This window comes from Triticum aestivum, chromosome 7D, assembly GCF_018294505.1.
Source record: "Triticum aestivum cultivar Chinese Spring chromosome 7D, IWGSC CS RefSeq v2.1, whole genome shotgun sequence".
Lineage (NCBI taxonomy): Eukaryota > Viridiplantae > Streptophyta > Magnoliopsida > Poales > Poaceae > Triticum > Triticum aestivum.
In genome coordinates this window covers 346,785,962-346,858,050 of record NC_057814.1, presented here as the reverse complement: position 1 = coordinate 346,858,050, position 72,089 = coordinate 346,785,962, and positions in this window count along the sequence as shown.

Here is a 72,089-nt window from a genome sequence, read left to right as displayed (position 1 = left end):
TCTAAAGTCCCCGGGCCGGGTGCGATTACGGCAGTCCCCGGGCCAGTTGTCGAAGTCCCCGTGCCGCCTGCGGGGTTTCTCCAGTCGGATCCGGCTGTATCTGGCGCAGGCGGTACGAAGATGGAGTCCGACTCTGGAGACGGCTTGATGGTCGGCTTGAGGAGGCGCTGGAGGGAGACGCCAGTCGGTATGGCTTGTCGGGTGGAGCCGATCCGTGCTAGGGCATCTGCTTGGTCGTTGTCGGCCCTTGGCACGTGGAGGAACTCGCACCCTTCGAAGTATCCGCTGATCTGCTGGACGAGGAATCGATAGCTCGCCATGTTCGCGTCCTTGGCGTCCCAGTCGCCAGACGACTGCTGGACCACCAAGTCTGAGTCGCCGTAACACAGGATCCGGCGTATGCCGAGTTCTTTGGCCAGCCGGAGCCCATGCACGAGCGCCTCGTACTCGGCCACGTTGTTGGAGGCGGCGAAGTGGATCTGCAGCGTGTACTTGAGCTTGTCGCCTTTGGGAGAGGTGAGGACGATGCCGACTCCCAAACCGGTGCGCATCTTGGACCCGTCAAAGTGCATCCGCCAATGGGTAGAGTCGGGAGCCGGCGGTAGGTACTGGGTCTCGGCCCAGTCAACGAGGAAGTCGGCCAATGCTTGGGACTTGATGGCGGTGCGGGGTTGGTAGAAGATCGTGTAGGGCGCCAGTGCAATGGCCCATTTAGCCACCCGGCCGGATGCATCCCGGCTGCCTATGATCTCGGCGAGCGGGGCGGTGCATACGACCGTGATGGGGTGCTATTGGAAGTAGGGCTTCAGTTTCTTGGCAGTGAAGTACACCCCATAGCACATCTTCTGGTAGTGCAGGTAGTTTTGCTTTGAGCTGGCTAGCACTTCACTGAGATAGTACACCGGCCTCTGGACTAGCTGGGCTCGGCCTTCTTCCGGGCGCTAGACCACAACAACAGTACTGACGACTCGGCTAGTCGCGGCGATGTAGAGGAGCATGGGCTCCTTCTCAGTCGGCGCCGCCAGGACAGGCGGAGTGGTCAGCATTTTCTTCAACTCATGGAAGGCTTGGTCGGCTTGGTCGTTCCACTCGAAGTGAGTGGACTTCTTCATGAGTCGGTACAGGGGGAGAGCCTTCTCTCCTAGTCGGCTGATAAAACGATTCAGAGAGGCTAAGCAGCCAGTGAACTTTTGCACATCTCGCAGTTTGGTGGGAATCTCCATCCTCTCGATGGCCTTGATCTTGACAGGGTTGCATTCGATGCCGCGTTCGGAGACCAGGAAGCCTAGCAGCTGGCCGGCTGGTACTCCGAACACGCACTTCTCGGGGTTGAGCTTGATTTGGAATCGGCGCAAGTTGGCGAATGTTTCTTTCAGGTCTTCCAGCAGGGTACCGTGCTTCTCTGTCTTCACCACAATGTCGTCTACATAGACGTGGGCATTTCTGCCGAGTTGTTTCAAGAGGCATTTCTGCATGCAACGCTGAAAAGTGGCACCGGCATTCCTCAAGCCGAATGTCATAGTCAGGTAGCAGAAAGCTCCAAAGGGTGTGATGAAGGCAGTCTTTAGGCGGTCAGCTGGGTCCAACTTGATCTGATGGTACCCTGAGTACGCATCCAAAAAACTTAACAGCTCGCATCTGGCTGTGGAGTCTATCACTTGGTCAATCCGTGGCAAAGCAAACGGATCCTTTGGGCAGGCCTTGTTCAGGCTGGTGTAGTCTATACACATACGCCAGTTGTTATTCTTCTTCAGAACTAGAACTGGGTTGGCAAGCCATTCTGGAAAGAACACTTCCATGATAAAGCCAGCGGCAAGGAGCCGGGCTATCTCTTCTCCCACAATTCTTCGCTTCTCTTCTGACAGTCGGCGGAGGGGTTGCTTGACCGGCTTCGCATCAGCTCGGACATGTAGCTTGTGCTCGGCGAAATCCTTCGGGACACCCGGCATGTCCTTTGGGTACGATGCAAAAATGTCTCGATTCTCACGGAGGAAGTCGACGAGCTCGCCTTCCTATTTACTGTCCAAGTTCGCCCCAATGACAGCGAATCTCTCCGGGTTCTCCGGGTCCAGAGGTATCTTCTTCGTCTCTTTGGCAGGCTGGAAGGAGCCCTGCGCATCACAATCTTTGGGGTTGGGGGACAGGGCCGGCTGCTTGCCGGCCATGGCCACAACCTGTTCCAGCATCTTCTTCTCTTCTGCCACCACGAGGGACTCGGCCAGCCGGCTACTGGCCATGGCGCACTCGATGGACTTCTTGTAGTCGCCGGCTACCGTGATGATCCCCTTCGAGCTCGGCATCTTCATCTTCAGGTAGGCGTAGTGGGGCACAGCCATGAATTTGGCCAGAGCAGGTCAGCCAAGCAGAGCATGATAGGGGCTCTCCAAATCCACTACCTCGAACCAGATTGCTGCCCGGCGAAAATGATCTTTGTCTCCGAAGAGAACATCCATTTTAATCTTGCCGATTGGGGAGCAAGACAAGCCGGGGGCGATACCATGGAAGACGGTGCAGCTCGGCATGAGCTGCTTCGCTTTGATGTTCAGCTTCTCCATGGTATCGCGGTACAGTATGTTGATACTGCTTCCGCCGTCTATCAGGACGCGGGAAAATCTGGCAGATGCCTCTCCGTCGCGAGGGTGACATCCAAGACCATTGCATAGGAGCCAGGAGAGGGCATCACCTCTGGGTGGCCGGCCTGGCTCCAGCTGATTGGCTTTTCTGACCAGTGCATGAACTCGGGGGTGCTGGAGGTGACTGCATTAACTTCTTGATGCTGTCGGCGTCGACTGCGCTTGTCGTCGGCTTGAATGGTGAAGACGACGTAGGCGGCGTGCTCTTCGGGGAATTCGTCTTGGATGGCACCGACTGCCGGCCGAGCCGCCGGCTGCTGGGGGGCTGGAGGCGGCGGGCCGGGAGGCGGAGGCGGCAACATCCCCTCGCCCTTGGTGATGCGGGTGAGCCAATGGCATTTCCGGGTTGTGTGGTTGGACGGCTTCGCGCCGCTGTGGAACTTGCAGGGGGCGTCAAGAGCTTGCTCGTAGGAGAAAGCCAGCTGCCAAGCCGGCCTGCCACCCTTCTTCTTGGGAGCGGGCCGTTCTTCGGGCTGCTCATCCTCAACGGTGGCCACCTGCCGATTGGTGGAAGTCAGCATGGGGGCCTTGCGCTTGTGGTCGTTCTGGTAGGGGCGCCGATTAGGGTCGCCAGCCTGCGTCTTAGGAGCTGGAGCAATCACCTTCCCCGAGGCGTCTACTCGGAGCTCGGTCTTCATTGAGGAGTCGGCCGTGGCGTACTTGTCCGCGATGACCAGCAACTTGTCGAGGGTGGCCGGCTCGTCGCAGAGGAGTCGGTGCTTGAGGAGGGTGCCCTCTCGGCACCCGGCGGTGCAGTACTCGGTGGCCTGGACCTCATGCACCCCCTCGCAGGAGTTGTGGAGCTCGGCCCACCGCGTGAGGTAGTCGCGGGTCGACTCGTTGGGCCCTTCAACGCAGAGGGAGAGCTGGCGAGGCTTGGGAGGCCGCTTGTAGGTGCTGGTGAAGTTGCGGACGAAGACTTCTGTGAAGTCCAGCCAACTGTTGATGCTGTAGGGCTTGAGGCTGTTGAGCCATGTGCGCGCCGTGCCTTGCAGCATGAGGGGGACGTACTTCACGGTGACGCGCCGATTGCCGTTGGCTATGCTGACGGCCGTGGAGTAGTCGATGAGCCAATCTTCCAGCTTCACTGAGCCGTTGTACTTGGGCGTGTCTCTGGGGAGCGAGAACCCTTTGGAGAAGGGCTCGTCGCGGATGCGGGGGCCAAAGCATGGCGGGCCGACATCGTCTTCTTCTTCTAACGCCAAGGATCGAGCAAGGCGGTCGATCCGGTGGCCGGCGTCGTTCTCGCCGACTCCTTCTCGGCGGCCGAGTCGGTCGCCAAGAGTCGGGTGCATGATAGGTGGCGGGGTGAGGCATCTTTCTCTTCGAGGCGGAGGGGGGGCAGATTTCCTTGGTGCTCCACTGCTCGAGGGCAGCCCTCCGCGTCACGCTCGATGGTGATGCGAGTCCGGCTACGGCTGGCAGCCGGCTCCTTGTCTTTCTTCTGGCGTGCGCCGCTCGCAGTCGGCGAGCGGGACGTCGCGGCATGCTCCCGGCGCGGGGGTTGGCTATCAGCTCGGGCGCCGGCTTCGTGCCGTTCTGCAGCCGCGTCGAGCAGCTGCTGGATCCGTCTCGTCATGTAGGGGAGCTCATCGGCTCCCAGCCCATTGAGCACTTCTGCGGCCGCCTGAGCGGCTCGCAGATTCTCGAGCGGGGTGGCGTAGACGGGGCAATCCGCCCCCAGCATGCTGGCGACGGCCGCGCCGCGCTTCTGGACGAAGCCGGCTCGGCTCGGCCGCTAGGCGGCGGCGTACCGAAGGCGGCACGGTCGACATCGCGCTGGTGGGCCTCGGTGAGGCGTCTCATGGAGGCTATCTTCTGGCCTTCCGCGATGAGGGCGAGGCGGCGTGCCTCCAGGGTCTCGGCGGCGGCGTCGGCCGGGATGGGGACGGAGAGGTCGTGCATCGCCGCTTGCAGGGCGTCGTGGGCGTTCTCGCCCGAGTTGGCGACGTGGCTGATGACCAGCACTTCGGTGATGGCGCTGCTGCCGCTGTCAGCTCGAGGGAGGGGATCGTCGAAGATCACCACGTCGGAGGGGTAGGCGTCAAGCGATGCTGTGTCGGAGTCGACGAGCATCGGGTCGGTGGAGCCGACCGACTCCATATCTGCAGCAGGCTCGCTGGAGACGTGAAGCTAGTCGAGGAGGCTGACGAGGTGGCTCTCGGGGTAGTCCGTGCCTGCGTCGGACGCAGGCTCGTCGGAGATGCGAGTCTCGCCGAGCAGATCGGCGAGGCAGCTGGCTGCGCTCGTGGGGGAGGAAGAGGGTTCCCGTCCAGAACAGGTCTCCGGACGACGGTGCACCTGGCCCCACGGTGGGCGCCAAATGTCGAGTGGTTGGTGCGACATATGCCAATGGGTGGCTTATCATTGTGGGTTCCAATAAGACGTCGCCGGTGCCTGGAAACGGCATGAGGCGAAGACATGCACGCCGGCGGATCTTACCCAGGTTCGGGGCTCTCCGAGTAGATAACACCCCTAGTCCTGCTCTGCGGGGTCTCCGCATGATCACTAGATCAGTAAAAGTAGCTACAATCGCTCCTAGAGCTGTTGGGTTCAAGGGAGAAGAAGAACAAGGCTAGCTCTCACTTCTCTCTCTATGGTGTGTGTGCTATGCTCAGAAGCCAACCCTTTGCATGGGTGCCCCGGGGGGTTTATATAGGCCTACCCCCCGGGGGTACAATTGTAATCCGGCTGGGCACTGGTCCCAGCCGTCAGTGTCTACGCTCGCCAGCTTCTCCGCCGGCTGTTGGGGCCCGCCGACTAGTGGGTCCCGCCGGCTGCCGGCCTCTTGGTCGACAGGCCGGCCCCACCGCCTAGGATCTTGTCGGCGGCTGCTTATTGTAGCCTTGCCCCTGATGACGCGGGCTTCGTTGAGGTAAGCGTGGCTATAGTGGGCCGCCTCGAGGGCTCTCACTGTAGCCTTACCTCGTCTTGTCTCCTTAATGTGGCGCATGCTTCGAGGGAGGGGGTAGCCGGCTTCTGGGGGCCGGCTACGCCCTTGGCCGACTGGGGGAGGCCGGGCCGCCTCCGCGCCTCTCTCTGGCTGAAGGGACCCGCCGCCCGTGGGCTGTACGGGCGTCTGTCGTGGATGACGTTGAGGCTAGCCTGGCTATAGTGCCGAGCCGGACGGGAGATGGCCGCCCCGTATGGCCTCCTGTGGCCATGCCTGCCTCAGGCGTCGGGGGTAGTGGGCCGCACTGTGGCCACACCCGTCTTGTCACCGTTATGTGGTGTAGCTTTGGTGGTTGCGGTCTTGGCCGGCTTCTAGGAGTCGGCGCTTCCTCGAGGCCGGCTTCCTGGAGTCGGCCACCCTGCGGTCATCCCGGAGGGGGAGGTTTGTCGGGTGGTTGGGCCGCCTTCCGTCAGTCGGCTTCAGAGGTAGCCGGCCAGGGGAGGTGGTCCAATGCTTGGAGTGCTTGAAGGCCCAAAGGCCTGATAATTTTTTTAGAAGAACTAGGGGCAGTCGGTTAGGCTACCCGTGGCCATTTACTCCGACAGAATGATTTGTTCTCGACCAAGCAGCAGAATCTGATCTTTCTAGATGTGATCAAGGCCAAGCAGAACATCTGCATGGACGTGCACTGGATTGATATGGTTCATATGAGGCAGGATAAACACCGGGACTATTTTGGTGAGGTTTTGGACCTGGTGGAGCAGTTTGGCATTGAGGACTTGATCACTTTTCACCTGGACTTTGACCCTGAGATAGTGGCTCAGTTCTTTGCTTCGGTCCACTTCCATACTGATGAGGCATGGACCATGACTTGGATGACCAATGGACAACAGATGACCGCTAAGTGGAAGGAGTTCATGGATCTGCTACAGGTTCGTGATGAGGGGCTCAACACGCTCGTTGGTGTTCGCCCTCATGCCAACCCCGAGTCTGCCAGCAAGAACAAGCTTCAGCAATACTATGTTGAGAAGAAGCTTCCTAGTTGCAAGAAGGCGTGGGTGCTGAACCCATTCCTTGACATCATGCATTGGATCTTCCACAACTCCCTCTTTCCGCGCATTGGTGACAAGGATAAGGTACATGCCTATCTCGTGGATATGATGCTCATCTGTGAGGAGGCGCGTCGTGCTCAGACGCAACCACTTGATGTCTCACATATCATGTGGTGTGAGCTATAGTTTGAGGTGTTCAACCGTAAGGTACCCATCTATGGACCTTACCTGTTTCACTTGATCTCGAAGACTTGGGAGAAGCTCTATCCTTCTGATGAGTTTGTTGCCCCCGACTGGATTCGTCACGATCCCATCAAGCTCCACATCAAGCCTTAGTGGGCTAACACCACTACCCGTGCTGAGGCAGAGGCTGCTCAGATGGACGTGGATGAGGATGAGATTGAGGAGGATGCGGATGAGGACAACTCTGCTGGGTATGCTCCTCCCTCTACTGAGCCCTCATGGGCTAAGAAGCTGAAGGCCAAGATGAAAGCATTGTTCTGTATGCAAGCCAAGGGGCAGTACAGGACCCATGTTGCTTCCAACGAGAGTCGCCGCCACGACAAGAGGATCTTTAGGACGTTTGGCGAGGAGATATCTAGCGGGTCCAAGAAGCACATCACCCCAGAGGCAGAATGGATGGTGAAGTAGGGCTATCAGTGGACTGAATCTGAGGAGGAGCCCATCCCCGCTGCCGAGTCTGACGAGGAGCGTGACGAGTGATCTCTCCAGCTTGGGCTACCACCTGTGTCGTAGGTGTCCTCTCTGCCTTTTTGGTGTCTCGGTACCAAAGGGGGAGAGAGTGTAGGATTTGCGAGTAATGTGTCGTGTTTGCTTTCGTTCTGTTGGACCTCGTTTCTTTGGTTTGGCATGTCATGAGTCGTTTCCTTATCATATTGTGTAAGACATATGCACTCTAGCGTTTCTTATTTGTCTTTCTTGCTTAGTAGCCCGTGAGCTAATGCTATCTTGTGCCAGTTACCTTATGCGCATATCTATTATCTTGCCTCCTTGCTTACACTACAAAAAAAGACACATCCGTGACATTTTGGGCCGAACGAATTTTTTTCCTGTCATACTTATGACACTTCTATGATGATAATTGTGACAAAACCCGGTTTCATCATAGATGTGGTGGGGTCCTACTTCTATGACAAAAAAGCAGGACAGAAAATGGGCTTTTCGTCCTAGGCAGGCCGGAGACGCAGCTGCATGACATTCTTTGGGCCGTCCATGGCGGAAAAAACCGTGGTAGAAGCGAGGGCGAGGAAAATATCGGGGAGTTCCAGGTTACGGTGGGTGGTCGGGGGCCGAGCGATGCGCGTTTCTCTTGTACGTACGCGCGTGTGTGCGAGGCGTTGGGCTCTAACTGAACCCGAGCGATTGCACTGCAGGCTACGCGTTACTAAACCCGAGCGATCGATCGATCCCTTGTTGTTAACTGAACCCGAGTGATTCCTTCGCTACTGCTGCTAACTGAAGCCGATCGAACACTGCTGCTTCCTTCCGTGGATGAAGAGTGAGCGTTGTTGAGGGGGTTTGGATGAACAGTTCCCGGTGGGGGTTTGGATGAACAGGATCCCGTGGAGGGCTGGATGAATAGGACCCCGTGGAGGGCTGGATAAACAGGACCCCGTGGAGGGCTGGATAAACAGGACACCGTGGAGGACTGGTTGAACAGTAGCCGGTGGAGGGCTGGTTGAACAGTAGCCCGTGGAGGGCTGGATAAACAGTAGCCCGTGGAGAGGTGGTTGAACAGGACCCCCGTGGAGAGGGCTGGTTAAACAGTAGCCGATGGAGGCTGGATGAACAGGAGCCCGTGGATGAACAGTCGCAGGTGGAGGCTGGAGGAGGTCGACGGTGGATGAACAGTAGCCCGTAGAGGCAGTCGACGGTGGAGATGAACAGTATCCTGTGGAGTCCCATTTTGTGGTACGCCACACCCCTCCCGATCAACAGGACCTCGTTTCCACCATAGGAGGTCTGTTTCCTCCGTTTTGCGGTACGCCAGACCCCTCCCGATGAACAGGATCCCGTTTCCACCGTGGCCGGTCGAACACAAGGCCGTTTTGATAGAGGCAAAGGTGTCCCGTCTTTCGATGAGATGATGAATATCGCTTTGATGGAAGTCGACTTTGACGATCCGACTACGAACGTGCGAGGACGTCGCGCCTTAGCAATCGCTAAACCAACTCCGAGAGGTTATCGACCACGCCGGAGCACGATCAACCTGACCACGAGGGTCTGTTTCCTGCGAGCAAACGAAGAACAGGCAAGAAACTGAGATTGCAATCTGGATATTGCGAATATAAGATGAAAGCTTTATTGATCAAGGTGGGGTTCTGTGACGCCTTTGTCTGGTCGCTGAACACAAACGAAGTACGCGAAGTTGCAGCTATGGCGAACTTTTAATCTAAACAAAACCCAAAGTCTAAACGATGCCCTAAGGGCTGTATATATGGAGGAAGAGGGGGGGAATTTCGTGGCCCTTGAGGAAGGGGTCCGAAACCAACCCTATCTCTTGTTTCCCCACACATACGGACTCTAAAAACAGCCTATACTTATGTATTTCGAAATTACATGGACCTGGCCCAATAATAAGGTGACGCAGCACCTAGAATAGCCTCTGGACGAAAGTTATGAAGTAGCATCTTGTATATTTCGTCCAAGGCTTCATGCACGCATTATGGTGGCTTCAACGTCCTGAAATCATCACTTGTAACTCCGTTCTTGTTCCCCATGCGCATGCCATCATCTCCATGCTTGTTCTTGCTCCAATGTTCATCCTTCTCAAAGCTAGGCCCTTCATTTGTAAGCAAAACAAATGTATCCAATTTAGGCAGCATCATATTCTCATGAACATTAGAATCATTAGCAAGAAACGAAAGTACCTGGTAATTTAATTGGCGTGCGCGAGCTCTAGTAATTGGTCCAGTATGTATAGCAGCAGGGACTGTGGGTGTAATAATTGTATTGATGTCCTCATCATCCTCCCCTTCTAGAAATGAAGTCGTCCTCGACGGAAGCTCATCTTCCTTACCCAAATAAGGCTTCAAATCTGCAATATTAAAAGTGGGACTAACCCCAAAATCTGCAGGCAGCTCAAGTTTATATGCATTATCATTTATTTTCTCTAACACCTTAAAAGGACCATCAGCACGTGGCATTAGCTTTGATTTGCGCAAATCAGGAAATCTATCCTTACGCAAATGTAACCAAACAAGATCTCCAGGTGCAAACACAACATGTTCTCTACCCTTATCTCCAGCAAGTTTATATTTAGCATTCATACGCTCAATGTTTTCCTTAGTTAACTCATGCATTTTTAAGATCAATTCAGCACGTTGTTTAGCATCAAAATTAACCTTCTCCGAAGATGGAAGAGGCAACAAATCAATAGGTGCACGAGGTAGGAAACCATACACAATTTCAAAAGGGCACATCTTAGTAGTAGAATGCAATGAACGATTATAAGCAAACTCAATATGAGGCAAGCAGTCTTCCCACATTTTCTTATTATTCTTCAAAACAGCCCTAAGCATAGTAGACAATGTTCTATTGACTACTTCAGTTTGTCCATCAGTTTGGGGGTGACAAGTAGTACTAAAAAGCAGTTTAGTCCCCAACTTAGCCCATAAACATCTCCAAAAGTGGCTAAGAAATTTAGTATCACGATCTGAAACAATAGTATTTGGCACACCATGCAAGCGAATAATTTCACGAAAGAACAAATCAGCAACATTAACAGCATCATTGCTTTTATGACATGGTATAAAGTGCGCCATTTTCGAGAATCTATCCACGACAACAAATATGCTATCCCTCCCCTTCTTTGTTCGAGGTAAACCTAAAACAAAGTCCATAGATATATCCTCCCAAGGAACACTAGGTACAGGCAAAGGCATATATAAACCATGAGGATTGAGTCGTGACTTAGCTTTTTGACATGTAGTGCAGCGAGTAACAAAACGCTCAACATCCCGTCTCATCTTTGGCCAAAAGAAATGTGTAGCAAGTACGTCCTCCGTCTTCTTCACGCCAAAGTGTCCCATTAATCCTCCTCCATGCGCCTCCTGCAACAACAAAATACGAAGAGAGCTAGCTGGAATGCATAGCTTGTTAGCACGGAACACAAATCCATCATTAACGACAAACTTGTTCCAGGTTCTTCCTTCTTTACAATTCTGCAATACATCTTTAAAATCAGCATCATGCACATATTGATCCTTGATGGTCTCCAAACCAAATATTTTGAAGTCAAGTTGTGAAAGCATAGTATAGCGACGAGACAATGCATCAGCAATAACATTTTCTTTACCCTTCTTGTGTTTAATGACATAAGGGAAAGTTTCAATGAATTCAACCCATTTAGCATGTCTACGATTCAGTTTAGCTTGACTTTTAATATGTTTCAAAGATTCATGATCAGAATGTATAACAAATTCTTTGGGCCATAAATAATGTTGCCATGTTTCTAAAGTCCGAACAAGAGCATATAGTTCTTTATCATAAGTAGAATAATTCAGACTAGGCCCACTCAATTTTTCAGAAAAGTATGCAACAGGTTTGCCATCTTGTAATAACACACCTCCTAATCCAATGCCACTAGCATCACATTCAAGCTCAAAAGTCTTATTAAAATCAGGAAGTTGGAGTAAAGGAGCATGTGTCAACTTATCTTTCAATACCGTGAAGGCTTCTTCCTGTGCGGTACCCCCAAACAAAAGGCACGTCCTTCTTTGTAAGCTCGTTGAGAGGTGCAGCAATGGTGCTAAAATCTCTCACAAAACGCCTATAGAAACCAGCGAGTCCCAGAAAACTCCGCACTTGTGTGACCGTTTTGGGCTGCGGCCAACTCTCAATAGCTTCAATCTTGGCTTTATCAACTTCAATTCCCTGTGGAGTAACAACATAGCCAAGAAAAGATACTCGGTCGGTGCAAAAGGTGCACTTCCCAAGGTTACCAAACAAACGTTCATCACGTAGAGCAATAAAAACAGCACGTAAATGTTCCAAATGTTCTTCCAAAGATTTGCTATAAATCAGTATATCATCAAAATAGACTACCACAAATCGTCCAATGAAAGCACGTAAAACTTCGTTCATTAGTCTCATGAAAGTACTAGGTGCATTAGTTAACCCAAAAGGCATGACTAACCACTCATATAAACCAAACTTAGTTTTAAATGTAGTTTTCCATTCATCTCCCAATTTCATACGAATTTGATGGTATCCACTACGCAAATCAACTTTGGAGAATATTGTAGAGCCACTCAATTCATCAAGCATATCATCTAGCCTAGGAATAGGATGACGATAACGAATAGTAATATTATTAATGCCTCTACAATCAACACACATACGCGACGTACCATCCTTTTTAGGCACTAGTATAATAGGAACAGCACAAGGACTAAGAGATTCGCGTATATAACCTTTGTCGAGCAGCTCCTGTACTTGACGCATAATCTCCTTTGTCTCCTCTGGATTGGTACGGTATGGTGCACGGTTGGGTAGCGATGCACCGGGAATTAAGTCAATTTGATGCTCAATCCCTCGAATAGGTGGTAATCCCGGTGGCACGTCTTGTGGGAAGACGTCAGCGAACTCCTGCAAAATGTTAGTGACAGCAGGGGGCAAAGAGGAAGGCACGTCCTCGAATGAAAATAATGCCTCTTTGCACACAAAAGCATAGCAAACAGATTTGCTGAAATCTAGCTCATCAATATCAGATTTTGTGGCAAGTAAACATGCACTTTTCAATTTAATTTCAGAAACAACACTAGATGGTTTATTATTAGGTTTCATTTGTTGCGCAAATTCATTTGCCACAATCTGATTTTCACTCTTATTTTTCTCCTGTTTTGCTTTATTAGCTCTATTAATGTCATCTTTCAAAATGGAATCAGGAGTCATAGGAAGCAGAGTAATATTTTTATCCTTATGAACAAGAGTATACTGATTGTTTCTACCATGGTGTACAGAATTTTTATCAAATTGCCATGGTCTACCTAGTAATAAGGAACATGCTTGCATGGGTACCACATCACAATCAACATAATCAGCATATGTAGAGATACTAAAATGCACACGAACAGTACGTGTTACCTTAACCTTGACGCTGTTGTTGAACCATTGGATGTAGTAAGGATGTGGATGTGGTCTTGTGGTGAGAGATAGCTTCTCCACCATCTCCATGCTAGCCAAGTTGTTACAGCTCCCTCCATCTATGATGACGCGAACAGAACGTTCCTTCACAACTCCCTTTGTATGGAACAAATTATGCCTCTGATTTTGCTCTGCTTGTGTGACCTGCACACTCAAAACACGTTGAGCAACTAAACATTCATACCTGTCAGCGTCTTCAGGAGCCATGTATTGCGTCTCATTTTCAGAATCATCTCCACCATGTTCTTCACGTGTAATAAGAGCCAAAGTCTCCTCATCATAGTCACTAGCGGACTCATACCCACCATCCGCAGTAGCAATCATGACACGCTGAGATTTGCATTCTCTCGCAAAATGTCCTCTTCCCTTACAACGACGACAAATAATATCACTTGTGTGCCCTGTCGATGCCATGGAAGAAGAAGAGCTCTGCACAGGCCCGGCAGGTGTGCTCTTGGCAGAGAGTGGTGGTTGTGCCTGCTTTCTTGTATCACGGCTGGAGGTGGCACCTGATGGAGGTGATGGTGAAGTGGAAGTAGAAGATGCACGCGGTGTCCATGATGAAGGTCGACCTGCAGAAAAGTTAGTTCGCGCCAATGGCTGTCGATCCTGCACTTCACGTTCAGCTTTACAAGCAAGATGGAATAAACGAGTGATATTATTATAATCCTTATACTCTAGAATGGTCTGAATCTCTTTATTTAATCCACCCATAAAACGTGCAAGCATAGCTTCATTCTCCTCAACAATACCACATCTAATCATGCCAGTTTGTAATTCCTGATAATATTTTTCTACAGAATTTTTTCCTTGTCTTAAACGCTGCAATTTTTGAAGTAATTCACGTTGATAATATGGTGGAACCCAACGAGTACGCATAGCAGTTTTCAAAGCAGCCCAAGTAGCTGGAACAGGATATAATCTACAATGTTCAGACCACCAAACACATGCAAAGCTAGTGAAAGCACAAACAGCAGCAGGAACACGTCTCTCCTCAGGATATTGTAAACATGTAAATCGTTGTTCAGTTTCTAACTCCCAAGTAAGATATATATCAGGAACATATCTACCCTCAAATGGTGGAATATTCAATTTCAGTTTAGGGAGATGGTCATTGTCTCGTACCTGAGGTGGTGGTGCCGGCCTACCGTTGCGAATATATACCTGAGGTCGACCTGCTGGTGGTGGTGCTGGTGGCTGCACGTAGTTCTGATTTTGATCAACCTCATCCTCATAATCGCCCGCATAATCGTCATCCTCCTCAGCCGCCGCAGGAGCAGGAGCCAAAGAAGCATCAACAGTAGGGACAGCAGCACCCGAATTTTGACCAATCTCAATTGGAACGCGCTGTGCCCGTCCCACTTGATTTGGAAGGCGGCGTTGGAGATGTGGTTGTTGTTGCTGTAGAGGTGCGACATGTGCAGCCGGTGGTGGTTGGGGAAGACGCTTGAGTAATTCAGTAAACTTGTCATCCAGCTTTGTCTCAAACGACTTCTCCACGGCATCTATCTTCTCCATAGCCTCTTCAAATCTGTTTAGCACATCTCCCACCTGGCCACTCATCATTTGCTGAAATTTATCATGCAACTCCTTGTTCGTCATGTTCTCCCAATCAGTCTCATCGGCTTGTGAACCTGCCATGGTTAGCAGCAATAGAAACACAAAAGAATATGATCCTGCAGACTACTAGAAGTGGTGGGATGGTGGTGTGTCACAAAACCTTCAAGCGAATCTCAAATTCTTACCAGTTCTTACCCAGCAGCAGGTGGTGATCGGCAACCGTTGTAGTCAAAAACTCTCAAAGCTTGGATATAGCGATTACCAGGGAGAGTCAAACGCACGATGTAGACTTATGTGGAGCTGGGAAGGCGTATAATATGGTAGCAAAATGGTCAGCAATAATCAATTCAGAGATGCAAAGTTGAATAAACGCTCAACGACGGTACCACTTGATAGAGGCAAAGGTGTCCCGTCTTTCGATGAGATGATGAATATCGCTTTGATGGAAGTCGACTTTGACGATCCGACTACGAACGTGCGAGGACGTCGCGCCTTAGCAATCGCTAAACCAACTCCGAGAGGTTATCGACCACGCCGGAGCACGATCAACCTGACCACGAGGGTCTGTTTCCTGCGAGCAAACGAAGAACAGGCAAGAAACTGAGATTGCAATCTGGATATTGCGAATATAAGATGAAAGCTTTATTGATCAAGGTGGGGTTCTGTGACGCCTTTGTCTGGTCGCTGAACACAAACGAAGTACGCGAAGTTGCAGCTATGGCGAACTTTTAATCTAAACAAAACCCAAAGTCTAAACGACGCCCTAAGGGCTGTATATATGGAGGAAGAGGGGGGAATTTCGTGGCCCTTGAGGAAGGGGTCCGAAACCAACCCTATCTCTTGTTTCCCCAGACATACGGACTCTAAAAACAGCCTATACTTATGTATTTCGAAATTACATGGGCCTGGCCCAATAATAAGGTGACGCAGCACCTAGAATAGCCTCTGGACGAAAGTTATGAAGTAGCATCTTGTATATTTCGTCCAAGGCTTCATGCACGCATTATGGTGGCTTCAACGTCCTGAAATCATCACTTGTAACTCCGTTCTTGTTCCCCATGCGCATGCCATCATCTCCATGCTTGTTCTTGCTCCAATGTTCATCCTTCTCAAAGCTAGGCCCTTCATTTGTAAGCAAAACAAATGTATCCAATTTAGGCAGCATCATATTCTCATGAACATTAGAATCATTAGCAAGAAACGAAAGTACCTGGTAATTTAATTGGCGTGCGCGAGCTCTAGTAATTGGTCCAGTATGTATAGCAGCAGGGCCTGTGGGTGTAATAATTGTATTGATGTCCTCATCACGTTTCCTCCGTTCTACGGTACGCCAGGCCTCGTTTCCATCGCCTGTTCCATCCAAGCCGGTTGGCTCCCGATGAATAGCACGCGTTTTGTAGCCTCCCGATGAACATGACGCATTCCGTTGCCTCCCCATGAACACGATGATGACGCAGTTTCTCCGTTCCGACCTAGCCACAGCCATGTACACGAGCCCTGGCCGTACATATGTGTGAGTAGGAGTTCGAGACCCCGCCCGTATGTACGTATGTGGCCGTATTTACTTTCTTGCACCCTGGCCGATGTACGTACGTGTACATGCTACGTGCGCGCCTCTACTACCACACGTGCGCCCCTCTACTACGACACGTGCGCGCCTCTACATCGACCAGTATGTACGTACACGTTCGCGACCAGAAGGACATCGCTACGTACGCTTCGACCAGGTGGGTCCCGACTGTCAGGCACTTCCTTGCGTGCGAAGATGTAGCTGGTGGGTCTCAGCAGTCAGGGGGGAAACGTTTTTTTCGTGAAATACGGTGGCCCATCCGGTGGGTCCCTGCTGTCAGGTTGAGGAATACTATTTTGCACGTAATAAGGAGGCACTTCTTTGCTGCGGCCGTGGACCCAGCTGTCAGCCTCTCCACGTACAGTACTCTTCCGATGGAAGTCATTCCTTGACCATGTTGACCACGCCGCGCCGAGAGCACCAAGGCGGTGGACGACGGCGAGGCCTAGGAAGGGGATGACGCGGAGCCGGGGAAGACGCGGTAGTGGAAGCCCGCGCAGAGCGGAGTATGAGGGTTCACTAGTTCGGCTGCAGTGTGAGGCTGCGGTCGCCGGAGAATAACATGGGGTGTGGGTGAGTAGAGGTGTATGGCCTGGCCAGCGGTGGGAGTAGTAGCGGCGGTGAGGCCTCCGCGGCATCACAGCCGGCCACACGAGGCAGGAGCACGCGGCACGAGCGGCGCTGGTTTGGGCGGCTGGAGCAAGAAACCAGAGGTTGAAGAAGCACTACGGCCATTGGATGAACATCGTACTGTCACTGGAGCTAGAATCGTTCATATTGACTAAGTTGACAAAGCCCTCCGTGCCCGTCAACTTAGTAGGCCCACAATTCAGCCTCCCACGCAGGGGGGTATTCATTTTTGTGTGCGTAATAAGGAGGCACTTCCTTGCGTGCGAAGATATAGCTGGTGGGTCCGAGCTGTCAGCGGGGGGAACGTTTTTTTCATGAAATACAGAGGCCCTTCCGGTGGGTCCCAGATGTCAGGTGGAGGAATCATTATTTTGCGCGTAATAAGGAGGCATTTCCTTGTGTGCGGCCGTGGACCCAGCTGCCAGCCTCTCCACGTACAGTCCACATCCGATGGATGTCGTTCGTTGACCACGTTGTCCACGCCGCGCCGAGAGCACTAGGGCGGTGGACGACGGCGAGGCCTACGAAGGGAACAACACGGAGCCGGGGAAGACAGGGCAGTGGCTGCCCACGCGATGGGGAGTATGAGGGTTGACTGGTTCGGCTGCCGTCGCCGGAAAATAACAGGAGTTGTGGGTGAGTAGAGGGATAGACAGGCCAAGGATGCGAGTATGGTGGGACCCTGAGGCCTGCCCGGCAGCACAGCCGGCCACGGGAGGCGGGAGCAGGTGGTTCCGCCGGTGCTGGTTTGGGCAGCTGGAGCAGGAAGATCAGAGACTGAAGAAGCACGATTGCCGTTAGATTGACATCTAATGGTATGACGCTGGTAGAGTGGATTGTTGACTAAGTTTCTTTTTTTGGGAAACCTTGTGTACGCATAAACTTAGTAGGCCCACAAGTCAGCCTCCAAACCTATGGCAGACAACATAGAACCAATTTGCTAAAAATATATAATTTGCAGCCCATTTACTAATTCTTAAGTAATTTATTACAACCCATTTTCTGCCTAGGACCACGGTCAAAAAGTTCAACCTTATTTTGCATATTTCGGCGAAGTCCAAACTGTTGTAATCCCGAAATGATAAACATTTTTTTAAGAACTTATTGATTTGCCAAAAAAATCGTTTTGTTTTTGTAAGCAAATAAGACGTGGGACAATTGAGTTGGTTTAAGGGAAAACTAGTGCTAAAGAAATTAGCGTTGGGAGGGAAAAAAACAACAAAAATGAGGATGTAAATATGAAAAGGGAACTTTATGTATTTTCAACTTAATGATACATGTATATGAACTAGTAAAACTATAGGTAGAGATTAGAAAACAGATGTAGGACATGGCATTTCAAGAGGAAAATAGAACTGGGCTGTGTGTTTGGTTCAGTAAAAAAACTGCATGCGGATGTTGTAAGACAAAATATAACTAACGCTGGCGGGCCAGAGGTCAGTAGATACCTTCTTGATCTTTGTGCCCCGTTGTCGTTATCGGCTGGGCCTGTTAAAAACAAAACCAAGCCTAGGCAGTCTATAGCCCAGTTGAAACTTGTTCGACCTGAAAAAACAATATACCTGCTCAACAAACGAGAGAATTCTGCAAGTACAGACTAATAACTGCGATGCAGCAGGTATATTGTTTTTTCATCGTGATAATAAGTGCATGCACTTGTTTCGAAAAATTTGGAGAACTGGAAATTCGAACGGCAGGTGCTTATGCTACCCATCAAATAAAAATACGGTGCCTGAAAATTTGTTTCAAAACAAATGATTCAGCTTTATATCCACATCGACCCTCGGCATGATGGTTGGAAGCAAATGCCAAGTTCATACCGAAAGATCATTAACAACAATACCAACTTGCGGACGACAAGGTAGTACAAGTACCAATACCAAACTAACTTATAATATTTTTACTCATGGCCCTAGTGTTCGTGTGGTAGAAAATCTTGCAAAGGACCAGCTCCCGCTCCTTCTCTTGCTCCTGGTCCCCAAGGTGGTACTGGTGCATCACCCAGTTGGTCCTTTGCTGGTCGAAGTGCTTGTTGGTGTGCAGCACCAGAACCTTTTTGCTGCCCGTATGCCGGCCATTGACCACCACCGGCAAGGTATTGCCGATCTTGTGCCACATCGCGTGCATGCCGCACTCCGACTGTATCCTGCGACGCATCCACGTGCCCCTTTTGAATGCCCTGGAATTGCGCTGGAATAAATGCTTGCTTAGGCCACTTAGTGTCATACCTGCAGTATTGTCGAATACAGGTTTTAGTGTACGTGGTTGGCATTTTCATAACATCTTTGGCATGTTGCAATCACTTGTTTCACTTTTTATTAACTGTCAAATTGTAATTGCTTCACTAGGTTTGCGTCTAAAAAGAAAAATAGAGCTATAAACAAAGGAATATGTTTGTGCAAGAAGACGGCCGATTGGTGTCTTACCTGGAAGTTTCTCAGGATGGGTGTAGCATATGTCGTCCTCGCTGTCGATGGTTGGTATGAACAAATCGATGAGAGGGTGAGATCTCGCGCTGTCAGCAGTCACTTTGGCCTCAAGGTGCTCGATCAGCTCCTGATTCGTGGGATCGAACTTGACGCCAGCCCGCAGCACCGGCCAATCCTTCTTGGACTTGCATTGGTTAATTCCAGTTATATGGTACTCAATGTATGATCAATCGACTGTTTTAAGTGAACGATGAAAGATTTCGACAGATAAGTGGTACTCCAAATCTGAAGTCCACAATACCCGAAGACGCCGCCGGGATTCTTGTGTCACCTCACGCGCAGTTGTGTGGACATGATGAATAATTTGACCAACATATACTAGTACTGCTGCACTTACTAGTCATATTTAGTGTCACATTTTAACCATAGGTTTAACTAACAAAATGTCAATGCATGTCACCTAAAATCATTCCATTGGAAAGTATGTTCAAATACGAATAAAACGATATAATTTTTTGTGACATGCATTAACATTTAGTTAGTGAAATTTATGGTAAAAATTTGACATAAATTACGAAGGGGACCAGTAAACCAGGAGGGAGGTAGTAGTACGAGTAGCGCAATATATGGTATAGACGACTAGTGCAAATTTAGAAATGGGGTAAGAAGTTACAAGGCTGTGCGACAGACTTTGTAGGCTACATGAGTAATACAAAATATAATTCCCATTGGACAACACTTTCACCAACAAGTACACACTTGAAGCCTAATTGATATATATATATATATATATATATATATATATATATATATATGGCTTCTGCACATCATCTCCATCATCATTATCAGTACATCCTACGCAGGTGAGTTAGGATGCACTTGATCCCAGAAAGGTATCTATCCTTCTAACCAGAGGAGTGCTTCAAACTAACAATAGTATATAATATCCAACAAAAGAGGGTCATGCTACAGCAGCAGGACACATGGCTCAGTCTAGATATTAGTACGAATCAAGTTGTGCATATTTGCTGTTGGCATGAACCACATCGCCGCATGTCGGGTTTGCAAAAGCCATCCATCGCATGGAAGCTTGATGCCTTTCACACACTAAAGATTATCTGGCAACAAGCTATGTCGACGAATCTCTGGATATGGTGATTCATGAAACCAATGGTATGATGTGTAAACATAGTCCCCCCTGGCGAATGGAAGTTGCATAGCAAGGTAATCATCACCGGTGATATGATCTATGATTGGTTGGATGATCGGGTAATTGAGCCCGAGGAACATGGAGTGGTTGCCGAGGCTGTAAACCCGCCTCCAGTTGAATACGCCTGGCCCAACGGAGCTGGGATCTTTCTCGAACACGAAGCAGCCATAGCCATCAATGTCACGAATGCCCCAGGCATTGTACTGCATGTGGTTTGATGAAATGGTTTGGTCAATTTGGTACGTGCAAATGAGCATCAAATGACCGCCGTCAGCTGAACGAGCGATAAACCACCACGCATCGGCTGGTATGATTCCAGGTCCTGGAATCATGAAGGCCAGCGCATTTGCGTCTGCTGCAACAATTCAAATTGGAGACCAAAAGGACAAAAATAAACAATCATGTTCAGAGTATGTGTGGAATTAAGATTATTATAATAGTGACACATATCATAGACAGAGAATTGCAATGCCGTGGTCATAATCATACCCCAAGTTAAAAAAAATAAGCCAATGGCTTTCATATTCTAGCAATATATCATGGTTCAAACATCATGTAACAATGAGAGGAAAACAGATATGACAGGGCCTACTCATATTCTACCATAGCACTTACTACAGTTATCATATCAACTCTAAGCAATAACATGCGTTGTTATAAAAATCCTGGAAATGATAGTAACATATAGCAATCATGAGGTTATACTCATAATATCTATTCTAACAATCATAGATGCCAATTGTTCTCATATCAACTCTAACAATAACATGTGTGGTCATAAAAATCCAGGAAATGAGACGAACATATAGCAATGATGTGGTTATAGACATACTATATATTCTAAATTTGTAACAATGAACAGGCAGTCGTATTCTTAAGGTAAAGATGAGATGAGATAGAACAATTACACGACGATAGATTCCACCAGTATAGGCAGCCAATCTGTGCGTCGACTGCATAAACGATGCCATCGTGCACTATAGCATCAGACATAAATGTTGGGTGAAGAGGATCGACGATGAGCCATAACCATGTATGGCGACCGGATTCCAGATAGACTAATCCCATGTTGAACACGGCAATGAACTTGTAATCCATGTAGTCTTGTGATGGTGTGGGAACTTCGCAGATTACAACCTTCAGCAAACAGAGGTCGAGCCAAAAGCTCGACGCGTCTCGTGCGTAGTAGGCAGGAGTGTCCGGCGGGCTGCGAGGCTCGATGGCGGCGGTATCCAACGATGGAAGGGTGATCTCTTGCTGGGTGTAGATATCCACGAGACGCCACGAACTACCGGATTGGTGGATGAGGATGATCCAGTTGGCCTTCATGCCCGCCCAGTAGTTGCCGCACATGAAGGACAGGTGGACGGGTAGTGGTAGCATGTCAAGGGGCACCACGACAACCTCCGTAGGATCGTCAAGTCGGTGTCTGGGCCACCTGCAAGGATCGGGCATCAGCAAGCAGGGTGTCTTGAAAAGAGCCAGCCGGTTGCAGACGAGTAGACGGACAAAGACACCGAGCATGTGGCCAGATGGACGGTGTTGAGAAGTTCCATACGATTACAGATCTGCTCCAAGAGAACATCGGGGAGGGAATTCCAATCGCGGCTCTGCGTGTCAGTCGGTTCTGCCATAGGTTTTTTTAGGGCACTGAGTGACTGGGGTTTTCGGTGCCTGTGAGCCAGCGGGGAAGTGGATTCGGGCAGGCGAGCAAAGAAGATGGCGTGTGTGGCCGAGCAGTGAGCGGGGGGATATGGTACGCATGAGCTACCAAGGCAGATGGCGCGGGCGGGCGAGCAGTGAGCAGTGGGAAATGGTGTGCGGCCGACGATGGGGAAGAGAGGAGGAAGAAGAGTGAAAGACGGGGAAGGAAGTGCATTAAATCTCAATTCTACTAGTACTAATACCAGGATATACCGTCCTTTAGAGTGTAAACAGTTACGCCGATGACATGTGGGTCTACCTCAAGAGGGCCCATATGTTAGTTAATGGAGGAGAGTGGTGCGTAGTCATATTTGCGGAGGCATGCTCCACTGGCAAACATGATGGCAGTACTGGGTAAGGCTGATTTAGTAACACCAACACGCTGGTTCAACTTATTAATCAAGTGTCCCATCTGCTACAGCGTGTATTGTCACTTCACTGTGAAGACTAGTTGAATAGTTCTCTCTGACTGAGATGGGGAATAATGGATCGCGAAGACTTCCTATCTACAGTATCCCTATGCCTGTACGCTCGAGCCCCTCCCAATGCTCCGCCTTGTACAGGTGCTAAGGCTGCCATGTAGGCAAAAAGTCTGATGTGGCAAGGTAACTAAGAGGAGAGATAAGTGTCGTGCACGAGAATCTAGACAAAATACTTAAATGGAATAATCCCACCAATGCATGAAGAACTTTAGTTACAAAATCATTAAATAAAGGATGCTTAGCACCAACAAGTTAAGCACCTGTACATGTAAGCATTGGGAGCTTTAGTTGCTAAAGTTTTTAATGTGCTTAGCACCCCATGTAAGCATCGATGCATCATGTCCAACAAGATGAAACATTGGCCAAGGCACCCGGCGCCAATAATGTAGGAGTACTGGTACTACCTCCTTTCCGGTTTATAGGGCTCAATTCAAAAATCTCATCAACCCAGGTAGATGATGAGTGGTGGAATAATTTTTGTAGTTTGCAAAAAAACTCAATTAATGCACCCGTTTCCTCAAAAAATTATGTTTACCAATGCATTAATTTTGTGTCAAACTTTGACCATCTACTCCCTCCATCCAGGTGAGTCATCTTTGGTTGTGCACCAGGACCAAGGAGGGAAAAACAAGAGAACTTAATGTTTATTTGCTACTCCCTCCGTTCCTAAATATTGTTAGACATTCAAATGGAATACAACATACGGATGTATGTAGACATATTTTAGAGTGTAGATTCACTCATTTTGCTCCGTATGTAGTCACTTGTTGAAATCTCTAGAGAGACAAATACTCCGTGGGAACAGAGGGAGGCTTTTACTCCGTATTTGGGAACAGAGGGAGTATCACGATATGGAGGGAACAGAGGAAGCTTGAAATATGAACATGTCAATGGGAGGGAGTAAAAGCCTCATGCATGCATGCATGCAACATGCAACACTCACATGTACACATGGACGCACGCAACACTCAGGCACCCATGCCGCACACAGCACGCGACGCAACACACACGCTCACGTTAAAGTGCTCAACCTACTCCCTACGTCCGTGAAAGACTGGACATTTAGAGATTTGCACATTGACCATGGCATAATTACCGCCCAAAAGTAGAAGATTTATGTGTGCATGCGACCATTGAGAGAAGAAGATTAAATGAAGGTTGTTGCATGTTGTAATTAAGGATAGACATGTAGCCTATAGCTATAGCACAAGTTGGTGCATTAGTCAATCAATATCGATTTTAGATTAAAGGCTAAATGCATTGGAAGTGTAGATGTACACTTTTTGTTTTTTAGTCGATGTACACTCTTTGTTAGAAGACCGAGGGAGTACACGTGCATGCACTCACATACACATCCAGGGTGGTTCGCGCGAACGGGTTGGACTCCTTTCGCGCCTGAGTAAAGTTTTGTTCAACTGATTTCTTTGCTCTGCCAACTGACAGGTGGGACCCAGAAACCAGGTGACAATTTAACCAGTCAACCAAGTGCCACGTCGACTATGTGGCCGGTCAGTAGGGTGCAATACGGTGCTCTACGATGAGCTAGTGATTGTATAATCACTGCAAAACTATATATAGTGACCGTAAAGAGCATATTGTTACATACGTTGACCGCCAGTGTATTTTCTTCTTAGAAATTAAGCCATATTTAACCGGAAAGGACTAGTACTTGTACTGCTTTGATGTGTCCCGTCAACTCGCCGAAGGAGGAGAAGCTTGCTTACTACGCCTCTTCCTCGCCCACGCGTGCGGTGGCTCGTAGGACGAGGAGAGCGTTTTGACTACAGCGCCCTCTCCCTCTCCCTCTCGCTCGCCCTCGCCCTCGCGGTGGACGTGCAGCAGTTCAATCGGTGTCAGATTGCGAGAAGCATATTGTACTGTAGTATCGTCATTGTTGGACCTTCCGAAGAGGCGAAGATCCAAGTGCAAGGTTCACACGAGTATGAACTTTTGAACCTCCCAAAGAGGCAAAGAGCCAAGCGCAAGGTTTTATAGGAGTTATCGTCCTAGTAGGAGTATTACAACTATAGCGAATGATGCTACTGTATGATGCCGCCACGTCACCTATATCCAAAGCTGTGCCACCTTTTTTTCTCAATGAGCGTGTTGGATCCCGTGCAACAACCACACAAGTTGCACGTACACATAACACATTTACTAGTAATAAATTCTAAAGGACAAATGCCAGTACACCACACATTCATTAGATAAATTTGTGCACGACTAGTCTACATATATTCACATCGCTACCGTTCACAATTTACCATACCCCACTTACACGTTATAGATGGGCTACATGTCCTCCTCCAGGTTCCAGTCCCAGGTGTTCTTCATGGATGGCACGATCCATAGCGGTGGGCAATGGGAATCATTGTCACAGCTTTCTAGTCTGGTTCCACACGATGGAGACTCATCCAAGCTGAAGCGGCATAAATCAGGGATAGCGTGTCCCAGCATGTCGTTCATCCGGCGGTGCGCCCTAAAGACACAACCATGCTTCATGAACGGCAGGCCTTCGGTGTCGTGCACGGAAGGTGGCATCCGTTTCACAATGGCGTAGCTGTCCCCAATGAAAAGTGAGTACTCTCCAAGAGTGTTCCTTGGCACCCACGTAGCATCACGGGGGTCGAACTCGACGCCGTTCATCTGGTACACGCGGCATCTCAGATCTGGACACATGGTGACGTACACAATCAAGGTCCATGCATAATAATATTGTGCTCAAATATGGCGGTCAGTAATACCGTGCAACAAATAGTACTACTCCGGTATAGAGGAAGAAAATAACCGGCTTATTATATATAGCCACTCTTGGCTACATGGATGAGATAGTAAGACATGGAAAAACAAAAATGGTGGCAGCTAGTGGGTTCAAGTCTTCAAGGGCCTAGCTAGCTATACGTGTCCTCCAAGGTAAAAAGTGCTCCTACTAGTAACTAGTACAACAACGAAAGAGAAGGCGAGAGGGTTAAAAATATAATACTAAATGGAATACCTAGGTAGATGGTGACGGTCCGATCGTGGTAGATTGTGTGACCATGTTGCACATCAGTGGTACCATGGGTAACGACTGCTAAGATAGTTGATCCCAATATGCCAAAGTCAGCTACAAGGTTCCAGGTTAGACCAAATCGCGGATGCAAATGCATATCCAGGATCGGCGATCTTATTTTGATCGGGGGATGACTGGTCCCTGCAAAATGGTGGAGTACCATTAGGGATGCAAATGATGGTTTGTGCATTCCGTTTGTAATCTCCCATACTGTAGGATGGCAACCAGATGAAACAAGTCCCCTGGCTTGTCACCGCGAAGATGCGGCCTAGATGGCGCACGGCGTCTTCGAACGTGTAGGGATACAAATCTGCCGCGACCAACATGCGCCAGCCTCTGCCGTTACTGCCTCTTGCATTGATGGCAATCCTTATGTCAAACACCGCAATGAGATAGTAATCATCGTAGCCGCGTCGCTTTGTCGGCGGGTCCGCAATTGCTATCTTCTTCAATCTCATGTAGGCATCATCATACGTATTCAAGCCCAGCCAGTCCGGAAGGCCGATCCCAATGGCTGAGAAGGGGTCTACGGGAACGGCCGCACTGCTGTGGATGTTGTGCAAAATGATGGTGGTATCCGGCCGGAGGTATGCATGCCAATCTTCGTTGGCACCGACCCAGACCTATATATAAGATGGTGGGCAGCGGAGAAATTACGGGATGGAAATGGAATAACTAAGTACTACATGATCAAACTGCATGACTCACCTACTCATCGGACAAAATCCGACTACCTCTCAACGTCGGCAACTCTAGCGGAGTCAACGTGCAACCATGGCCAGGGAGCGGTGGACTGTTCGAAGGATTGTCCCATAGAAGAACCTTCTCCTCCAGGACGCATGGAAGACCAACAAGCATGGCCTTTTCCCAAGCCTGTTTAAGCACCGTCTTGAAAAAGTTGGTGCAGGAAGCACCGAGTCTTGCGGCGGTGAGGATGTCAGAGCGGCGTGTGATTTCTCCCAGAGGATCATCGTCCAAGGTCTCCCAGCCCCGACGAGGAGGAGAACCGCCTGACGAATCCATGGGAGCAGCGACGAACTGCCTTCTCTTCGGGGGGAGGGGAACTGGCGAGGAGGAGATAAGAGCATAGTAACCGCAGGGCCTCGTCCCTTCCAACTGTAGCTCCTCGGTCGTTCCTTAGCGAAGGGTGAGGCTATTATTTACTACGTACTCGTATTGTAGCAGTAGTAGTACTACTTTCTCAACTAGTAGTGCGATGTACTATACTTCTATAGTGCACCAGTTTTGAACTCTTGAATCTCAAGGCCAAGGAGCTACAATTGCAAGTGGAGGGTACTACTGTTCTCTAGAACCATCATTGTACTATCAATGCAGAGAAAGTACACCTGCATAGTGGGTACTCTCCGTGCTCTATTCAAGCACGTAGCTGGACTACTAAGCCGCTCCTCTCACGCACAGTTCCCAATGCCGCGCCAGGCTTTTCCGGCTCCTCGGGCTTAATTGGGAGGCGTTAGTTTAAATATGCTACTAGCTGATGACGAAGCTGCAAGCGAAGTGTGGCTAGGGTGAGCACGCGAGCCACGAGATGATGGGAAGGAAAACCTGTTCACGTGGCTGGGCTATCCAGTGCACCCAGATTGTGGTGCGACACGTCCGTTCGACTTCAAAACTGAAACTACCCGTGTACAATATTGGCTCGCAGCGAAGTTACTATTTAAGAAAAAAGGCCGCTGTGCGTTCGGCCGGGATTGAACCCACAAAACGAGGTATACACTCCCGCGACCACTAGTGGTACTCGTTGGAGTACAACGCAACCTAGAATCGCCTTTTGTCGCTAGTAGTACATTGTTCCTTACAAGAAACCACTAATAATGCCAAGAAACTACTACCACTTGCATACGTGGCAGACTTAAGATAAGACTACCTTGTCAACCATTGTACATGCCCTTACCAACCAGCACTACCAAGAAACGACTACTCTAAAAGTGCCGTTATAGGCATGTTTCAACCAATCTCGCCCCTTAAGTCAACGCCTTCTATTCGACCGGCAAGTTTGGCATTATGACTTGTGGGACCTACATGTCAGTCTGCACAAAAATCCCCGAGTGACCTCCTACCTCTGGCCTGTCCACCTAGTCATCCTCAGCCATGGGATGCAGCTACCGCCGCTGGTACAAGGCAAGGTCAAAACCACCGGCGGTGCGGAGCCCATCTTTTGGCAGCCCGGATGCCAGCTCTGTCCGGCGCTCGCGGCTGCTAGCTAGCCAAGATAGCTCCGTCCAGCTGCTTGTCTGCAAGGTTTGCTAGCTAGATTGGCACGGCGGCGCGGCAACTTGCTCGCGCGCGCCACGCTAAGGCCAGCCATCTGGCTCGAGCGAAGGCCAGCGCGGCGGCTTGATCTCTCATGAGTCACGCTCGGGCCAGTCTGCCAACCCGTGCGGAGGCCAGTGCGGCGTCCGGCCCGTCCGGCGGAGCAGCGGCCAAATCGCTCATCACCGATGCCACCGGCGAACACGCATCAGTACTGTTTGAAGTAATGTTCAGGAAAAATAATGATTTGAGGGGGAATAATAGGATAGAAGGTCGGATGTGGGTCCCTCGTGTCAACGGTCAAACAAAATGTGTTGGTTTAAGCTGCCTCGTCAGCACGGACGTGTGGGCCAACCCTGTCATAAACGGATCTAAACGAGCCTAATCGGCACTAGGTAGTAATTTTTTGTGCGGGTTAAGAAATTTTGGGTATGTTTTTGCTATTTTTTGTACAATAGTTTCTTCCTAGGGCTTGTTGAAAGTGGTAGTTTTTTGTTAAATACTCTACATATTGTAAGTAGGAGTGAAAGTTAAGCTTTGGAAGCCAATAAGCAAGGCTAGTTACATAGTGCATATGTCTACGTGATTGATAGTAAATATCAACCATGAGTGACTAATATCTTGATGGAAAACTCGAAACTATGGAAATACTAGCATTTTTTTGCATGGTTGGAAATACTAGCAATGTTCACGTGTGTTGCAACGGATCATAATTAGAATACTGATTCACAAACTTGATACGAAACACTCTAATTTTGATATACATATATCACAAGAGATATATTATGTTTCAATTAGAATATATTCCTTGGGCTATTTTGATGAGGTGAGGGAGGGATGTGGTTGGTTTTAAGATACTAATTATGGGTTTTTCTGCAAATTGGTAGAGAAGTGGGATGTTGGTGAGAAAAGCCAACAACTTACCTCACAGTCGTTAGATGTAGATCTAATGGTTAGAAATGACGGATGGCAGACACACCATCATCACCAACTTAGTCTTCTGTAGGAGTACTAGCAAGATGTCAATGCATTGCACGGAACATCAAGATGCATTTTTTTATAAAACACTTGTTGTGATTGACCCATGCGGGAGTAATCCCATGTGTAAAAACTAATGATATCTTGAGAAATAGGAGATAAGGTGAAGAGGAGTGGGGCGTGGTGGTGATTGGTGGTCGGACTGAGCGGAGGCATGGGGATGGATGACGCCTGTCGGTGTCAAAACCGGCGGATCTCGGGTAGGGGGTCCCGAACTGTGCGTCTAAGGTCGATGATAACAGGAGACAGGGGACACGATGTTTACCCAGGTTCGGGCCCTCTCTATGGAGGTAACCCTACTTCCTACTTGATTGATCTTGATGAATATGAATATTACAAGAGTTGATCTACCATGAGATCGTAATGGCTAAAACCCTAGAAGTCTAGCATGTATGATTATGATGATGCCTCTATGGACTAAGTCCTCCGGTTTATATAGACACCGGAGGGGACTAGGGTTGTACAAAGTCGGTTACACAGAAAGGAATATTCACATCCGGGCACCAAGCTTGCCTTCCACGTCAAGGAGAGTCCCATCCGGACACGGGAGAGAGTCTTCAGTCTTCTATCTTCACAGCCCATCAGTCCGGCCGACGTACTATAGTCCGGATGCCCGAGGACCCCTTAATCCCGGACTCCCTCAGTAGCCCCTAAACCAGGCTTCAATGACGAGGTGTCCGGCGCGCAGATTGTCTTCGGCATTGCAAGGCGGGTTCCTTCTTCGAATACTCCAACGTAGTCTTCGAGCACAATGAACATGTCTGGCTCTGCAAAACAAGTACCACACACAACCGCAGAGAGTATAATATTTCACGAGTCCAATCTGCTGACAACTTTTTGTAGCATGCCATCACGTCCCTGGCCGGTTATTATTTCGAACCGTTTTTCGGCCTGCCGCTCCATATTTCAAGATGCGGTTTTATTGGAACGTCTTGTCAAAGCAGAGATCGTGTCCCCTTATTGCGGGATTCTCATCAATACGGGCATGGGTAATCCAACCGTGCGATCTACACAGCCCTTGGGAACAGGTGAGTTTTAAGGCGAGTGGGGAGGTGCTTGATATTCACTGCCTTTATAAGGAGATAAGGATTCCCCTCTTTCTCCCACGCCTTCTCTCTCTCTGCCCTCCCATTCTCGAGCTCCAGCTCCCAAGTCCTCATCTTTTCCGCCTCAAGAAAGCACTCGACCGTGTCTGGATCTGGAGCACAAGGCAAGTGGATGGCCTCCTCCGTCAAGGAGAAGGACATCACCAAGCTTTGGGAGGCCGGGTACCTGGCGAAAGAAATCGCCCAACGGCTTTCGGCCAAGGGGCAGATCGTCCCAACCCCGAAGCCCAATGAGAGGGTGGTGTTCATCCCCCACTTCGTCCGCGGGTTAGGGTTTCCTCTCCACCCCTTCGTCCGTGGACTCATGTTCTACTATGGGCTAGACTTCCACGATCTAGCCCCAAACTCCTTCCTCAACATCTCGGCATTTATTGTCATGTGTGAGGCCTCCGCATTCCTCCCCACTTCAGACTGTGGCTTAAGATATTCAACGTGAAGATGAAGGTGGTGGATGGGTCAACACGCAGAGTGCGGAGGTGCCATGGTGAGCAAGATGCCCAATGTCACATGGCCCGAAGGTACCTTTGTGGAGACTGTCAAAGAGTGGCAGAAACTGTGGTTCTATATCACAGAGCCCCGTGACACCACCTGGGCCGCGGCTCCCGAATTCAAATCTGGAGCCCCAATGCGGCTCACCTCCTGGCTAGAGAAGGGCTTGAATTGTACTTCGTCGGACGAGCTGATAGCGCTGCAAACGTGCATCCAGAGCATGGTGGACAAGAACATCAAGCTCGTCAATGTGATCCAAGTGATGCTAGTTTGCCGGATCCTTGCATGCCAGAGCCAGACTTTCCATTTATGGGAGTTCAATCCGGCCGAGCACCAGACCTTGCAACAGTTCTTCGAAACTACGCATGAAGTATCTGGAAGGTGCTCTTCAAGGGCAACGAGACACCGCCAGAGACGACTGAGGACCATGGGCACGACCTGGCCCATCCCGCCAGTGCGGTAAGTCTTTCGGGTTTCAAGGTGTATCCTTTACTCACTTGTTCAGGGAAGATACCTAAGCCTCACCATTCGTTTTTCAGGGCTAGACAAAGAAGGCGAAGCGGATTCGGTGTCCGGCTCCGCTGCCCGAGGAACCAGCCATCCCTCATCTGACAAAGATGCTGGTCCCGGCGCCTTACCAGGCGCCGGAGAAGAAGGCCAAAGGGGCCAGAGGTGGCCTCCGCCGCAAGGGCGCTTCGGACGTGACGTCCGAAGACAACAAGACTCACTCCTCCGCCACCGAAGACGACGACGAGGAGGAGGAAGAAAGCAACTCCCCCCCTGAGGGGGAAGGAAGAAGAGGGCAGCCTCCACAAATCTGGAGGCAGAGGCGTCCAAGAGGGGGAAGGGCTCCCTCGTGGATAACTCCGCGTGGGACGTCGACAGTAGCCCAGAACCGCACCCCCGAGACAAGCCCCTGGCTGAATCGTGAGTACTAAAAAGCCCGGATGCGTCCATATATCCGGCCTCTCTACTTCATAGTCTTAACATGTTAAATCATGCACTTGTAGTCCGGCCCACGATAGCTCCCTGGGATCCTCATCAGGAGGTTTGCTGGATTCAAAGGCGATGGCCAGCGAGTCACCTCCCGCCGCTTACTCTCCCAAGGCAAAGGGCGACGCCGAGGTGCTGTCCCGAAGGACCTTCCCAGAACAGGGAGAGGTTCAGGAGGCCGTCAGGGTGGCGCCGGTGGGTAAAGCCTCGGCCGCCGGACACATGGGGAGCAAATCCCCGTGGATACTGGCGATGGGGGCCATATTCAGTTCGACCCCCAGCCGAATACGGTCCCGGAGACCTTTATGGCTCCGGAATCCGGCAAGCAACCTCCTTCGAAAGAAGGAGGTGTGCCTATTCCACCGGTGACCTCTGTCCAACCAGAGGAACCAGATGCTCTATTGGAAGCGTTGCGAAGTGCTTCCATTGTGGAGGAACACCGTACCCTCATGGGTACGGTGATTGAGAAAATTCAGTTCGCGAAGAGAGGACTGACCGAAGCCTGCGCAAGCCTTCTAACAGGTTTGAGGTAAGCAACCTGATTTTTAAAAAAGAATGTCACAGTGTAGATAGTAGCCCTGAGACACTGTCCGATGTTCGAAAAGAAAAGCCGGATAGAGGATCAAGTAATTTTCGCAGGAAACTAACTAAATGTGTCATATGTGAATAAGCGGGCATCGTTGCTTGCCGCAACCTCTCATGCTGCCGAGGTCTCCGGACTAAAGCAGAGTCTGGAGCGGGCCGAGGAAGAGCTCGGTCGTGTGAAAAAGCAGCTGGAGGACAAGCAAGGTATCTGATAACCTTATGTATATCCGGAAAGGATGAATGACTTGTGCTTATCATGGTACCATGATATGTGTAGGAGCTGCTGTTGAGGTGGAAATCCTCAAGAAACCGCTGGCCGAGGCAAAAAGAAAGCGACAGAGGAGCAAACCGCCCGTGAAAAGCATGAGGACAGGGTTTGTGAGGTCCAGCAGGAGCTCCAGGACGCCGTCAAGAAATGCGAGTCCTTGGAGCGCGACATTGCGGATCAAGAGACCGAGCTCGCAAAGGCTCGCTAGAGCGCACAAGAGGCCTGGGTTGAAACCCAGGGCACCCTCTAGGAAATCCAGGAGGCCAAGAAAATCGTAGTGGGTAAGGCTTTTATTATTCAAAGCAAGTATGTGACGAAGAGGTATCTCTTACTAACTCGGATTTGGGATTCTCCAGGGGCGTTTGCGGATTTGCCGCGCAGTGTTTCTGATGGTGCGGAATTCTTCCGAGCCGAAGAGGGGAACTCAATGGAGAAGATGTACTGGTCGCAATACCTCGCGCCAGAACATCCGGTGCCCTTTAGCGATCAGCTAATACAGCTGGTCGAACTGCATAGGGTGGCCGAACTGGCCATGAAGGACTTAATAATCCGGCTGTGGCCTGCCGAAGCCATACTCAGCAGCTACTTCGGTCTCGTGAAGCGGCTAGTCAATGCCTACCCCCGGCTTGACGCTATCAAGCGATCGGTCTGTATCGAAGGTGCGCGGATGGCCTTCGCCCGTGTCAAGGTGCAGTGGGCGAAGATGAATGCAGTCAAGCTCGCGACCGAAGGACCGCCCGAAGGCAAGGAGCACCGCACGCCCGAGCGATATTTTGACGACGTCCTGGGGGCATCCCGCATTGTAGCCGGGCAATGTGCTAAGGACATCATGTTTGAATGAATACATTCATTTTATCCTATCCGGGAGTATGAAACAAAGCCGTTACATAATATAATGCTTGTTTATTTCTAAGTTTTTACCTCCTGTGCGGCCTTTTTTATTAAATTCTGAGAGTTGGCCAGTCATCGGCTTCAGCCCCCACGTAGGTAGTACGGGGGTGTTCGGGATGAATCTGAACACTCTTGATCCAATTGTTTGGTCCTTCAAGGAGGTGCTTAGCGCAACGAACCAGGCAATCAGACTATGTGGCTTTATTACCCTCACTTAGCCATAGGAGTTTGACAATAAAAATTTAGGCCCAGCCCCTAGTATCCTAACTAGGGTGCTGTACACACCTGATCGGATAAGCATCGATTCATCGCATAGTGCGTAAATAATCGCTAAAGATTTGAAACCTCCGAAGAGCTGACCGGCTCACGCCGCATCATGACTGTCAGTTTTCGGCTTTCTCTACTGAGGTGTTCATCCGGATGAACCAGGACACAATCGCAGTAGTTCTCCCTTTACTACCCTAGCCGATATAGCGGAACGTAAGGTAGTAAGCATAGGAGCCGGGCAACCCAACTATTGACCAAAGAGATGATTCGGAGCCTATGCATATAATGCTAAATTTGGGGTGCCGAACTATACTGTAAAAAGCGTTCGGACTTTTTTGCCGTATTATGGGGCGCAATGAAGCCCTTGGCGGATTAAAGCGTACCAAAGTGTACGGGTGCAATTTGAGAAGATTAACAAAATACAATGAAGTAGTAAGCTGATGCCACGTAAGTTGGGCCGCAAACTATCTCCATTATAGTTTGATTAATACATCAAAGCGTATTTGTACAACTAGTGCAATAAGCAACAGGGCTATTAATGAGAAACAACCAAGGGAGAGCTGCGTGTGGGGCCTGAAAACAGGTAGAGTGATTGTTAAAGAGACCACCTAGAAATTCCCTTATACGCCAGTGCTACTTCTCGTCTTGGTCTATATATCCTTTGGAAAGGACTAGTGATCAGGTCGTCAGAAAAAGCCTGTGTGAAAGAAACCTGAAAAGGAAAAAAAATGAAAGTATGTGTGTCCAGGGGAGGTCGAGCTGTATTATGGATCACAATCTAGTAATGCCTCCGTCTATGCCTATGGTATTTTGAGTGCGTAGTTATGTACGAGCGGTATGAACGCCGCCGCTTGGTCGGGACTGGGACTGATGCCAGATTGCTAGTTGAGCTCTTGACGAGCTGGGCTGTCCTGTTGCAGAGTAGTCTGGACTCATTTGAGATCTTGGCCGCCGAATTAAGGTTCTGCTTGAAAAGGCCGCTCTGTACTTCTGCTGCTAAAGCAGCGGTATGCTCCTCGGTACGGACGGAGCGTTCCGTGTTTCCATTGACTGTTATAACGCCGCGTGGTCCGGGCATCTTGAGCTTGAGATAAGCATAGTGTGGCACTACGTTGAATCGACCAAAATCGGTTCGTCCCAGCAGTGTGTGATAGCCACTGCAGAAGGGGACGATATCGAAGATCAACTCTTCGCTTCAGAAGTTGTCCGGCGATCCGAAGACAACCTCTAGTGTGATTGAGCCCGTACAACGGGCCTCTACACCCGGTATGACTCCTTTAAAGGTAGTCTTTGTGGGCTTGATCGTTGAGGGATTAATGCCCATTTTGCGCACCGTATCCTGATAGAGCAGGTTCAGGCTGCTGCCACCATCCATGAGGACTCGCGTGAGATGGAATCCATCAATGATTGGGTCGAGGACAACTGTGGCTGAACCGCCATGTCGGATACTGGTCGGATGATCCCTGCGATCAAAAGTGATCGGGCAGGAATACCATGGGTTGAACTTTGGGGCGATTGGCTCCATCGCGTAGACGTCCCTGAGCGCGCGCTTGCGCTCCCTCTTGGGGATATGTGTAGCGTATATCATATTCACCGTTTTAACTGGGGGGGGGGGGACTTCTTTTATCCTCCTGAGTTCGGCGGACAGGACTCCTCGTCATCGTCCTTGCTTTGCGACCCCTTCTCCTTATTATCGGCATTTAACTTGTTGGCCTTTTTAAAAACCCAACAGTCTCTGTTCGTATGATTGGCTAGTTTGTCTGGGTGCCATGGATCTGGCATGGACGATCGAGTGTGGTCCAAGCTGGATGGTCCCGGATTGTTTCTTTTATATGCCTTCTTCCGCTGACCGGACTTGGAGCCACTTAATCCGGCGTTGACTGCCGTGTCGTCGGTATTGTCACCGTTGCTTCGACGCTTGTGCATGTTGCATCGGGGCTTGCCGTTGCTGTTTTTGGCCCCAGAGGTGCCCGCTTCACTTGCCGTGTTGTTGCTACGGGCTAGCCAACTATCCTCGCCCGCACAAAAGTGGGTCATGAGTGCCGTGAGGGCTGCCATGGACTTCGGTTTTTCTTGGCCGAGGTGACGGGCGAGCCATTCGTCGCGGATGCTATGCTTAAAGGCCGCTAGGGCTTCGGCATCCAAACAATCGACGATCTGGTTCTTTTTAGTTAGGAACCTAGTCCAGAATTTCCTGGCTGACTCTCCGGGATGTTGAACTATGTGACTTAAGTCATCACCATCTGGAGGTCGTACATATGTACCCTGGAAGTTGTCGCGGAAGCCATCTTCCAAGTCCTCCCAGCTTCCAATAGAGTTTTCAGGCAGACTGTTTAACCAGTGCCGAGCTGGCCCTTTGAGTTTTAGCGGGAGGTATTTGATGGCGTGAAGGTCCTCACTGCGGGCCATATGAATATGGAGAAGGAAATCCTCAATCCATACCACGGGGTTTGTTGTTCCATCATATGATTTGATATTGACGGGTTTAAAACCTTCAGGGAATTCATGCTCCATTACTTCATCAGTGAAGCAGAGGGGGTGTGCGGCACCTCTGTATCGGGCCAAGTCACGACATAGCTCGGATGTAGTCTGTCTGCAGTTTTCGGCCCGGGCATGGCTATATTTGTCATGCCCGGCCAGATGGCCGTCGTCCCGTGTCAGGGCGCGCCCCTCGATCCATAGATCGATCTAGTCTGACATGTTCTGCTCTTTAGGTCCTGCCGCAGGTCATACGTATAACCCCGAGCTGCTTTTCTCTTCCTTTTCAGTGGGGTTGGACGGGCTGGTGTTCGGCTTGAGGCGCCGCTTTATCCCTGCCACGTGGTGGTCGGTCAGCCGCATTACGCACTGATGGTACGGGCTCCAATGCCTCGTCATCGAATTGGGGTAACAATTTGCGCTTCGGGTAACTTTTGGTTGGGCGTTCGAGGCCGTTTTCCTCGGCTCCCAGGACATTAATCCATCTGTCGTTGAGCAGATCTTGATCAGCCTGAAGCTGCTGCTGCTTCTTTTTCAGGCTTCTTGCACTGGCTATTAGCCGACGCTTAAAGCACTCCTGCTCGAGAGGTTCCTCAGGAACGATGAAATCCTCGTTGTCGAGGCTCACCTCATCCTCGGAGGGTGGTAGATAATTGCTGTCCTCCAAGTCTTCGTTTGTATCCTGTTCATCTGGGCTAACTTGCCCATCTTCCCGATCGTCCTGTTCGGCAATTTGCTCGTCGGGGTCTTCTCTGTCTTTGGCACCGTCCGGAGTGTTATCGTCTCCCGTGCTGGTGTTGCTGTCTTTTCCGCGGCGTGATTTAGAGCGACGCCGCTGACGTTGGCGCTTTGGTTGTATCTCAGGAGGTTCATCCTCAACTGGATCTTCCTTGTCATCTCCGCTATTCTGTTTAGGTGCATCCACCATGTATACGTCGTATGAGGAGGTGGCCGTCCAACGTCCGGTAAACGGTGGGTTTTCGACCTGCTCCTCTCCAGCATCGTCGTCTATACCGTCGATGTCTTCGGAGCCGTAATCGAGCATGTCGGTTAAGTCTTCGACAGTCGCTATTAAGTGGGGGTGGGTGGGAAGTGAAATTCTCCGTCATCAGCCTCCAGTTCGAACCGGACATAATTCGGCTGTGAGTCCCCTACTAAGGAGAGGGTTTTTAATGAGTTTAGCACGTCACCTAAAGGTGAGTGCCAGAAGATGTCCACGGCGCTAAATTCAACGATCGGCGCCTGATCAGGCTCGACGGCCGCGGATGCACGTGGTTCGGTGACGCAGATCCCACCCAAGGTAGGGTCTCTGTGCGGCTCCAACGCCACTGAGTTTGCGACTTCCATGGCGGGGTTGAGCTTCCCGTCCTCGGATGGCGCGATCTACTCGAGATCTAGGGCCAGAGCAGTTACATGCGCTATCTCCTGGGTGTGGTCCGATGATAGATTTAAGTCATGTTCATCGTGGTGGCAGGGAGCGACTGCCATGGGCGTGAATCCATCGAAGATCAAGTCTCCGCGGATATCAGCGACATAGTTCAAGCTTCCAAATCTGACTTGATGGCCAGGGGTGTAGCTGTCGATCTGCTCTAGATGGCCAAGCGAGTTGGCCCGCAGTGCGAAGCCGCCGAATACGAAGATCTGTTCGGGGAGGAAGACTTCCCCCTAGACGGTATTGTTGTAGATGATTGACGGGGCCATCAAACCTTTTGCAGACGACGGAGCGGAACTCTCAATGAAAGCACCAATGTCGGTGTCAAAACCGGCGGATCTCGGGTAGGGGGTCCCGAACCGTGCGTCTAAGGTTGATGGTAACAGGAGACAGGGGACACGATGTTTACCCAAGTTCGGACCCTCTCTATGGAGGTAACCCTACTTCCTCTTGATTGATCTTGATGAATATGAATATTACAAGAGTTAATCTACCACGAGATCATAATGGCTAAAACCCTAGAAGTCTAGCATGTATGATTATGATGATGCCTCTATGGACTAAGCCCTCCGGTTTATATAGACACCGGAGTGGACTAGGGTTGTACAAATTCGGTTACAGAGAAAGGAATCTTCACATCCAGGCACCAAGCTTGCCTTCCACGTCAAGGAGAGTCCCATCCGGACACGGGAGAGAGTCTTCGGTCTTGTATCTTCACAGCCCATCAGTCCGACCCACGTACTATAGTCCGGACGCCCGAGGACCCCTTAATCCAGGACTCCCTCAACGCCGGCAGCGGCCACCAGGCTAGTTTGTTCCAAAAGCTTCCTTTTTTAATTGCTCAACAATGAGGTTGTTGGAGATAAGGATGAACGAGCGAAGGCCTTGTGTGCAAGTGTGGAGAGAGGTGTGGGTATCTTTTAGTTTAATTTCCATCCGTCAGATATAGATCGGACGGTCTATATTGTAAGATGGCACGCGTACCATCATCACCAACTCGGTTTTTTATAAGAGAAGAAATATAAGTATGGAGATATAAACATATTATCGATACTTGTTTCCAAAAACTAGGATCTACATTCTATTCAACGCCTCAGCATGTGGGGCCTTAGCACAATGACTTCTCGACTGTGTAAAACAAAGGTTTTCCCGTCGCTGATAAGGAGGGGGTGACGGCGGTGCGTTCTCGGCTTGCTCTAGTCCTATTAGTCATACTAGGTGGTCTACGCACGTGTAGATTTATTGTTTTTCACGTCTCGTGTTCGCCGTACTGCCATGACTGTTGATGAATAGACGGTAAGTTGTTCACGGGGAAACCCTTGTTGGGCGTGTTTGTGAGAGAGAGAGAGAGACAGTGTGCGTGTGTGATATGTCTAGAGACTGAGGCAATGATAAGAGGTTCTTTGTGTCTATGTGTGTGGAGGATAGAGAGAGACATGTACATGGGGCTTTGTGTTGTGTAACGTGGAGACACATAGACATAATCAGAGAGTGAGTGTGTGAGATACACATGCGGACATGGGGAGTGATGAGGATCCAGATAAATGGGTGTTTGTGCGTGTCTGTGTGTGTTTCTGTGCGCGTTTGTGTGTGAGAGGGAGTGTGTGTATGTGGAGTGGAGAGACCACTAATGATGTAAACCTAGTATAAGGGAAGGGGGAATGGTGTGACATGTGTGTCACAGAGAGACAAAGGCATGTGTAGTTGCGGGATAGCATGGGTGCGAGCGGGGAGCGGACTATTTGGAAGAGACATCGAGTGTGTGTGGGAGAGGGGTGTGAGAGTGAGCGAGAGAGAGAGAGAGAGAGCGACGGAGAGAGAGAGAGGAAGAGAGGGGTTGTTTGTGTCCGTAAATGGTGTATAGATAGGGAGACAATGTTGATGTTATTCGAAATTTGCCTATGTACGGAGACGCAAGGGAAGCAAGTCATCGTTTGTGTGATAGGGACTTCATGATAGATGTAGAATAGACGGTGTAGAGAACAACGTGCGAGATTGAGAACGATGATGCATTAGGGAGCTATGGAAAGAGTCACGGCATATATGTATATAGGGAAGGAGCTGCGGCGGGTTCACATGTGGGAGAGATCGAAAGAGGAGAGTGGTGCACAGGGAGACAAAGTGTGCTTGTTTGCAATGGGGTTGGTGTGTGAGATGAGTGTGCGAGAACCACATAACTAGGGAGATAGACGTTTGGGGGTGACGTTTTCTGTGTATGGGAAAGATACACTCTACATAGTGCATGTGCTTGGCAGAGAGAGATGCCGGGAGATCTAGAGAGTGGGGGAAGAGATGTGTGCATGCTCGAGAGACAAGATAGAGACATATATTGGGGTCCGGACTTTAGAAGAGAGGGGGTGTTAATGTGCTCGTGTGTTCGTGTCTGGGGGAGAGAACGACTTGTGTAATTGATATATATATATATATGGTCAATAATGTGTGCACTCGTGGTTGAGCAATTTGTTTCACAGTTTGGACTATGAGATAATGATACTTTTGAACATGCGTGATATACCTTGATGTACCAGAATTACAAACCTAAGATTGGAATTTTGGAATTCGACTCCATCATTAGCTTTTGTAGTTCATTTAAACGGAGGTACATCTTTTAAGCCGGGATTTCGTGATTTCAAATTCGTATATCAAACCTAGAGATATACACATACGGGCATGTTCAAATTTATAATCATCCACTTTATTCATACACATACACATTTTTGCTTTTGTCATCATATTTAGGATAAACACATTTGGAATTTCATTTGAATTGGACCATATGATGGTATTTGCTTGTACTAGCTCAATGATCCATATTTGAATTGAATGGACAATCTAAGTTTCGAGTTGGAGACATTGATTTTCAAAACTTGCACTTTTTTTTGCGTGCAAAACAAATAAATTCTCGGCCATGATATCATAAGTCGGCCGTACAAGAGCAGAACACTTATAATTTCAGGCACCAAAAGCTTTGAAACTTCCCGCTCACATCGAAATATCTCGCGCCCGAAAGTTTAGCCCTACGATATTCCTGTTTTACCCCTGCCATATGAACGGAAAAGGGCTGCTTTGGTAACTCCATTGTTTTCCCCTCTTTGCCCCCAACATTCTTCCCCAGAGCCCCTCCCCTTCCCCTCCCCAACCCCCCAACCCCGGCAAGCCACCAAATATAGTCCTCCGCCGCAGCGGTGGACCTCACACCCCGCCGGATCTACCTTCCGCACCTTGGAACCCCCAACTGCCAACTCAGCACTTCACCGGAGCCGCTTCAGCGACTGGCTTGTCCACCGCTCCAGATCTCCTCGACCGCCATCATGGTCCACCGCACCGGATCTGCTTAACCGGCGCCCTCGTCCACCACAGTGTAGGCCCTTCACTGACTCCCTCGTCCGCCCCATCGCTGGCCCTTCATACAAGACCTCATTCGCCGCAACAGATCCGCCTCACCGAAAGCACTGTACACCTCGCCCGCCGAAGCCTTCGTCCAGTGCACCGAACCCGCTCCACAGATGCCATATTCAACTCCACCGGCCCTGCTTTACTGACGCTATAGCCTCATCGGGTCATTTTGATTTGTACTCCTTAGGTTTTTCTCTTCTTGATCGTGCAACTGTTCACTTACCACAGATGAGCTTTCTTGCATGTCGACGGGCGCCGCAACCGAAGCACCGGAGCCGCTTGAGCCACGGCGACAGCCGGCCCAAACTCAACCGCAACACGAGCACCATCGACGATCCTTAGCTATCAAGCATGACAACGATACCCATACGCCGCCGAGAATCAGGTACTATTATCCAACGGCCAGTGCCTACTTTCACTTTCTTAGCATAAGCACCGCACCTTTGACTTTCTTGAGGACATCATTCAATTTTTCATGAGACGCGTTATTCTTCTTGCCCCTGTAGGGCCATACTTCTGGCAGTGAACATGTTACATGTGCTAAATTACATACCAGTGCACCGATAGTTAATATGCTTTAGTTTTGTCCTAAGTATTACTTTACTTCCTAGATATCACTGCCAACTATTTTACTTCTTGCATGCTATATTTATGATAATGGTGTTGTTCTGATGCCACCTGTTGGTTCCATCAGACTGCTTCATGTTCTCTATGCTTAATTACACATCAGCAAACTAGCATGTGGTTCCGCTGCTATTTGTTCGTTTTACCCTACATTTTCTGATGCTAGCTATTACATCACTACTCCAAGCCTCTGTTCATTACTTTCTTGTGTGTTCTTGATCTTCCAAAGTTGCATGGCTAATTTGATGCTTCTATTAATTATGGAGCTGCCAACCCCATCAAGCAAAATATTTGTTCTTTTGGGGCTGGCACCTCGAACAAGCATAAAAATAGAGGGAAGCAGATATATTGTCGTGTCTGCACACACCCTTCTTTCATTAGTTTAGATGAACCATTGATGATCAATTCGAACCGGTGCATGCGATTAAAATTAATTTTACCTAAATAGAGGGTGCAGAATAAACTACAACAACTAGATTTCCAACCATGGGATGCTGACGATATCTTCAAAGAACATTGCAACAGCAGCGAGGCTTCAAAGCAACATATGGTAAGCCAGTGTGTTTTAGTACATGTGAAATGTAATGCGTGTGGGTTGCTTTCTTGGCTTGTGCCCTCAACCTGTAATCCTACAGAATTACAAATAATTCAGTTGTCTGCTTTGCTGTATTGCTTGATTCGAATGCTTGTTTGTTACTTGTTACGCTATACCTGAGTTGGCCAATATGTGAGCAGTGCCTGCTGTACTATTGTAAAGAAATGCATGCCTAGTTCCTTTGAGTCCTTAACTTTTCCTCTGAACTTCATCACAAGACTGTCTTCGTAGTTTATATGAGGCCACACTGTTAAGTGCTTTCTCATATTATTTCAACTTCTTAGATGCCTTGGCAACTTAAATATAGCGGTGGTACACTCCCTTTCAACTAGGGATGTCAACTGGGTCCCGCTTAATCCCGATTAAAGTCCACTAGCACTACTGGAATCAGCAGATTTGCCATCTGCCCACTCTTTGTCGTCAGCTAGCGGACGACAAAGAAAGGCTTTGCCATCAGCCGCTAGAAAACGGACAACAAAGGGGCAGCGGACGGCAATGGAAGACTTTGCCATCAGCCAATCTTTAGCGTCCGCTAGTGGACGGAAAAGAAGCTTTGTCATCTGCTAGCCGACGGCAAAGAGGGTGGGTGGCGGGCGTACGAGGGCGACCTAACGGCCGTTTTCTTTGCCGTCTGCTGGCGGACGGCAAAGAAACTGGTCGTTTTAACAGACTTCCCCCCGAGCCCGACCCCACTAGGTACTCTCTTTGCCGTCTACTAGCACACGGCAAAGAGATGTGACCTACTAGCAGAAAAGGGGCCGCGCCCGCCCCCACCCCTCTCTCTAGATCTCCTGCCTCTTCACCGCCCGCGACGCCGCCCTCGACCACCGGTCCGCCCCGCCACCTCGCCCTGTCCCATCGCCCCACCGCCCCGCCGCCCTTCCCCATCGCCCCACCACCCCGCCGTCCCATTGCCACACTGCCCCAACGCCACGGCGCCCCGGCCCATCGCCCCAGCGCCCCACCCCGGCTCGCCGCCCCACCGGCCCACGCCGCCCCGCCCCGGCTTGCCATACCGCCCTGCCGCCACGCCGCACCGCCCCGGCTCACCGCCCCGCCCTGCACCACCTCTGGGCTCGCTGTCCCTCCCCGCACCACCCCCTAGCTCGCCGCCCCGCCCCGGCGGCGCCCTGCCCGCCCCTCCCCGGCGCCCGCCGCCGCCTCCACCACCGCCGGAGCCAAGTTTTTTTCTACTGTTATTCGTGTTTAGGTTTAGGTTAGAGTGGTAGGATTAGGTTACTGCCAGATTTAGGTTTAGATAATTAGAAGAAGAAAAAAATTGAAAAAAAGAAGAATAAGTAGAAGAAGAGGAAAAAGGGAAAAAGGAAGAGGGTTGCCAAGGGAATAGATGCTGGAGCCAGTGGGTCCTACCGGTCCCAACGCCCATGCCGAGAACCCCCCGGTCCGAGTGCTGACTCATCGACCGTGCATCGCCATACCTGAGGGCGCCCGGGGACGAGCGGGTTAGGGGGTTCCTCGGTGTCGATGGAACCCTAAATAACAAGTATCGTCAGTGCGAGATACATGTGGCCGTCGGTGTTGAGCACTACATCCACGTCCCACAAGTGACGCCGACATCCGGCGTCCCAAAGCAACTGTTCTCGGCGTCGATGGCGGTCGAACACCATTGCGAATTTGCCTGGCAGCCTCTGCGATGACGATTAAAAGGCAAGTGTTGAAACTTGAAACACCCAAATACTCAAGTCGGTTTGGTTGTTTGAAATTTCAAAAGTTGGCTTTAATCCTCATCGCAGAGGCTGCCACACAAATTCGCCAAGGTGTTCGACCGTCATCGGCCACCAGAACTATGGTTGCGGGACACCGGGTGCCGGCTTCACTTGTGGGATGTGGATGTAGTGTTCAACGCCGACCGCCTGATGTAACTTGCACTGATGGTAGTTGTTATTTAGTTTACCCGAGGACGAGCGGGTTAGGGGGTTCCTCGGTGTCCATGGTACCCTAAATAGCATGTATCGTCACTGCGAGGTACATGTGGCCGTCGGTGTAGAATACTACATCCATGTCCCACAAGTGACACAGGGGTCCTGCGTCCAGCAGCAACAGTTCTCGGTGTCGATGGCGGTCGAACACCATTGCAAGTTTGTCTGGCAGCCTCAGAGATGACGATTGAAAACTAAGTGTTGAAACTTGAAACACCCAAACTAAGTCAAGTCGGTTTGGTTGTTTGAAATTTTAAAACATGGCTTTAATCCTCATCGCAGACGCTGCCAGACAAATTCGCCAAGGTGTTTGACCGTCATGGGCCACCAGAACTATTGTTGCGGGACGCCGGGCACCGGCTTCACTTGTGGGATGTGGATCTAGTGTTCAACGCAGAACTGGAGCAGGACTCGGCAACCATATCTGCCTCACGATGGCTCCTCCCACCTCCCACCTCCCACCTCTCCCCTCTCTCCTCCCACCTGCTCCCTACCAACAATGGCGGTCTCTAGGTTCCTCCCTCACGATGGAGGGTCTTCTGCATTGGGACTTTGCCCCTGGCCTTGCCCTTGCGGATCAGGTGAGGAGAAAATTTGGTTCTACGGTTCATTTCTCTCCCTCTCGGGATGCCAAGCAATTCTTTTTGGTGGCCACGTTTTCCTCGGCCTCCTTCCCTCTCACGGTTGATTCTGTTGGGGTTGCACTCCAATGTTGTCTTGGCGGTTCTTGTGTTGGTTTTAAAGTGGTGCATATTCATCATCGAGCGTTCAGATTCTCGGTTGCAAACAACAAAGTTGGTCATTTCATCTATGGCCTCAAGGATCGCATTTGGCCTGATTTTATTTGCCATTTTCATCTGTTTAATGGTCGGTTTGTTCGGTACTCACATCTACACACATCATGGCATGCTGATGAGGAACTAACTGAAATCTCGGCCAGAAAACCTATTGCGGTACGTTCTAAACTGCCTTCATTGGAGCATGGTGCTGGCCTAAGTTCGTCCTCTCTGCGTGAATTGAGTAAGTTTGATTTAGTGCCTTTGTCCAAGATGGCCTTTTCTAATTCGCATCATCACGAAGCCTCGACCTCATCCTTGGCTCATGATCAAAATCAAGTTTTGAATGATCCTTTGCCCACTTCACTCACTATTGGAAAGGTTCAATTAGTCATTAATGCTCAGGCGAATGTTACGGCCCCTGACTATCGTGCCAATTTAATGCTTCATTATCAATGGTTGGAGGAAATTGAAAACTCCACGCCTCCTGCATATCTTATTTTGGGAAGCTTTAAATGTCCTATCCGAGCGGATTATCCTGCGCCACCTCAATGTTTCCTTGCCTCGGCTTTCAAATATGCACCACCTTGCCAAGAATGGCCTCCTATATTATCGGCCCAACATAAAGTGGATCTGGCCCAAGCGAGCTATAATGAGCAGGAGATTTCTTCATTATCCGCAAATTGGCTAATCTCTGTGCTAGATGCCTTCAATGGGGTCATAAACAGATCTCTTGTTGTGCTAGATTGATTTGCTTTTAGTGTTCAGCACCTGATCACAAGGCGATTTACTGCCCGCTGCGACTTGCTTGTCAGTCTAATTTGGAACCCAAATCTTGTGTCATTGGAAATAAGACCAATCAGGCTGATTTTCTTGCCCCACCTACTCGTTCTCGGAAGCCGCGGTCGCTCTCCCCAGCTTCGTCCGATGTTCTTTCTGTGGTGGATATGGACACGGGGTGAACTTCTGCTTCAAGCAGCAGTCTTTCCAGCGTTGGTGCTGGGTCCCGAAACATAAGTCGCATACCAAATATACCCCTCACGCTCCAAATTCCACTTCGATTCCTCAAACGGCGCTGCCCAGTCCTGTCCTTTCTCCATCACCAGTCCTGCCACCCTCCTCCTCTCTGGTCACCATCGCGAACTACCCACTCAACCTGGTGCCATTCCTACCACCGGGCTTCGCCGTCGAACCAGGCCCGGCGAACCGCATCGTCCGCGGTGAGATGGTGGTTGGTCCTATCCCGCCACTCAACCATGACTATTTGGCGATTGCGGAGGCGAGCTAGTATGTTCCCCTCCACCGTCGTGCGGCCATCCGCCAGCAGGTCCAAGCTCTGCTCCAGGAAGCTCAGATCTTCACTACTGAGGTCAGCGATCATCCTTTAGGCATTGGAATATTTGGTTTTGTCGACTCTTTCCTCCGTGATACTGTTGTGGCCACGCCTCTTGAGCTTGAAGGTGAAGATCTCCTCATCACTTTTGTGCCCCATAATGAAGCTCTCAACCGCCGCACCACCACCTTTGGGCCAGCAGTTTGGTTAATGTTTTTTGGGTTTCCATATGATTATCAGACTGACTATTACATTAATAAGTCACTTGGGGGTTTTGGATCTCTCATCTCCTGGTATAACCCACGCCAAGATCGCCGGTTCATGCTGATTAAAGCTCAAGTGATTCATCTTCGTCTCATTCCCAAAGTTTCGTCGTCTGGCAGTTAGGAGGCGCTAGAGATTGCTGGACAGTTCAGATAACTATTCTGCGCAGTAATGACTGGAATGCACTGCTGCCTGAAGTTCCACCTGCTGGTGAAGAGCCCCCGCCGCCTGACGGCAACCCTCACCCACAGTTTGGCCCAGATCTCACTGCTGAGCAGCTCTATCAACAGCAAGTTCATAACTGGTTGGTCCAAAATGCAGCCCCCAATGAAGCACCTGCCCCTCCAGTTCAGAATGAGGGTTGGGGTGCTTGGCCTGAAGCTCCTGCTCCGCCTGCTCCTCCAGTGGTTATGCCTCCGCACTTGTTGAACTATCAAGCTTGGCTCAATGCTCAGGGGCTCACCTTTCAGGCTGGTATCACTCCGGAGAACAACCTTGTTGATAATGCCGCTGATGCTTGGAATGATTCCATTACGGTCTCGGACGACTCTAGCGCAGATGCTTCGGATTTTGCCATGATCATCATGGAGAACCAGCAGGTCATCCCCCAGTGCAACCCGACCTGGTCATTGTCACTGTCAACGTGCATAGTCAGGGGATTCATTTTGGACTGTCGACCCAAGGTTCCAGCCTGCTGGAACTTCTGCTTAATGAGCCTATTCCTCGTCAGCAACTTAATGCTGCTATCTTCCTGGCTTTACGCCCCATGCTGGCCACTATGGGACCATGGAACCAGAGATATGGTCTGCGACAGGATTGCTTTCATGTGGAAATTCAGGTTTCTGAAGTGGAGGATGGCCTTCAGTTTGTCTCTGTTCCTCACTCCAACAATCTGCCTGCTCCTTCCTCGCAAGTCATTATTCAGGAGATATCTGAAGATGAGCCAACACCGCTCATCATGCCGCCTGACGCTGCCTCTGATGCTCTGACTGTCTTAACTGCTGCTGATGCTCAGGTTACTGTCACGTCTGCTATGTCTGAAACTGCTGCTGTTATGTCTGAATCTGCATCTGAGTATATTATGTCTGAATCTGAATCCGCCCTGCACAGTCTGCCTCCAGTTTCTGATCTGATCCCAGTTGATCCCGTTGCTGCTGATGCTGTTGATACTATGACAAGTATCATTGAACCTCAAGCTTCTACTGCCCTGCTGCCTCCTTCCAGGGCCCGCAAGGGTAAAGATCCCGCTCCCATTGACACTTCTTCGCTCAGACGTAGCACTCGTTCCACCAAGTATGACGGGTTTCGAGTCAAAGTTCATGATGAATCTCGACCCTCAAAGTCCAAGGTGAAACCCAGGGTGGTGCCAACTATGCTGCCCCGTGGAGCTGCATCTGACAGTAAGGAGACGGAGTTCGAGCTGCCACCTCCTACACCCATTCCCACCATGCAGAACATTGGCACACAGCTGTGTGCCATCCCTGCTGAAGAACTTACTGAAGACATGCTTACTGCAGGTGAAGGTGGAGCTTCTTCGGCCTCATCTCCCTAGTTCCTTTACCTTTGGTTAGGTCATGGTTCTTTTGCATAATTGGAACGTTCTCTGCTGGAACGTCCGTGGTCTAAACTCACCCGAAAAACATTTAGCGCTTTCAAATGCGATCAACTCTTCTGGTTGCACCGTTATTTGTCTGCAAGAGTCTAAAATGCAGCATTTCGACGCCTCTATGCTTAAAATCCTTTGTCCTAAGCGCTTTGATTCTTTTGCTTTCGTTCCGGCGAGTGGCGCGTCTGGTGGTATTATCACGATTTGGTGTAGTCACGTTTTCGATGGCACGGTATTTTTGTCTGAACGTTTTGCGCTCGGGGTGGAATTTTCCTCCAAGCAATCGGCTATGCGGTGGAAACTAGTTAATATTTACGGCCCTTGCCAAGGAGATCAGCGTACTTCTTTTACTAATTGGCTCTTCGATTTGGATATCCCCTCTACTGAGGATTGGCTCTTGCTCGGAGATTTTAACTATATTCGTTCGCCGGAAAATCGAAACAAACCTGGAGGTGATGTAAATGACATGTTTACTTTCAATGATTTCATCCGAGAGCAATGCCTTACTGAACTACCCATTAAAGGTCGTAATTTTACTTGGTCGAATATGCAACAGACCCCCCTCCTTGAACAGCTCGATTGGTTCTTCACATCACTGAATTGGACGGCCACATTCCCTAACACTCTTGTGATGCCCCTCGGACGGCCTGTTTCTGACCATACTCCATGCTATGTCTCCATTCAAACCTCCATTCCGAAAAGTAGACTGTTTAGGTTTGAAACCTTTTGGATTGCACATCCAGGCTTCTTCGACGTTGTCACACAAGCTTGGAACAAGCCTATCAAGCACGGGAGAAATCTTAATGCGGCAGCTAGCTTGTGTCAAAAGCTTAAGAATCTGCGACATGCTCCTAGCCGTTGGAGTAAAAATATTTCTCGTCTGAAAATTGCCATTGAAAATACAAACAAAGCCCTACTGGAGATCGACAATATAGCTGATAAGCGCTCATTGACAATACCTGAGGGGAATTTCCAGCGCATCCTTAAGAACCATTTACTTCGCCTACTACAATACCAAAAGGAGTACTGGAAAAAACGTTGCACCGTTCGTTGGATTAAATTCGGGGATGAAAATTCCAAATTCTTTCAAGCTATCGTCACTGAAAGGTACAGGAAAAATTATATTTCAACTCTGAAGTCTGAGAATGGTATTAGTCTTGATGATCACGCGAGCAAGGAGTCCATTTTGTTTGAGGCTTTCAAAACACGTTTGGGCACAACCAAGGTTCCGCAAATGAAATTCAATCTTTCAAACATGCTTCGCTCTCAGGTTGACTTCGATAGCCTTACTGTTCCATTCACGCATGAAGAAATTGACGCTGCGATCAATGAAATGCCGTCGGATCGGGCCCCTGGCCCGGATGGCTTCAATGGTGCATTCTTGAAAGTCTGTTGGCCTATAATCAAGCTGGACTTTTATAGGCTCTGTGAGGAGTTTCATCAGGGGACGCTAAACCTTGAAAGCCTCAACTACGGGTACATCACTTTGATCCCCAAATCTAGAGCCCCGGAATCTGTCAATGATTTTCGCCCAATAACTTTACTGAATTGCTGCCTTAAGTTAATCACCAAAATCCTAGCCAATAGACTGCAGCGTGTAATTCTGAGAATTGTTCATAAAAACCAATATGGGTTCTTAAAAGGACGTTCGATCCACGACTGTCTTGCATGGGCCTTTGAGTATATACACCAATGCCAAGCTTCGAAACGCGAAATCGTTCTCCTTAAACTGGACTTCGCTAAAGCATTTGATACGGTTGAGCATGCGGCCATCATTCAGATCATGAAAAGCATGGGGTTTAACGATCGCTGGATTTCTTGGTTCCAATGCATTTCCTCTTCTGGCAAATCTTCGGTGCTGCTCAATGGTGTACCAGGGAGACAATTCTGGTGCAAGTGTGGAGTTAGGCAGGGAGACCCTCTCTCCCCTCTCATCTTTGTTCTGGCAGCGGACCTTCTTCAAACTGCAATCAATGCTGCCCTCGCCGACAATCTGTTGCAATTACCAATCCCCTCAGCAGAGCCTTCTAATTATCCGGTCATTCAGTACGCAGACGACACGATAATTCTCTTGCCAGCATGTTTGCCTCAAGCGATACGTTTGAAAAAAAATTCTCACAGACTATGCTGATTCGGTGGGTCTCCACATCAATTTCTCCAAATCTACTTTGATCCCTATAAATACCCCTGCTGACAAATGTGGTCATATTGCAAATATCTTTGGCTGTACCACTGCTAAGATGCCGTTCACCTACCTTGGTCTCCCCCTTGGAACTACGAAGCCCTCTATCTCAGACATGACCCCCTGGATCTGCAAAGCCGAGTGCAAAATCACGGCCGCCATGTCGCTCATGTCTTACGCTGGCAAATTGGCTCTGATGAACTCGCTTGTCACGTCCCTGGCTATCTACCCCATGGGTGTTCTCCGTCTCCCTCGAAAAATTATTGAACAATTAGACAAGATACGGCGACATTGCCTATGGATCAAGAAAACGGATGATGGTGACAAGTGTAACTCTTTGGCTGCATGGGACATGGTTTGTCGTCCTAAGGAGAAAGGTGGTCTGGGTGTTCTCAACCTCAAAGTCCAAAATGATGCCTTGCTGCTCAAACTACTACACAAATTCTACAATCAACTGGACATCCCTTGGGTTAGTTTGATTTGGAAAACCTATTACGTGGACAATATACCGCATGCCTCCCCACCCTGTGGCTCTCATTGGTGGCGGGAACTGGTCAAGCTCATGCCCACGTACCGAGGTGTGACCAAGATCCAAATTCGTAGTGGGAAGACAGCCCTCTTTTGGAAAGATGACTGGTGTAATCGTATCCTCGAGGAGCAATTCCCTAGGGCTTTCTCATATACCTTACGAGAAGATGCATCGGTCCGCAATATGCTTACTGTACCCGAAATCGGTGAAGCCTTTCATCTACCTCTCTCAACTCAAGCCCATGATGAACTCAGATGAAAGAGATATTTGGACTTGCACCTGGGGCTCATCCACATTTAAAACCACGGCGTACTACAAATTTTGTTTCCGAGAGCTTCAAGTCCACGAGGCATTTCATTGGCTTTGGAAAGCTAAATGTGTCCCCAAAATCAAAGTCTTTGGTTGGTTTATCCTAGTGGATCGTCTCAACATGCGTAATATGCTCAGCAGAAGACACTATAACATTGGGACCAACCTAGACTGTCTCCTTTGTGGAGAACATGTGGAAGAAACCCTTGAGCATCTCTTCTTTCGCTGCACGTTTAGCACACGATGCTGGCTCAAGCTCAATATCACCTGGCCTGCTACTGGAGATCGGCTACATCTATTGAAACACCTGAAGACCGGGAATCAACGTAAAATGCTCATGACACTTTCCTAGTTGCTGCTTGGAGTCTGTGGAAGGAAAGGAACAATAACTATTTTTGACATGTGACCCCTTCGGTTGACAGCTGGCTAGCCAGGTTTAGGAACGATTTTGCCAACATCGTTCATAGACTCCCTGTAGATAAGAGACACCTCATCCCTGCTATCCTAGCTTCTATCCACTAACTATATTAACCTACTGGTTCTCTGACTATCCTTTGTAATTGCTTGAGACACCCCCCTCCCCTTGTACATTTGTAACATACTCACCCTTTTGGGTCTTTAATATATACATGCAGTAGGACGTGGTCCTACTGTCCAACCTTCAAAAAAAACGCCGCCGCCTCATGTAACTAGCACCGATGGTAGTTGCTATTTAGTTTACTCGGGGACGAGCGGGTTAGGGGGTCGCTATGTTACTCATCTTTCGATTTAAATGTTTAGTTATTTCGTCGCTGCGAGGGTCTAGTGTTCGACAAGATCCGCCGGTGCGTTCGTTGGTGAGCACAAATGACATCTCCTCCTCCCCCCTTCATTTGCTATGTTCCGGTCTTCGTGCCGATGAAACTTGCTAGCTATAGGTGTCAATCATCAGTATGTGTAACCACTATGCGTCTCCCGTTCGAAAGGGTTACATCTATAAATATGCATGCATTTGCATATTTATAATCGTGATTCTTTCGAATTGTCCAACGTTATCCATGGATAGCCCGAGTATGTGTAGATTGGGTTCGTTTTCCCATATGCTCTGCTCCGGATCCGATGCTGAATTTCGTCAGTGCCTGCCTGTTGTTCTCCGAGTACACATCATCTCTGCTTATTGCTGAGACGTGTATCAGGAGAACAGGGGGGAGGTGCTGCCGAAATTTTGCGTCGGATCCGGAACAGAGCATGGGAAAACGAACCCAACCTACACATACTCGGGTGGGATTAGGACCTATCTTTACCTATTAGTGTGTAGCTTGCATGGACGTAATAAAACTGACAAACTCTATTAACTGATGGATATGGTTTGCCTAATTATGTATATATTTCTTGTGTGTCCAGTAGGAAGTCAATATCAGTGATCGTGCGTGGATGTACACCGGTTACACTAGTCAGAAAGTTTGGACTGAGGAATGGTTAACAAAAACGAAGGGGTTTGTTAGAGCCGCATTTGCAAATGGACAGGAATTAAGCTTGTGCCACTGTGCCCGGTGCGACAACTATAAAAAGAGGGACGAGCTTGAAATGAGTAAAGACCTGCAGAAGTTTGGTTTTATGCCTGATTACACGGTCTGGACATTACATGGTGAGTCTGCCCAACGTGCCAGAGCCGAGGTGGTTCGTCGTCGCACCGACGAGCATGGTACCGGGACCGCAAACATGGTGCAAGACTTTGACGATGCTTGGGACTCGGACGAGGAGATGGAGGAATCTGCAAAGGCCTTTACTGAAATGTTGGAGTCCTCAAAACGTCCTCTCCATGAGCACACTGAGCTTTGTCAGCTGAATGCCATCTCACAAATAATGGCTTTGAAGGCTCAATTCAACTTGGGCAGAGAATGCTACGGCGCGATGATGACAGTATTCGGACGATTTCTACCCAAAGGTCATGTGAAAAGCCCTTCACTGAAATGTTGGAGTCCTCAAAACGTCCTCTCCACGAGCACACTGAGCTTTGTCAGCTGAATGCCATCTCACAAATAATGGCTTTGAAGGCTCAATTCAACTTGGGCAGAGAATGCTACGACGCGATGATGACAGTATTCGGACGATTTCTACCCAAAGGCCATGTGCTACCTCCAAACCTATACCAGTCAGACAAAATCATCCGCGCTCTTAAGATGCCCTATGAGAAGATACATGCCTGTGAGAAAGGATGTGTCTTATTTAGGCTTCACTACGAGGACTTGAACTATTGTCCCATTTGCAATTCTTCCAGGTATGTTGTGGTAGACAACGGTATGGGTGAGAAGACGCAGACCAAAACGGGCAAAAGAACCAAGACTTCAACGTCTTTTCATGGTCGAAGAGACGGCCAGACAGATGACATGGCACAAAACGGGCAAAAGAACCGAACTAGATGCAGATGGGAATGTGATGATGGTGCACACATCGGATGGTGAAGCGTGGAAGCGCTTCGATGCATTACATAAGGAAAAAAATGGCAGATCCTAGGCATCCTCGAGTCGCCGTCAGCATAGATGTGTTCAGTGTGTTTGGTCAGATGGCAGCCCCATACAGCTGTTGGCCCGTGTTTGTCATTCCACTCAATCTCCCCCCCGGGCAGATTATGCAAAGAAAGAACATTTTCCTGACGTTTATAATTCCAGGGCCCAACTATTCGGGGAAGAATATGAATGTGTACATGCAGCCGCTTAAGGACGAATTGCAAGAAGCTTGGGATAATGGGTTCAAGACATATGACGCCTTTAGCAAAGAGAACTTCATAATGCGTGCCTGGTACATGTACTCGACGCATGACTTGCCGGCGTATGCGCTATTCGTTGGCTGGTGTGTGCATGGAAGGTGTGACGCCCGGATAATTAAGCTACAGTAATCCCATGTTAATGGTGCCATGTCATCACATTACTGTTGCTAATCCTCGGTTGATCCAAGTCAAAATCCAACTTCAACTTTAAAATAAAAGTCCAGAATTCAAATTTATCAAACAAGCAAAATAAAATGTTCAAAGTGTGGCAAATATACCATAACTAATTGTGGTGGTGACCTAACACTTTTGTAAAATATTTAGATGCCTTTTCGTGAATATAACAACGGCTAAAAAGAATTATTAAATGCTTTTTAAATTATAAAAATACTAAACTATTTTATTTGAACCTCAAACTAAATGTGGCAGTGGTATAGTTAGTAAAACCAATTTAGATGTTGTTACTATATTTTATAAAGCTAATTTCTATTCAAAAATAAAAGAAAACTAAAACTGTAAAAAGGAAAATAAGAAAAAGAAAACGAGCAAAGAAAACAAAACAACCCCCCCCCCTAGTGGGCCTCGTGGACCAGTTGGCCCACAAAGCCACCAGGCCGGCCCAGCTCCTCCCCACCGTCCCCTTCCTCTGCTATAGGGAGGCAGGGGGATCATGGCGCCCATCCGCCGGCGATGGCCGGGCGTGGCGGCCATCCACCCCCCTCGTGCCCTACTAATACACCCGGGGCGCCCCCAAACCCTAGCTTCCCCGATCCCCTTCCTCCCTCGCGCCCCCATCTACTCTTCCTCGTCGACGTCGCCATGCCCGTGGATGCCCGAAGCCACCGCGCTTGTCCCCGTCGCCGTCCGCCATCACCTCGACCTCTGCTTCCTCCTCGACCACGGCCTCGAGCAGCAGACCGCCTCAACGTCGAGATCGACGCCGCTCCTCCACGTCGGCCATCACCTCCATCCCCTACGGTCGCCGCCGTCTTCCATGACTCCAGCGCCGCCCTGCAGCTACTACGGCGTTGAAGGGCCACCTTGTGCCCCACGGTGAGCCCCGGATCCGTGCCCCTATTTCCCCGTCGTCCCCTCGTCGTAGATGCCATGTTCGGTCACCGTTCGAGCCTACATTCACCTCACCGCACCCGGCCCCTGCTTGCCCGCGGCCCCGACCACGCGGTCCGCGTCCACGCCCACATCGCGCCGCCTCCCGCTCCGCCCTGCGCGAGCCCGGGCCGTGCTCAGTGCACGCGCGCCGAGCCACCCCTGCCACGGCCTGCGCCCGGTGCCGCCCGCCTGCTGCCGTGATGTCCATGCCTTGCCGCCGCCGCTACTGCTGTGTTGCTACTGCGTCCAGCCACTGCTGCTGCTTCCTGCACCACGCCCCACGCGCCCCCAACTGCACCGGCTCCGTGCACACGCGCGCGCCTGCCCGCTTGGCCGCAGCCGCAGGCTGCTGCTCCCGGCCGCGCGCCCACACCTGTTGCCGCCGCGTCTGCTACCTCGGCCACGCGTGCCCGCATCCGGCTACGTGCAGCTACTGCCTGCTAGCCGCTACTGCTTCTGCTGCCGACGCCTCCCGCGGCTCACTCCGCCCAAGCGCGCTCGCCCCAGCGCCCTTGGCCGCGAGCCCCCCTGTACCCGCGCTGATCCACAGGGTGGTCGCGCCCGGCCATGCCCCGCCGTGCTGGCCGTGACCACTGCCGCGCGCCCGCGTCGTCCGCCCCGGCCCCGTTCTGCGTGCTCACGCGTACGCCGTGCAGAGCCGCGCCCCGCGAAGCTCGTTTGCATGAAGTTACTACTCTGCTGAATCTACTACTACTTTGTGGCTACTGTAGCAGCGCTAGCTAGCTTTTTAATTTCTACATCGAGTAACCCCTCAACTGCCCCTAAACTGCGGCTAAACAACTACTAACAGGGCTAAAGAAAATATGAGTAGAAAGTATACTTGACAAACTCCATTTTATCCCACTGGACCGAACCCTTTCGATGCATGGATGAAATCCTATGAAAATCGCAAAAGGGTATGTTCTGTTAACAGAATAACCGGAAAACAGCTTTATTTTCGTAGCTACTTTAGAGCTATTGCTGATCAAGCAAATGAACACTTATATGGATTTAATGGGTACTAACATCTAGATCATAGAAAAGTGCTCAAAATTGATATAAGGCACAAAATCATAGGATGTGCAAAACAATAGCTATAGCCTTCGAAAAACAGCCAAGTGATGTTTAAACTGTCGAATTCTCAGACTTGGCCAAATTTCAATAAATTTTAGAATATTGCTAAAACTTTGGAAATTCATAAGAAAATAAGCGTAACTCGGATGAAAAAGTTTTATACATGAAAGTTGCTCAGAACGACAAGACGAATCGGAATACGCTCTCCGTTCATCTGCCACATGCCCCTAGCATAGCGAACATCGAACTTTTCCCCTCCAGTTCATCTGTCCGAAAATGTCTAACTCCGGGAAAAATTTCCGGATGTTAGCCCCCTTCGCCGGTACCGTGTAGCACCGCGTTAGAACACCCCTAGCGCTGCTTTTTGCCTTGTCATGCATAGTATTGCACTTGTTTGCTCTGTATTTATTGTTTCTTCCCCCCTCTTTTCTTCGATAGACCCCAAGACCGCTGTTGATGCCCCTGTGATCGACTACGTCACCGACAACCCTTCTTCCCTTTCAGCGGAGCTTCCAGGCCAGCCCCCCCTTTGATCATCCCGATATCGCCCATTCCATTCTCTCATGCTTGCATTAGATTTTGTTACTGTTATTGATTGCTCCTATTCTGATGCATAGCCTGCTTTTGTACCTGCTATTGTTACCTACCTGCTTATCATAAACTGCTTAGTATAGGTTGGATAGTAATCCATCAGTGACCTCCACCTTGTCCTTGTTGCCCCTGCTTCATCATCGACGACTCGATCAATGTGATCGACGACCAGAGCCCGACACCTCACATCACATCACGCCCCTTTTGTTGCTCGACTCCGCAGAGCTAGTATCGAGTGCCGAGGGTGATCCCTCATAACACACTCCTGATGATAATTCTGTAGTGTAGCTATTCGGTCGTGGTCATCGTGGGTGATTTCGTCTTTCACCATTCCCGATACGGCTCTATCATGCAACACCTCAAGTGTGAACCTCGAGGGTGTGTCCTCTTACGTTCACCTTGATGATCACATCGAGTGGAATCCTCCGGGGGTGATTCCTCGGGTTTTCCTCTTGATGTTTCGACACACGGTTACCTTGACTTTACTTCAGACATTGGTGAAAGCCGGGCAGGCCCGGAGAGCACCCGTGCGATGTGACGGTGGCGGCTGGCTGTTTAGCGGTATCACCCAGGAGGGGTGATAGCTCCGGACTTGTCCCGATAGCCGTCACTTCTTTTAATAATGCACTAACAGGTTTGGTTATTTGTTCTGAGTTGGCCTCTGGCCTTTACGCACTAACCACCACGCGAGAATAGTTATAGGCCTCGACGTCGCAGTATCAGCTGAAGCTTTGTCAGACGTCCAATTCAGCATTGTGGCACGGTCGGATCGTGCTGGCCATCCGAGGCGGTGCTAGTATCCACCCTGCACACAACGACCCGGAGTGCACCGGGCGATGGGACCAAGACCCCGGAGTGCTTAGCATGTAGACCGGCGGGGACCTCTCTCTTGAGCCTAGGTAGGGCCGCGACATGTTGATCTTCCGAGGCCGGGCATTGACCCCAGAAAGGTGTGTCCGGCCAGAGTGATCGAGCGTGTTGGGTAACGTGGTGCACCCCTGCAGGGAAGACATATATTCGAATACCGTGTCCACGGTAATGGACGTTCAGTCTTGTATCCTGATCTTATACAACTAGAAATGGATACTTGATATGTGATGGATATGTGGCTCCGGGATTGCTTTCTCGTAGGGAGTCCAGGAAGGATATCTGGGCATTAATGCTGCAACATGTTTATTAAATATAAACTGCTTTTCTTTACTCTTCTACATGCTGCAAGATGCTTGGAGCTGCTTGAAGATGCTAGTCTTTGATAGGCCAGGCCTTCCCCCCTATTCTGGCATTCTGCAGTTCAGTCCACAGACACAACCCTTCCATTTGATACCAATGCATACTTAGTATAGATCTGATGCTTGCGAGTACTTTGGATGAGTACTCACGATTGCTTTGCTCCCCCTTTCCCCCTTCTTTCTTCTTTCTGGTTGTTTCAACCAGATGGTGGATCCCTGGAGCCAGATGCCACCGCTAACGGAGGCTACTACGTGGAGACCGCCGACGACCAGGAGTAGTTAGGAGGTCCCAGGCAGGAGGCCTCGCCTCTTCGATCGTTGTTGCTTTTGTGTTTGCCTTCTTAAGGCAGTCTTGTTTAACTTATGTCTGTACTCAGATATTGTTGCTTCCGCTGACTCGCTTATGTATCGAACTATGTATTCGAGCCCTCGAGGCCCCTGACTTGTAATATTAAGCTTGTATATTTCAATTTGTGTTTAGAGTTGTGTTGTGATATCTTCCCATGAGTCCCTGATCTTGATCGTACACGTTTGCGTGTGTGATTAGTGTACGGTTGAATCGGCGGCATCACAGGAGGTTCCCGTGCCCCACATGCAAGGGAGCTCTTGAGTTTCGTTGGTTGACGGCAGGGCACAAGTATAGTTGCTTCGAGTTGCATAGACCGTTTCTACATCCTCGCCATAAGTTCAGGAAAGACAAGAAGAACTTCATCAAAGGTAGAGTTGTCAAACACTCTACACCACCTGCGTTGAGAGGCCAACAGACCCTAGATCAGTTAAACACTCTCGAGCCAGATCCAGAGCATCCAGGGTATTTCAAGGGGTATAATAAGGAACACGCCTGGACTCACAAGACATGCTTCTGGGATCTGCCTTACTTCAAAGACCTCCTTTGCCCACACAACATCGACGTGATGCACACTGAAAAGAATATCGCTGAAGCCATTTTTGGTACATTGTTCGGCATAGAGGGGAAATCAAAGGATAATACTAAGGCTAGAGTCGATCAGGAGGAGCTATGTGATAGACCGTTACAAAACATGAAAGAACCGAAAGGAAAGGGGAACTGGACGAAGCAAAAGGCATGGTTCAATCTTGGAAGGCCAGCTATGAAGGAAATTATTTTGTGGGTGAAAATGCAGTTGATGTTCCCTGATGGGTATGCAGCAAATCTAAAGAGGGGAGCGAGTCTTGAAAAATTGAAAATATTTGGTCTAAAAAGTCATGATTGGCACATATGGATTGAGCGGATAATGCCGGTGATGTTGCGTGGCCTCATCCCTGAGGATGAATGGCTAGTACTGGCAGAGCGGAGCTATTTCCTCCGTGTTATTTGTGCGAAAGAACTGTCGCCTGGCCTCCTAGAAGAAATGGAACAGTTGGCGCCAGAGTTGATCTGCAGTTAGAGATGATCTTTCCGCCAAGCTTCTTTAATCCAATGCAACACGTGATTTTGCATCTCCCGACCGAGGCACGATTGGGGGGGGGGGCGTGCAAAATCGTTGGTGCTACTCAACTGAGAGGATGCAGAAGACGCTTCAAGCAAAATGTAAAAATAAATGTAGAATAGAAGCATCGATGGCCGAGGCATTCATCACTGAGGAGGCGGCAAACTTCATGCCAGCACACTACGAAGCCAAAAATCGTCATTTGCATAATCCGAAGCCTCGGTACAATGCTGACGACCCTAAAAAGGGTCAATCCAACATCAGCCTATTCAAAGGGAATCTCGCACCAACTAGTGGTTGGAAACCAGTATCGTTGGATGTTGAAGAATGGCGGACCATTTCGTTGTATCTCTTCAACAACCTAACTGAAGTGCGGGCGTACATCGAGTAAGATCTCGGTAGATTGTTTTGCAACTTCTAATTCCTTTGAACTGCTCTTATTCCTGGATATTTGATGCAGTCAATACGTCACCATTTTCTCGTATGGAGCAGTGATCCAAAAGGATTCCGTCGAAGAGTATGAGCTTCTGGCAAAGCAAGGAGCCGAATATCCCGGTTTCATCTCTTGGTTCAAAAAAAGGTAGTTTCCATTAGACCCTTTCATTTCTTTGGCTAATTTGCGACTAATGCAACAATCCTTTCGTATTAAACTTGTGGGCTAATTCAGAGGTTATTGATGCCAAATTGAGACAAATAGATAATGGTTTTGACTATAAGGTCCGTTCATTTGACAAATACGACATCAAGGGGTATCACTTTCGTACCTATGGCAAAGATCTATCTAGGGCCGACCAAAAGTCTACAAATTGTTGTGTCTCTGCTATCGGTGAAGGAGGTATCGAGTATTATGGAAGAGTTGAAGCAATTTATGAACTTCAATTCTATGGTGAAAACCCACCAAACGTCGTAGTCTTGAGATGTTATTGGTTCCAGCCGAGGAAGACTAGAAGGACTCATGAACATATAGGGCTAGTCGAAATCAAACAAAGCACCCATTTGGATGTTCCCGATGTCTATTTTACAGCTCAACAGGCAACCCTAGTTTTCTATCTACCGTGGGCCTGTCAAAGTGATCCAAATCTCAGTTATTGGGATGTCGTTTATGAAGTGCCGCCACGTGTTAGACCACCTCCCCCAAATGAAGAGGATTATGAACCTCACATTAACCAAGACACATATGACGAAGGAGAATTCTTCCAAGAAACACGTATTTAAAAAAACTTTTGAAGAACCGCTCTACTCCACCCTAGAACATTGAAGTAGACAACGATAGTGAATCCGACTTCACCCCTAAGCCGGAACAAGAAGAGCCAGAACAAGAAGAACTTACTACTGCAGATGACCTGTCAATGCTTGAAAGATTACGTAAAGGTGGCCTTCCACATGATGATGCATTTATTAATGATGATGATGAGCACGTCATTACCGATAGTGATGATGGTGATGCTTTTATTGATCCCAGAGCATTTATTGAACCCGACGATCCAGATTATTATTAGGTATGCAAATTTTTATGTTGTACTTGATTTATATAGTTATTTGTATGATTGTATGATTTATATAGTTGGTATGTATAATTTTCTTACTTTGTATGATTGTTTCTTATACATAGTGCCATGTTCTTGATGTCCGTCCCCGTCGGCCCTCGCCCGCTTTATGATTCGGATGTGGTAAATTCTCTTTCATAACTATTTGTTGCATTTTGCATTTATGACAATTATGGCCATCAAGTTGACATAGAGATATTTTAATCTAGGAGGTATGTGAACCGGAATTTGAAATCGACCCTCTTGTCGAGAAGTTAAATTTATTTGAAAAAGAAAATGAGTATTTGAAAGAAAAAATTAAAAGAATTGAAGAAGAGAAGATGACATTGGAGTTGTATGTTGCCGATGTCATCGATGATCACAAGATGAAGATGAATGCAATGCACTTGAAGATGGATGCAATGCGCCAGAAGCTTAAGAAGATTAGAAAATATGCCATTGATAATCAGGCTTGGTATCATTATGTCGTTGGATCAATTGTTACCTTAGTTGCGATCTTCATCACATTTGTTGTGCTAAGGGTAAGTTTTCTCTAGTGTTTTGCTTTACAAATGGATACTTAGCGTATTTTCCTCCTAAATGGCATAATTACCTAAGTTAGATAAAAAATGAGCTATACTTAGCTTATTCATTTCATTTATGACATACTTAGCATACTTAGGTCAAAAATGGCATGATAATGTTTGTTATCTCCAAAATGATATAGACTTAGCTTATTTTCCTCGAAAATGACATAATAACCTTACTAAGCTCCAAAATGACCTATTTACCTAGCTTAGCTCTAAAATGACATACACTTAGCATTTTTACCTAGCTTAGCAATAAAATGGCATTTTTACCTACCTTAGTTAGAAGAAGAAGAAGATAAAGAAGAGGAGAGGAGAAAAAGAAAGAGAAGAAAAAAAATCTTCTTCTTCTTCTTCTAACTAGTCTTCTTCTTCTTCTAACTTTCATCTTTCCCAATTTGCAGATTTCCTTTACATGAGGAAGCTTGGATTCATGGAGTGTACTATTCTTCTGGTGCTTCCTTGTTGTTTTTGAAAACTTGTTTGGATATGTATGTCTATATGGATATGTTGTTGGAAACTTGTTTCTAGTTATGTATATATGGATATGTTGGACTTTGTTGAACTATGTTGTTGGATTTGATGAAATATGTTGTTGGACATGCTGTTGGATATGTTGGCTATGTATGCATGTTTATCTGTGTTTGAAACCATGTCTAATTAATTGGATTTAAATAAAAATAGGGGATATATAGTCTCTTTGCCGTCCGCTAGCGGACGGCAAAGAGGACACGTGGCAGTCACCTGTGCAAACTGGGAACACTAGCTGCCTATTTGGTCATTTTGTCGTGTGCTAGCAGATGACAAAGTGACCAAATAGGCCTGGCAAACAGGGCCATCTATGCCGTCTGCTAGCAGACGGTATAGCTGGCCACGTGGCAGCTTCCCAGTGCTGGCCTAGCTAAGCTCTTTGCCGCTCTTTGCCATCCGCCAGTGGACGACCAAAGAGCGCCGTTAACCCCCTAATGGCTCTCACCCCACACCACTTCCGTCCGTTCTCTTTGCCGTCTGCTGGCCTCGGAAGGCCGACGACACAATCCTTTGCCGTTCGTTTCTATAAAGCGGACGACAAAGAAGGCCTTTGCTGCGACGTGTTCAGACGGACAGTTTGCCGTCCGCTGGCTGACGGCAAAGGATTTTGCCTTCCGGGATCTGTGCCTTTGCCGTCCACCATGGCGGATGGCAAAGAAGCTGATTCCAGTAGTGTAGTGGTATGATAGTTCAAAAGTGTTTTTGTTTTTTGAGGAAAATGAACTAGGGAGCTAGCAAAAACTAACTAGATGGGACTGGCGGATGTCATTTATTTGCCACTTACATCCCTAGTTTCATCTTACCATTTTAATCTCTTTTCGGCTGATGCTGCTTCGAACCATTTAAATATGGCTTGCCATGCTCGGCAATAATTCGTATGTCGTTTACCATGTAAGCTTACTGCCTGGATCATGCGATAACCATTTCTTACTTATGTCCAACGGAAACCTTTGAGGATGCCATTCACACTAGGATACAATGCACAACACCAGAATCTATTTGTGGAAGTAGTGCGCCATCCATGTTACCATATGGTAGCAGTTCAGAGGCAACATCGCCGGAGAGCAGTCTGAGCACAAATATTATAGTTCTTGAGGCTCTACAAGAGGCAGAAAGAGATGGTGTGGCTGCCATGAATGAGGTAATCTCGATCTTGAAGCTGGAAATCATGCAATTAGCTGCACACATTATGCAAGCAACCCAAGAATTGGACGAAGTAAGAATGTTGCATTTGAAGACGGAGGAGGTCCTGCTGCTTCTGCTATCTGAAGCCCAGGGTAATCCCAGTTATTCTTTAGATACCAGTTGAAATTGTCATTAGATTATTGTACTTGCATGTTGTGTCATGTCTCTGAATGGATTATGTTGTAAGACCCCCTATGTTGTCCATCAGTTGTAATGATCCGAATTTTGTAGGCGAGGTAATCCTCAGTACTTGTATGATTGACATAAGGTGAACTATTTTTCGTGTGAGCATATTGTATTGGATGAAATAACAGTTTGACTCAAAGTGTATCCAATCTACTAAATTCGAAGATCATGGCATTTCTAAATCATAATCATATATAAAGGTGGAATAAATCTTTGTTGTGGTTTTGAAGAAATAATAACAAAACGTAGAATTATCTGTGGATATTCGTAATCGAATAAAAATGGGATTTGGATTTAGTTGCCAGGGCCCAGGGCAAGCGTGAATGCTAATTCTCCCATGTTTTGAACGAAGCGGCTAAACACCCACTAACATTTGTGGATTGCCCGAAGCAAGTATTTGTGTCGGAGATGGGGTTCCGGCAAAACCCTTAAGGTTCGAACTCTGGGGTGCGCGTGAAGTTCTTTCCCTCCTACCGATCCACGCCCTAGCTCGCTAAGATCTCACAGACGAACTCGACGCACTCGCAACACAGAAAGACATGAGATTTATACTAGTTCGGGCCACCGTTGTGGTGTAATACCCTACTCCAGTGTGTGGTGGTGGATTGCCTCTTGGGCTGATGAAGAACAGTACAAGGGGAAGAACAGCCTCCTGAGGTTGAGGTGTTCTTGTGCTCTGTGGACTTGTGGATGAGAACTCGATTCGTTCCCTCCTCTACTGTGGTGGCTAGCTCTACTTATATAGGCCCTGGTCCTCTCCCCAAATATTGAGCGGGAAGGGAGCCAACAACGGCGGGCGAATTTGAAACGGGACAGCTAGTACAAGCTACCCTGACAAAAGCGGTCTTCGTCTGCAAAAGGCTCTGGTGGTGACGCCGTCTTGGGCTCCACGGTGACCTCCGTCTTGCCGTCCTACGGGTCTTGGTCTTGTTGCACCGATATGGAAACCTTTGCCTGATGCCTCAGTACTCCACGCCTGCGCCTGCCTCCTTAGCACCAAAGAGGAAACAAGGACGCTGCGCATGCTGGCGCCCGCCTGGTGCCGGTCGTCATGGCTCATGTCATGAGAGCCTCGTGAGGTTTGCCCCGCCTTGATATCTCCGCTCCTCGCGAGGCAGCCTGGTGGGGCCGCTCCTAAGGAAGTCATGCCCCGTCCGCCTCGCGAGGCTTGGCCCCTCACGAGGGTCTTGAATGCTTTGTTGATGAAGATGGGCCGTACAGGCCCGCTAGCATAGCCACGCCGTGGGCCGTAGGCAGGCAAGTCTGGGGACCCCCGTTCCTAGAACGCTGACAGTAGCCCCGGGGCCCAAGGTGCGCTCGGGCTTGGCTTTGCGGCGAAGCCAAGGGTCAAGTGCGGAGCGCCGCGGGCCCCAAAGCCGGCGGCCTCGGTTGACGCATGGCGGTTGATTGGACGTGGACGTCTCCACTTCCCACGCGGCCTCGGCAACTGCCCGACTTGACAAGTCCCATGCGACATGCAAGGAAAACCATCATTACCGGTGATCGTGGGAGGCTCCAGTTGGCCTCCTCTCGCTATAAATGGGAAAGGGGGCGGAGCCCCCGTCGCCCATCTCTTCCTTGCTTCACTCGCTTGTTCCTCCTTGCTCCTCTGCTTGCAACAATGGCGCCCATCCGAAGGTTCTCCGCTGAAGAGAAAGGAAAGCCCCCCCGCGATGACCCGGAGCCACTCCCGCCGAAGAAGAGGTCGGTCCACCATCGCGATGAGGCGGCGATGCAGGTGGTGACGAGGCCTTGGTGCGAGCGGCCTCCTCCAGGGTACCCGCTTCCCTTGTACGCCCGAGCCGAGGCCTCGGGAGGGCGGAGCGATGAGCAGCGACGCCCGCGCCGCGCTCGTGGTCGCCGCGCGATGTCGATGCGTGCCATTGCTCCTGGAATCCACGCCACGGATTCCTCGCGCGAGCTTGTGCTATGGGCGCCGATGCACCCGAGTTCCTGGATCCGCTTCCCGCGGTTCTTCTCTGACGTGATCTCGCCGAGGGGGCCTCTCGAGCTCTGGCTGCAGCACGCCGACTGCGACGCTCCGGCGACCGGAGCAGAGGTCGAAGCGGTCCCCACGGGCAAGATATTCATGACTCGCGGCTGGGGTGAGGTTGCACGAGTCTGCCGTGTGGAAGGCGCCCTCGCGATTCATTTTGAGTTCGACGACGCCTCCATGCTCTTCTTCAAGGTTTTCGACACGTAGGGCCGCCGCCTGGAGTGTTGCCCTGGAGGGGAGCGCCAGGGTGACGCACGCTCCGCTCGTGGCTACTCCAGCAACAGCAGTCCCTCGGAGTCTAGCGACTCTCTTGAGCTCTCCGAGACTCTGGAGACGAGCGACGACAGCTATGTGCCCCCAAGCTCCCGCCGGTCTCGGGGCAGAGCCGCGGCGTCCAGCCGCCGCCGCTGATCTGGATGGGGTTGACGCCGGCCTCCCGTGGCCCACTGTTGACGATGGCGTCCGCCACGGGAGGGTATAGATAGGATTCCTCTTAGTTCTTGCTTTTGTTTCCTGCGAAGAATCATGAAGTACCCCGTGGGGGTGTGTAAGGATCTGTAATGCTTTTTGTGTATATATACCCTGTTGTGAAAATTTGCGACGCGTGTCATGTTCAGGCTCGGTCTCCCCTTTCCAACCCCGCGATAGCTTGTTACTCTACGCTAACAGGCCCCAGTCCATAGGTAGGCTGCAGCCATCGCTGGTATGCCAGGTCGCGTGCCGTGGTCAAGGCCAGGAGGTGAGCGGCCCGAGGTCCAGTAAGAGCCCGTGAGGTGCGATGCTCAGGAGGTCCCACTTAGCGCCCAAGCAGCTATGGCAAGGCAGGAAAGGGATACAACGTGGCCGCAACAGGAATGCGGCGAGCGCGTCCCTTAGGTCCTATCGATTAGCCGGTCTAAGCACGAGACTTATCTCAGTAGTTCAGGGTCGATTCTTTGTGATGCGCCAGGCCTGTGCACAACCACCCACAGCATAGCTAGGTTAGGCCCGTACGGATCCTTCCTTCCAATGCTTTCCTTCGTGCTCTACGTCCTCAGGTCCCGGCCCTCGAGCGAGCTCAACCGCCGCTGGTATGCCAGGTCGTGATGCCGTGGTCAAGGCCAGGGGGTGAGGGCTGGAGAGCCAATAAGAGCTCCTGAGTCGCGATGCTCAGGAGCCCCCCTTTTAACGCGCAAGTGGATTGCATGTAAGAGGAGAGAGCCCGCGGTACTGCCCGCTATTATCCTCGGGAGGTTCCTGCAGGTCATCACAAGGAGAAACACGGTTTGGTCGTTATGGTTGCCAGCCCGCCGCTGGTTGCTCTGAGACGAGATGAAGGTACTGAGGGCCTGGTGAGATGACGTGCGCGGGGCGTGCCGCGAGCCAGAGCTCGACCGCTCGGGTTTGTCGACGTGGCAGGGACGGACCCATGCACCAGCGCCGTGCCTGTGTGTGGAGGCCCCGTGGGAGGCGACAATCGACGAGGTGGTAACCGGGCCCGGGCAGGCAGATTAAGCATGGAAGACAAATCAACTTGGGTAAATGCAGAAAGATACATGCCACTGGGTCAGGCCCGAGCGGCTTGGGGATGATGCAGCCGAAGGGGCGCCCCCAGCAAGGTAAGCTAAAGACATAAGCAAAAGGGATACATGCCACAGGGACGGACCCACGCGGCCTGGGAATAATGCAGCCCGAGGGGCGCTCCCAGCTAAACGAACTTGGAAAATGTCACCTGATTCTGTTGACGAAGGAGAGTTGGGGCAGCTGAAGGTACGCGGCGAAGGATGGCTCGTCATGAGCCAACGGGGCCCTAAGCCTCGGGAGGCTCTGGGGGCTCGGGTGGTTCCTTGAAGACCGTCTCCATCTCTTCCAGGACGGCGTGGTACCTGGCCTCCTGAGCCGCCAGGGCACGCCGCATGTTGCGCTGATAGGCTGACGCCACGCTCGGCAAGCCGAAGGGCATGCGAACGTAGCTGTGTGGTGGGCCCTCGCAACGGCCCACACGTGAAGGCCAGAAAATCTCCTGAGATGCGGCCCTGTTGAGCCTTGGGACGTCGATGCAGACGCGCAGCCCGACATCCTCGCCTGGATGGGGAGCTGTGCCTGGTGAGCGGCGGTCGCCGCGCATGGCCCTTGCGTCTTGCAGTTCCTGAGTGGTCTTGGTGATGAACTCCTGAGTGGTGGGCACTCCTTACCCTGTGTTCTCTGAGGGAAAGGTGCCGCGAAGCACGCCTCCAAGTGGTGCCCAAGCGCCTCCCTCGTGAGGTTGGCAAGGTCTGAGGCCCTCCAGAAGAGAGCCCTCGAGCCCTGCCCGCGGAGGGCGCCGGGCGCGCCTTCCTATGCGATGGAGGGAGGCGCCCCTAGAGCGGGCGCTGATCCTGACGAGGCTCCAGATGCGTCGCCACCCTCCTGAGATCCTGCATGGCGCAGCTGCTTCTTCTTCTTGGGGAGGGCCTCAGGAGGGCCCTCGCCTTTGCTGTCGGGGTCGTGGATTGCTGCATCTTGGAAGGCGCGCTCGAGGGAGCTCACCGCATCTCTCTCTTCACATGGGACCGTGATGATTCCACCGCTTCCCGGCATCTTGAGGACATTGTAGCCGTGCTGGGTGACCGCCATGAACTTGGCTAGGGCCGGATACCCGAGGATAGCGTTGTACGGCAGGCGGATGTGCGCGACGTCGAAGTCGATGAGCTCGGTGTGGTAGTTCTTGCGCTCCCCGAAGGTGACAGGCAGGCGGAGCTGCCCTATCAGTGTGGTGGAACCGTCGGTCACTCCTGAGAAAGGCTTGGTAGGCTGAAGCTGCTCATACGGGACCTAGAGGTTGTCGAACGTGTCGATGGATAGGACGCTGAGCCCTGCGCCGCCGTCGATGAGGGTCTTGGTAACTTGCACATTGCTGATGACTGGTGAACAAAGCATCGGGAAGGCGCCAGCGGTGGCTGCGCACTTGAGCTGATCTGCCGAGTTGAAGGTGATGGCGCAATGGGACCACCTGAGCGGGCGCGTGGCCTCGAGCTTGGAGAGCACTGCGTTCACTTCACGAGCGAACTGTTTGAAGATGCGTTGAGAGGCTAGGGCCTGAGCGCCACCCAAGACGCAGGCGATAGCATGCGGCTCCTAGAAGCCCCCAGCCCCCTCGTCCTAATGGTGATCGTCGTTCCTTCTTGGTGGTGGCGGCAGCGGGGGAAGACAGGCGTTGCCCTGAGGGCGATCCTCACGAGGCTGGTCCCTCCAGGCGCCCTCGCGAGGGCGGTCCTGCCAGCGGTCCTCACGAGGCCTGTCGCGCCACTCATGGTGCGGGCCACAGTCGTCCCAGCGTCCGCCTCCACGTCCTCCTCCACGGCCGTAGCCCCGGTCGCTGCGCTCGGGGCGTCGACCGAAACATCCTTCGCGAATGGCTTTGTGCTCTTGACAGTCACTGGTGTTGTGGGTGTTCAGGTTGTGGAAGGCGCAGAACGGTCGGCTGCCCTTGGATGACTCGGGCTGGTCTCTGCCCCGCTTGGTGTCCGGCTCCGCTGCGAGCACAGCTGCTTCCTTGCGCTTCACGTCCTTGGCCTTGGCCTTCTTCTCCTCTGCACCCGCAGCTGGCATCTCGAGGAGGGAAAGGCGCCCCTCCTCAGCTCTTGCGCACTTGGTTGCCAGGTTGAACAGCTCCTGAGATGTGCACAGCTCCTCGTGGATAGCAAGCTCATCCTTCATCTTGATGTCGCGGACGCCGTCAGAGAACGCGAAGATGATGGCCTCGTCCGTGACCTTGGGGATCTTGAGGCGAGTGTTGTTGAAGCGCTGGATGTACTTCTGGAGGGTCTTTCCTGGTTGTTGCTTGATGCGGCGCAGGTCATCCGCAGCCGGCGGGCGGTCGCGGGTGCCCTAGAAGTTGGCGACGAAGCGGTCGCGCATCTCATCCCAGGAGGAGATCGAGCCGTGCTGCAGGTTCAGGAGCCAGGAGCGGGCACCATCCTTGAGAGCCATGGGAAACCAGTTCACCATGACTTTCTCGTCTCCGTTGGCCGCTTCGATGCTCAGCTCGGAGAGCTGCAGGAACTCCGCGGGGTCGGCGGTGCCGTCGTAGCGAGGAGGCAGATCCGGCTTGAACTTGCCTGGCCAGGCGATGCTACGCAGCTCGGGGGTGAAGGCGCGGCAGCTGGCCGTGGTTGCCGGGGCCCGTCTCTTAGGTGGAGCTTGGTCTTGGTGAGGCCCGCGTGCCGCTACCGCAGGTAGCGCGCGGTCTTGGCGAGGTGGCGCGGGGAGCGCAGGTGCAGCTTCCCGCGGCCGAGGAATTTCTTGGCAGCTTCTCTCTTCGCGCGCGGGCACCGGGCGTGGTGGATCACGCCATGGGGCCGCGCGCCTTGGTGCCAAGGCACCGTCTTGGGGCAGAGGTGGTGGAGGCACTCCATGAGCCACGTCGCTCGTGGCTGTCGGAGGGCGAGGCAGAGAGTGGGACGGTGCCGGGGAGCCCCCTGCGGCGCGGATGAGCTCGAGGACGCAGTCGAGCCAGTCCTCATAGAGGTCGTTGACCGAGTGATAGCGCAGGAGCTCGTTCTCCATGAGGAGCGCGGCCTGCGCGTCCATGGGAGCGCGACGTGCGCAGGACGAGGAACCGGCCGGGGTCAGCGATGGAGTGGCGGTGCGGCCTTTCTGCCGCACCGATGGGTGCAGCGAGGATGCTTGCTGTTCGTTCCCCGCTGGGCCGGTAGCGGCGTTGGCGGCAGGAGCCGGAGAACGATGAGGTGGCCTGCCGACGGGAGCCGTCTGAGCAACGCGGGCGGTGAGGGCAGCCCGGCGCTCAGCTCGAGCACGGCGAGCGTCTGCCAGGGAGACGACGGAGCGACGGAGCGACGAATCGATGGAAGGTAAGCTACGGCGCACCCCTACCTGGCGCGCCAAATGTTGGAGATGGGGTTCCGGCAAAACCCTTAAGGTTCGAACTCTGGGGTGCGCGTGAAGTTCTTTCCCTCCTACCGATCCACGCCCTAGCTCGCTAAGATCTCACGGACGAACTCGACGCACTCGCAACACAGAAAGACACGAGATTTATACTGGTTCGGGCCACCGTTGTGGTGTAATACCCTACTCCAGTGTGTGGAGGTGGATTGCCTCTTGGGCTGATGAAGAACAGTACAAGGGGAAGAACAGCCTACTGAGGTTGAGGTGTTCTTGTGCTCTGTGGACTTGTGGACGAGAAGTCGATTCGTTCCCTCCTCTACTGTGGTGGCTAGCTCTACTTATATAGGCCCTGGTCCTCTTCCCAAATATTGAGCGGGAAGGGAGCCAACAACGGCGGGCGAATTTGAAAGGGGATAGCTAGTACAAGCTACCCTGACAAAAGCAGTCTTCGTCTGCAAAAGGCTCTGGTGGTGACGCCGTCTTGGGCTCCACGGTGACCTCCGTCTTGCCGTCCTGCAGGTCTTGGTCTTGTTGCACCGATATGGAAACCTTTGCCTGATGCCTCGGTACTGCGCGCCTGCGCCTGCCTCCTTAACACCAAAGAGGAAACAAGGACGCTGCGCGTGCTGGCGCCGGCCTGGTGCCGGTCGTCATGGCTCACGTCACGACAGCCTCGTGAGGTTTGCCCCGCCTTGATATCTTCGCTCCTCGCGAGGCAGCCTGGTGAGGCCGCTCCTGAGGAGGTCATGCGCCGTCCGCCTCGCGAGGCATGGCCCCTCGCGAGGGTCTTGAATGCTTTGTTGATGAAGATGGGCCATACAGGCCCGCTAGCATAGCCACGCCGTGGGCCGCAGGCAGGCAAGTCTGGGGACCCCCGTTCCCAGAACGCTGATAGTTTGGGAGATGTAAATTACTGTCTACCCCTGACACTTGACATCCTGATCGGCCGCATTTACACTGTTGTCGATAGGGGTAGACTAGTAACTTCAATCAGACGTGACACGACGGCCTCTGAGCCAATTCAGACACGGTGGGCGCCAAACCTGGGCGGGAAAACACATTTGATTCAAGCTCGTCCGAAAGACATGTGTCTCTCCCTCCATTTCCCCAGTCATCCACGGTTGGCGGCAAAATAAACTCTCCTCGTCCAAAATCGATGTAGGCTAATATTTTAAATAGGGGCAGATGTGTAACTTCCCTCAGACGTGACACAACCACCCTACCTGTCAGCCCTGTTCATACACCGTGGGCGCCAACCATGGGCGGAAAAATACCCTCTCCTCGCGCGAAATCGTTACCGGCAAATATTTGGGAGATGCGAGATTACCGTCCTATCCCCAACCGACGTGATGTCCGAAATTTTAAATGGGGGATAAGTTCATAACTTTCCCACATTTCAGACAAGCACGTCCCAAAGTTTGAGATCCCTCTTCCCCCTCCATTTCCCCATTCATACACCGTCGGCGCCACGACAACCTCCCCACTGCGGCCAGCCTCCTCCGCCGGCCACCCCATCCTCCACCTTGCCGGAGCCGCTACCCCTACCCCGTCATCCACTGCAAGAGATGGACGTCTCTCATCCACGGCGCCGGACCAGGATCCTTTCATCGCGTCGTCTCGCTTCATCGGTGTTGTCATCCACCTTGCCGTTGGCGCTCCTAGGACCGCCTCGTCCACGCCAACGGGATTTATCCCCCGACCCGGCCGTCTGCCGTCTAAAGTCTTCTTCCCCGTCGCCGACAGCCATCACACCCACAACATCCTCAACGAATCAGCAGAGGCCTATACAACGTCGCAAGAGAGGTGGTACTCTTCCATATGTGCTTAAGTTATTGATCTCACCCGAAAAATAGATCTTAAATTGTTTACTGTACTTTTATTGTCCGTACCAAATCATAGTGGCTAGTCGAAAGCAAACATTGGTTGCGAAGTACCTTTGTCCGGTTTGCACCTTCAGATCTGCCATGGCACGGTCACTATACTCGTAAAGCTTATGGTTTCCCCCTTTGTATTCACTACCATCATCGTAGGTGCTTCATTGCTTCATGGCGTGCTAGCACTACTCCTCGAGACCTCAACCCATCAAGCGAAACAACATGCCACTCATAATTCCAAAGCTTACGTGTTGAAATACGAATATGATATGATGCTCATATTACTAAAACAGAGAATGTTTAATTGGTCACCTAATGTTCCTATATTCGTTTTGAAAAGCACGTGCGCCACCCACTGGTCCAGCTAGTTCCACTTTCCTGA